Raw genomic sequence first — 71,754 nt, 5'->3', positions numbered from 1 at the left:
AAGAGAAAAACTAGATTTTCTTTTATAGTATCGCAAACACAATCGTGTATATTAGTACACAAAGACATGTATTAACAAATATTTTAATTGAAAGCCTCAATTATACATGGGTGTGTGTTATATGTACATAATCATGTATGCAATTTTTTTTAAAAAAAGGACATTTCAAAGTAGATATGAATGAGCGTCTGTACCACATGACAACCATTACTATATATATGAAAAGTCTATGACATTGGGTTTAAAATGGTTGGTCAAAAGGCATGAATGGACATGAATAAATATGAACAGTAGATCATTAACTAATTTTCAAAAAATGTTGAAACCAAGGATTATATCATGAAAATTATTATTTATATATCGAATTAAAACACCACAAGATATGAATCTTGGATATCTTGATCCCTCTTAAAGAAGATTTTTAAAATCAAGTTTCAATCAATTTTGAACATAAGGTCAAGTCGATTTGACTAGAATTTGCAATAAACATTAAATACAAATATGCATGCAAACACACATCAAGATACACGTATTCAAACAATTTTCATATGATAAGCACATATCAATCAACCAAAAACATATTTATATTTAAAACATATCAAACATATATCAATTTAGACATATTCAAGTATTTGATTACTTCAACATGTTTATCTCAACAAAACTATTCAAAAATACTCATATACACATATTCACACAATCAACCAATTCAATGTTTCAATTAAGTGCACATGGTTATTAGATTTTAGATTAAAAACCTTATTAGGTACCTGAGATAGGTTTATCATCCCAATCTCTCATCTTGAATGAAGAATTTATTTTTCAATCTACCTTGATGCTCAATATTCTTCATTTTTGGAATTGTCACCTTTGATTTTCCTTTCAACTTGAGTGAGGTAATTATATGCATTGTACAATCACTCATTTTATAATACTTTGATTCCAATGCTACAAAACATACATACAAGGAAATTCAAGTTTTTTTTTTTGTACCCATATTGTTTTGGGTCCATTTGGGTTAGTCATCAATGTCTCTTTAAGAATGAAATCTTTCTTATTTTAAATGACTTGTCATTCCTAATTTAACTTTTTTTTTATAATATTTCTAATAAAACCACAAAATTTGCATTTTTCATGCAATGAATGAGAATTTTGTAATGGCCTATATGATTTAATTCAAAGGTTTTATTGATTGTAACCTAGACTTTCTTTATTTAATGCACTTATTTTAGATGCAAACATCTCTTTTAATCTTTTAGTGCCAATTTTGAATTTTTCAGGCACCTCATTTGAACTATGCAATTTCTTCTTAAGCTTATCATTTTCATTTTTAATATCTTTTAGTTCTTTTAGCTCTTATGACTTTTCACTATGGACCATTTCTAATTCCTTTTTCATTTTCTCATGGTCATGTGTGAATGATCCAAATTCATTTTAATGTATGTTTATTGTTTCCTTACTAATTTATTTTTAACACACATGCATTTATATTCATCCATTAAAGAGTCAAATGTTTCTTTATAGTTCATTGAACAATAAAACTATATGTACCCATATTAGATATACAAATATGTACAAACTTATGTGTGTTATAATGTCATTGGATGATTTTAAATTTAAGATAAAGTAACACTTAATTACATAATAATATATATGAGTGTATACATATTTGTATACCCAAAGTGAGTACGTATAGTATTACTCTTCATTAAATGAGTAAAAGTTATAGTTAATAACCCCTTCCTTTGATTCACTCATAGCCATGAAGCATAGATTGACTCTCTCATGCTCGAACTCACTTTCATCATTTGAATTATCGCTTCCACTTCAAGTGGCCACAAACACCTTCTTTTTGAACTTTTTTACCATCATTCTCTTTATAAGTCGAAGACACTTTTGTTGATGTGACTATTTTTCTTGTATTCGTAGCATATTACTTTATTGTCACTATCCTCTTTATACTTTGATTTTGCAATGCTCTTCTCTTTACTTCTTGAAAGGAATTTATTGAATTTCCTTGCAAGAAGACACATGTCTTTCTTATTCATTGAGGACTCTCCTTCTTCACTCTTCACCTTCAAGGCTAAGTTCCTCTTTGGCTTGATTTCCTTTTTCTTGGGCTTTCTTTTCATTTCATAAGTTAATCGGCTTCCAATAAGCTCATTCATACTCATTTTGCTAAGATCTTTTCATTCTTCAATTGTCTTCACTTTCATGTTTCTTGATTCCAATAATGATCGAAGAGTTTTCTTAACGAGTTTGATTGTCTCAAACTTCTTCCCAAGTCCTTTTAGATCATTAACTAAGTTTGAGAAACTCTTATACATGTAAGTTAAATTCTCCTCCTACTTCATTTTGAACAGTTGATATCTTAAAAAATAAACTCGATTTCAGACTTCTTCACTTGATTAGTTCCTTCATGAGTGGTTTAAAAAATAGTTCATATTTCTTATGCTAAATCATATGAAGAAACATGATTAAATTTTGTTGAATCCAAAGCACAAAATTACATATTCATAACTTCTACATTTAAGTTCATTAATTTCTCATCCTCATAATTATAGTCTTCTTTATTTTTAGGCAAATTTGTCTTAGGGTCCCTAAACACAAGGTTACCATTTTCTGTTATTCTCCACAATTTGTAATTTACCGATTGTATATGAATTTTCATTCTAAATTGTAATTTACACCACAAAATAATAGTGGTCTTATAATGTTATGTTTTTCACCAAAAAATAGGGGTTGATGTGCTAGCTATTATAAATATGATCTTAAGTTTTAAAATTATTAGATTTTACAACTTAGAGTTTAAGTTCTGATACCAACTAAATGCACTCTAATGGTTAAAATCCTAGATAAGGTTGAATAAGATTATTTAAATAAATTAAAATTTTACACAAGTAATTAATTAAGAGAACACATAACACAAGCAATATACAAATATAAAGAGAGAGAAAAAATTGTTAATATTTATAGTTGTTTGAAGCTTTCTTTTTCAAGCCTCACAAGTCCACTTCTCTAAGCAATATGCTCGAAGTTCCATTCATAAAGAATCCCTTCTTTATAATTGTTGTTTGGGATTTCATCCAAATACGTTAGTTGGCTTGAGATTATACCCAATACAATAGTTTATTTGGGATTTTGTCTAACAAAGATTTAATACAATTTTTGTGAATGAGTAACGCCTCTACAAAGGCTAATACAAATATTGAGCATAAGGTTTCTCTTAAATGAATGTTGATAATTTTAAACTTCAAAAGAGGCATTTTCCTCTTAAGAATGTGTAAATAGGCATGTGTGTTAGATGAACGGTTGTCCTTGAGAATAAATCTTCTTTTAAGATGAAGTCAACCTTGGTTAGACCCCCAACGATTAATTTTTCTTTTCATGCCACATTCCTAAATAGGCGTCCTTTTCTAATGAACAATCATTCATAGCTTTACCTACTTAAGTCTCCAGATTCTAAAGCCAAGAATGTTGAGTATAAATGGAGCACAAACAAGAACTTGAACGGCTAGAATTTTGTCTATGAACAGGCGTCCATGCTTTTGTCACAAGCATTCATTGACTTTGCCCTTGAATTCTTCATGATGCATGACGACTTGTGAATGAGGAAAGCTCCTTGTGATTTTCTTGTTTGATGATACATAAGCATGTTTCTTTCTAACACACGAGCATTCATTCATATTTGACTCTTGGTCATGTTGACTTATCTTGGTTTCAAACGAGGATAGATGCATGAAGACTTTTCCTTGTGATTGGCTTGTACAAGAAAATGCAGGGGCATTTGTCTTGTAACACATGAGTATTCATGTCTAATTTGAAGCACTCAAAAAATACAAAACCATGAACTGGGAAAAGTGTGGTCCCATTTGTCTTCAAGTGTGAGGATAATTTGTTCTATAAACGAGCGTCCCTTAAGCACGCAAGATCATTTATTGAGTTTATTCCTGCATTTTTCAAGTTTCGTCCATTTGGACATATTTTAAGACATTCCTTGGACCAATGTTTTTAAAACTGGATCGATAATCAAACTGGTTGTCTTACCAGTTCATGGTTTGATCAGTTTCTAAATTATAATATGTTTATTAAATACTATTAAATATTTATCATATTTTTTAAATATAAATAATATGTATTTAAACAAAATAATTGAATGTCACTTACCTAGTTTTTTCTTATTAAAAACACATGTATAAATAATTAACTTATTTCAACCCATCAAAATTAATTCAATTCAATTATTCTCTCAAATTAATGTTTGTTTATTTTCAATAACTCTTCTCCTTCTAATTAATATTTATTTATTTTTAATGATAGCTATTTAACTTTCAACCAATTAGTCACTCATACTCTTTTAATATTATCCACTACAACTTTGATTTTTATTTTTCTTTTTCTTTTTTATAAATATATATATAAAAGATAAAAAACAATTTTTTTAGGCGAATCGGACTGGACCAAGAGTCGGTTCACAGTCAAACTGATTGAATTGGCTAGTTCAATTTGGTTCAATTTTAATAACATTGCCTTGGACATCATTAGGTATTCTAACATAGGGTTTTATCATTATCAAAACACTTAGAAGTTCAATAAATAATAATAAATAAATAAAATGTGAAAATATAGACTAAGGGTTGCACAGTTCGATTTGATGTGGTTTAAAAATTTTTCGAACAAAATTAAAAAACGGTTTGAAAAAATTTCAAACTAAACCAGATCATTTTAGATTTCAAAACAAACTAAACCAAACTAAAAAAATACGGTTTGATTTAATTTGTATTACGGTTTAAACCTCTTAAAAAATATTTCCTTCCAAATATTTTCTAAAAAATAAATAATATTGAAATTTTGAATTATAGTTATTTAGGACAAGAAATAAACAGGTACATATACAATGAAAATGTAAGAAAATGGCAAGATAAATATAAAAAGCAAATGATATAAACCTCTAATTCATTGCATTATATTTAAATCTTTGGGGGTGTAACCATGATTTTTGAAATAATTAAAAAACACTAATTGTACTAATATAAATTAAAGATACAAAAAATTATTTAATAAAATTTTCGAGATAAAGTGTTATATAGCTTGAGGATATTTTTTTAAATTTAAAGAATGAGAATATGTCGTTTCATCAAATCTGGGATTTCAAATTGTTTCTCTCTCTCTTTATATATATATATATTTCAAATTTTTTTAATTTGATTTTACAATTTGAATTGTATTATTCACACTCTTAATATAGGCATCATGAATTCGGGCTATTAATTATTTTTGTCACTTTTTCAACTATTCATACATATCTAATTACTTTTTTATTCAATATATATTTATAGTTACATTTTTGTTTTTTGTTTTTAAATAAAAGTTGTTTGACCAAACACGACCAAATAACATTTTTTTTTAAAGGATTTTTTTTGTGGGAATTTATTAAAAATAGGCAAAATTAAAGGGGTCTAAGCGAAATTGCCCAAAAAATCTAGGTTTAAGAAAAAATGCCTAGGTTTTGTGAAATGACAAAACTACCCCCATATATAAACACAGCAAATTTTCACTGTACAATTCAAAGAAAACCCCATCTCCTACGACAATCCCACGACGAACGTCATTTTGACCGATTTTTTTGCTTTTCGGCAACCGAAAATGGCAAATAAAGTTAGTATATCTCCCGTAATCTTTTTTGGATCAAGTTATTGCTGATATTATTGAGATTTGATTGAGAATTTTGGGTTTGAAATTTTAGGGTTTACGGTTTGAACAAGCTTAAAATGTTTCGATTTTTTGTTGTTTTCGTTGAATTGATTGAGGGGTTTTATGTTATACAATGTATAGATTTGATTTATGTGAAAATCGGAAGTCGAAACGACCAAAATTTGGCCAAAAATGGCTGCCGAATGGATCGACAGTCTTGTCGTGGGAACAGCGTTTCCCACGGCAAGACGATTTATCCCACGGCAACTGCATGGACAATGGGTTTTGGGGGGGGGGGGGGGGGGGTAAACTGGCTGTTTTAAAACATTAGGGTGTCGGGGAAATCCTTAGCCCACGTCGGGTTTTTATGAAATTTCGCACGTTGTCGTGGGAAAAGCAAAATTACGAAACTGCCCCCTTATAAGCACAACAAAATTTCCCACGGCAAGTTGCGTTTTCACTATGCATTTCCACGAAAATTCCAAAAGCTTTCCACCTCCCACGTCAATCCCACGGCGAAGGTCATTTCCGTCGATTTTCTTGCTTTCCGACAACCAAAAATGTCAAAAAAGGTTAGTATATCTTCCCTCATCATGTTTGGATCAAGTTATTGCTGATATAATTGAGAATTGATTGAGAATTTTGGGTTTGAAATTTTAGGGTTTACGGTTTGAACAATGCTTAAAATGTTTCGATTTTTGGTTGTTTTGGTTGAATTGATTGAGGGGTTTTATGTTAATCAATGTCTAGCTTTGATGTATGTGAAAATCGGAGGTCAAAACGACCAAAATTTGGCCGAAATTGGCTGCCAAATGGATCGGCAGTCTTGCCGTGGGAACGACGTTTCCCACGACAGCGTATTTTGCATGCTTAGTTGGGGGGTAAAGTGGGTTTTTTAAAATGTTAGGGAGCCGGATGAGATTCATTACGACACAGCGGTTTTTTTGGAAATTTGTCATATAACAGTGGATCTTTTTAATTAAAGAATTTTCATTAGGGGTTAAATTGAAAATTTTCTTATCTACGGTTTCTGATCGTGTAGTTTTCGAATTTTATATCCGTTTTTTATGTTTTAGGGTTTTCTATATGTATTTTTCAAATTTTAAATTCGAGTTTTCGAATTTTGGTGCTTTTTGACACAACTTACAATGTAACGACGTAATTTCAACTTAATATTTCGATTTTTTCGTTTATAGGATATATCGATTCGTTTTTTTTCAATTTTTCAAATGATTTTTCGGTTGGCGACATTCATAGGTATTTCAACGTATAGAATTCGAATTTCAGTTCCGTTTTTCCGAATTTCACCATTTTAGGATATATCGATTCGTATTTTCAAGATTTTCGAATGATTTTTTGAGTATAGTCACTTTAAGGTATTTCAACGTATAGAATTCGAATTTCAGTTCCGTTTTTTTGAATTTCACCATTTTAGGATATATCGATTTGTATTTTCAAGATCTCTGAACGATTTTCTGATTATCGTCACTTTAAGGTATTTCAACGTATAGAATTCAAATTTCAGTTTTGTTTTTTCGAATTTCACCATTTTAGGATATATCGATTCGTATTTTCACGATTTTCAAATGATTTTTCGAGTATCATCACTTTAAGGTATTTCAACGTATAGAATTCGAATTTCAGTTCTGTTTTTTTGAATTTCATCATTTTAGGATATATCGATTCGTATTTTCAAGATTTTTGAACCATTTTTCGATTATCGTCACTTTAAGGTATTTCATTGTATAGAATTCGAATTTCAGTTCCATTTTTTCGAATTTCACCATTTTAGGATATATCGATTCGTATTTTCAAAATTTTCGAACAATTTTCTGATTATCGTCACTTTAAGGTATTTCAACCTATAAAATTTGAATTTCATTTTCATTTTTTTTATTTTTCGTCATTTCAGGATAACTTAATTCATATTTTGTTATTTTCGATCGAATTTTCGATTGTTAACATTCTACGAAAGTTGAACGTATAGAACTCGAATTTCAGTTCTTATTTCTTAAGTTTTGTCATTTTCGTTTTGATTATTTGGTGTTTCTCATCTTTTTATGTTTTTTTCACTAATACATTTGTTTACATATTTATTTTAAGTTTTGTCATTTTTACGTGCACAACATACTGCATTATCTCGGATTTCTTCTACATTGACCCTGCGTTAGCTGCGACTATTTGAGAGGACATGTTTCAGGTCCTTCCTTCGTTTACCCAAAACCAAATTCTGCGGGATATTAGTTCATGCATTTCTACTACGACAGTTACATCCACCCTTTGCCAGAGACGAGTTTTGGTTTAGGATTAGCGAGGTTGATGTGAGGTTTAGGCCGTTTGAGTTTATGTTGGTGACAGGGCTTTCGTTTAGCCACCGGACTGATGTTTCTTTATATATTCCTCGCTCCTCCGAACATAGGATCAGATCTACGTACTTTCGCAATTGTCCGAAGGTGCAGTATCACGACATTGAGCGTGTTTTCTTGTCGAGGCCATGGGGGGATGACGATGTTGACTCTATCAAGCTCGCCTTGTTGTATATTCTACACATGGTTTTGTTGGGGAATGATCGACGAAAGAAGGTGTCCATGGAGTACTTACAGTTAGTTGATCATTTGGACGGGTTTAATTCCTACCCTTGGGGTGTCGCTGTATGGCAGATGACATACGATTCTATGTCACAGGCGAGTGAGAGAGTCTATTCTGAACGAATGCAGGAAATCCGTAAATACAACCTTTACGGATTTCCTTTCGCATTTCAGGTAAGTTTTATATTATTATTTATATTTATTAATTGACAAAAATATAAATTGATTTATTTACATCGTAAATGATTATATTACAGTATTGGATATATGAGACTCTAGAGACGTTACACGATTGGATTGACCTTGTCGATTTCTATGCGTTCCCACAGATGTTGAGGTGGCGTAGGCGAGACGTCCCTGTTTGGACTCATATCGATCGTATTTTCACTGGTAATCCAGTATGTACTAGTAAATTAATAAGTCGATTAATTTATTATATGTTACAATTATTTTGACTTATATATCTTCATCATTAGGAGGATGTCACATTCCCTCTTCGTCCATCAATCATCGAGGAGGGTTTACCGTGGTACGCTGAGATTCGTGAGTACACCGGTTTACCTGATGCTGATTCCTCCTCATCTTCTTCAGTCTTGAACGCGACTGGAGATGGGGCTCCTCCATCCTCGGGACCTTCAGATGTACCCGTAGAGACTTTTGAGACACATAAGGAGCCTATTCAGCCTCCTGTTATGGAGCAGTATATATGTTCCCCTGTTGTTCAGAGCCCACAGATGACAGACCATCCTGAAGTGGAGGACCACCCTAGCGTGGAGGAGCATCCTAGCGTGGAGGACCGCACTACCTATCATGCCACCGAGCAGTGTCTCCTATTCGTATCACCTAGTATTTCTATATCAGATGCTATATTAGCGCACTGGGGTGCTACGATTTTACATGAGATATCGAGTTTTCGTGATGATATTTCTTCTCAGATGACTCGATTACGTGACAATATCTATTCCCAGATGACTCGATTAGAGGATCATATGACTCATTTGGAGAACATTGTCACGCGTACATATCCAGCCCCCGTCGTTGAGGTTGTAAAACTACTTCTAATTTATTACTTATATAAAATGTGTTCAGTGTTATTATTCTGACAACTATTCAAACCATTCGTACAGGAGAGGGACGACGTTATTGGGATGACCTCTCCCATTGATACCGCAATATCATCCCATCAGTCACATGAGGTACGTATATAATTTCAACTTTATATTTAATGCCTAATGTTGTTATTATATTACAATACCGTTATATATAAAATGTCACTGAATAGATTTAATATTACTATTATCTTAGGGTCGTCGACAGGATGGGGCACCGGTTGACCCTTCGGTGACTTCACCGATCTGATCTGAGGTATGTCACTTATCATTATAACTTAATTTTTAATACTATTTTGTTATCGATTAATTCATGATATATATTTGTATAGGGTCTTCGTCATGAGAAGGGTTTACCGATCGGATCTCCTATTGTTTTAGATCGTTCACTGGAGGTATGAAAATTATTATTCATATGATATTTTATATTAAATATCATTAACCATTTTTTCCTTTTAATGCATATAGGGACTCGATATTGACATATCATCGATCGAGGGTTATCTCCGAACACCTTCCCCGGAAGTTCAGGTTATGGGGATTTAAGAAATATCATTGATCAATTTATCTTTAATATTATATATTTTTTTAAATGATGTTTTGTCTCTTTTTCAGGATGAGCGACTCTAGTTACTTGTTGATATCCCGAGCTCGACCAAAAAGCTTGTGGATATTAGTTCACAGGAGAAGGACTTCCAGGAGGATGTTTCTGAGACCGTTCACATTGAGGTTTGTCAATTATAATTACTAAATAAATATAATTGATAAATATATGTCACTAAGATGTTTTAATATATAATTATGCAGTTTGTTGACGGAGCACACGCTGTTGACTTGACCGCTTCTCAGGATTCTCCAGTTAAACCTCTTCCCGCATACATAGAGAAGGTAACATAAATCAAATAATGTGTATGTTTTTGTTGAATGATATAATGAATTAATAGTTTTTTGTAACATGCAGTTGGTTCGTACAGCATATGGTCGGATCGTCCGGAAGGGTCCACTGGTTCACACCCCGTATACAAATCCACTTAGAGGGAGGGCGAAACGGCAACTCAGGACGATTCCATCCTCTGCGTCAGACTGTGAGGAATCTTTCCTCACATGGTATACCAGAGCTGCGGCTTCGGATACACATGATGTGTACTTCATAGGATCGAAGTCGAAGGACAGCTTCTGGAGGCTTGTTGTAGAGTTGCGCGAGTGGTTGACCGACGATGTGAGTTGTCTATACTATATAATTTGGTAAAAAGCTAGATATGTTTATTAATAACTAATACGTGAACTTGTTTATACTATTTTAGCATGTGGATTCTTTTTTGGCTTTATTACTCAGCAACAGGACGATCACCAGTCGACTATCTCACAGCGTTGGACGACTCCCTACACATTCTTTGGAGGCCATATTGAAATGGCCTGGAAGAGTTGGCAGTCTACACCGATTGGCAAGTTTGAGTTTTCAGGACTCTTCACGAGGATGGTTGATGCAGCGTACACCCCGGGATTGTTGTACAAACCATGGGGGATGGTCGATCAGGTATAGTTAATATATATTTCTATTATATTCAATTGGTTAACGACAACGATAAGTAACTAAAATGTCTCACTGTTTATAGGTTTTCATCCCTATAAACTTTGAGAGTGCACATTAGGTCGTCGGAGTTATAGATTTTCATGAGTGGTCGATTACGGTGTACGATTCAAAGGTTTCATATTCGGGGAATATAGGGACTCTAGAGCAGCGTATGCGATCGTATATGACCTTTATTCTTGTGTTATTAGAGGCGATGACTTTTTGGACAGCTTCTGGGAAGACTCCACGATGTGATCCCCTCACTTTGCATCGAGCGTCAGATGTCCCTCAGCAGGGGTTGGGCTCCGGTGACTGTGGCGTCTTTATGTTACGATTTTTTGAGTGTTTGGCGTTGGCACGGAGCTACGTTTTTCCTCGAGAGTCGTCTACCTCTATGCATCGACAATTAGCGACGCAGTTGTATTTTCACTGTATCGAGTAGCTCACGGATGTATATTTATCGTTATTCCTATGTTTAGATGTATATATTTATTGTATGTGCATATGTGTATAATATACTTTATTTGTGGTTATATATGAATATGTAACGTATTTGATTTTATTTTTTAAATAATCTTGTCATAAAAAAACAAAAAAAACGTATGATTATTCAAACATTTACACACTTGAAACAATTAGAGAAAATAAAGTAATACTGAAATAACTCATACGAAACACTAAATTTATTACATCAAATGACAATACAATTACATGTTTGAAACAATAATAAAAATACATCGGTTATATAAAACTGAAGTACAACAATGAAGAATAATTTAACAAATAAAATTGAGTATAAGCATGTCAAGATCTCGTTCCTTTGCCTTTTGTATGTGAACGCTGCGGGGTAGAGCTCGGATTCAGTGCTGGGGATTTACATTGGTTTCGTGTATGCCCTGGTTCATGGCAACGACTGCAAATCCTCGGTGTAACAATTTCTCCTTGCGATGGACGTCGATTTCTATTGGATGGACGACCTAGACGATGACTATCAAGGACGGGGGGCAATATAACTCTGTCTTCCGGTGAGTGTAACCAATCACATTGATTTCCAAGAGGATTGATCGGTTCTTGATATATTACACGGTAAATGTCGGTGCGGAAGAATGGATGAACCCATGCGTGCACATTCGTGAGTCTCATATGTCGTGCAACAACAATGGCATGCTTGCACGGAATACGTGAAAGCTGAAACTTTCTACACGTGCAAGACATGTCACCAAAGTCCACAATACCCATGAATCCACCAAATCCAACAACCTGATACCGAGTAAGTGTAATCAATCGAACATCCAGACTTGTAGACTTTGATAGACGATTACTGATCTTATCTTCCGCCCAAGGGGTGAGAAAGTTATGGCATTCATCTGTAATTTGAAACAAATATTAAGAACACATTTGGTAATATGATTAACAAAATGGAAAAAAGTACATGAGACAACTTTTAATTAATATCGATTTGATACTTACTTGCATGGGGTCTTCTCTCGTAAAACCATCGTTGTATGGTACCACGAATAAACTCCAAAAGCATGGTTATAGGTAGGCCTTGTGCATGTTTGACAAGGGCATTAAATGACTCAGCAATATTTGTGGTCATGATGTTGTATCGATGTCCTGGAAAGTATGTTCTACTCCAATGCTCAAATCCGACATCCCGTAGATAAGCTCCAGCTTGGGGGTTCATTGAGTCAAGGGATTATATCATCGAACCAAATTCAGATTCTGTGTATGATTTTGCGACTTTCCAATATGCACCAGCAACCTGTAAAATAGTAATAAATATGAAAACTCAGTATAAGCAAAATGTATGAAAAGGATAAACTGTCATAAATTTAAATACTTGTTTACACTATACCTTTGAGTCTCTTTTATACTTTGTCCGCATGTTACACAGAAGATGATGACAACAACATCCATGGTGGACATCTGGAAAGACTTCAGCCATTGTCGAATAGATAACATGATGTCGATCTGAGATTATTGCAAGCTCAGAGAGGTCAGGGATGCATTCTTTAATTCTCATAAGAAACCAACACCACGTGTCGTGATCTTTTTTTTTGCCGACACCGAAACCAATAGGATATATCTGATTATTACCATCAAGAGCCACCGCAATAAATAAATGCCCCAGATATCGACCTTTAAGAAAAGCAGCGTCAATACAAATAACAGGGCGAAGATATTCTCTGAATGCACGAACGGAACATCCTAATGTCATGAAAAAATTCGTAAACCGATGGTCATCATCTGTTTCAATAGCAGTAACAGTGCCCGGATTAGTACGTTGTAGATTGTAGCAATAATCTGGTAAAAGCATAAATGATTCCTCCGGTGAACCCCTCAATGAATTGATAGCCCAATTTCTTGCCCGCCAAGCCTGTGAGTAGGAAATATCAATTTTATATCGATCGACGATGTCCACAATTATTTCTTTAGGCCGATAAATTCGATCAATCATCACAAACTTTGATCTCATTAATTGGCCTAAAGCTCGAGCCCCAGCTTGTCTGTGATGTGGCATAATTTGATCAACTAAACATGTGTGGGTAGGATTCATAGAGTTGATCCCCTACACATCACTGACAGTGGACTTGGTTGCATGTATATACTACTTACAATTTTCAGCCTTGCACTTAATTTCCCACCATTTCTTGTCAGACTTTTTGACACCAAATTGAAATCCTTTAAGTAAGGCGAATTGCGTCACGACGTCTTTCAATTAGACTTTATTATGAAAAATATCACCAATCTTGACACCATTCTTCTCTCAGATTGATCTGGAACCACTTGATGATGTTAATGGCTGTGGAGGAAAATTAGGAAGCCACCTAAATGGATCAGTGGGGACATTGTCAAAAATGACATAGAATAATTTCCACCACCTGAAGTAGGATCTTTAAGCTGTAAACTATCCATACCCTCGGTAACTGATGCCATGTACTCAAGCTCTACATCTTCTGAAAGAATGTCGGGCATATCATTTCTATCAAAGTCACCCCAATAGGGAACTATATCTTTTTCTCCATAAGCCTATGAGTTTGCAATATACAACGGGTCATTACTGAAATCAATCAACTTTTCCAAATCGTATTCTTTTTTGACCCAACTACTTTCTTTTTCATCTTCATCTTTATCTTCATCTTCTTCCTTCTTCCCTTCAATTGTGGTACATATAACAAAAACAGGAATACATTCATGAAAGTACTGGGACATATCAAGAAGACCCTAGACATCTTCATCATTTTGGATCTGGATGAGGCAATCGAGCTCAATTTTTCTTGGCTTCATTGATACTTGAATGTAGTTTTTCATTGGATCAATACTGCAAAACTCCATCAAAAGCTCAATAAATCTCTCGAATGTTGTTCCATAAGGGATTTTAATCAATTGTTTGGCTCCTCCAACATATTTCATTGTGTTGTTGCGACCTTGAATCCATTCTCCCTGGTAACGAACCGATGCATAACCATCCATTTTAATTATCAATCCTGTAATGACAAGTTTTTGAAGATAATTATTCATTTATAATAAAAAAAATCAATAATAACTATGTAAATCAGTCGTACAATTATTAATAATTAAAAAAAACTCCTTATATTTTTCTAATATTTTATTTATCCCCCTATAATTATTTAACAATTTATATAACACTTTCGTATGTTATCTTATATCAAAATGCATCTATCTGTTTGTAACGTTCCATTTAAAACGTTTTTATAATATCTATACTTTGAAATAGATATTCAAATTCTATACTTTGAAATACTCTAAAATGTCAATAATAAAAAATACTAGTAGATATATCCTAAAATGGTGAAATTCAAAAAAACAGAATTGAAATTTGAATCCTAAAAGTTGAAATACCATAGAACGATAACAATAAAAAAATTCTTCAAAAATCTGAAAAATACGAATCGATATATCCTAAAGCGATGAAATTCGAAATAACAAAACTAAAATTCAAAATCTAAAAGTTGAAATACCCTACTATGGCAACAATCGAAAAATTCTTCATAAATCTGGTAAAAGTGCATTAATATATCCTAAAGCGGTGAAACTCGAAAAAACCTATAATTTCAATTATAATGCGCCTACAATGCTTAATATGAAAATGCGCCCTAATTTTAATAACATTTCATTTGACCCCTCAATTATCTCTTTCTTTATTTAACACCCTTGTATGTTGTCTTGTATCAAATCAATACCTATCTATTTTTAACATGTTATATAAATCCTGTATATATTGTAAAATATCTAAAACCCCCATAACAATGTAAAATATCTAAAAACCCCCCGTATTTATCCTAAATTACATTTAACCCCTCATACTTGTCAAAGATTGCATTTAACCCCCATATTATGACATAAAAACTAGACTTAACAAATAAAATTAAGTTTTAGGTTAAGATTGACATAAACACCTTTTTTTGATGAATAGTATTTTTTCGAGTCGAATTTAAAAATATGAACTTCTTTCGTCCAAACGAATCTCTACTAATTGATGTTGAGAAAAAAATGAAAGTGAGAGTGAGTGTTTGAGTGATATGAGAAGTGTGTAAATAAAATGAGTGAGGAGGGTTTATATAGATGAGGGGAAGGGTAATTTTGACATTTTAGAAAAAGTAATGAAATAAATAAATAAATATGAAAATGCCTTTATAATGTAAATTTTTTGAAAACCCCCCATACTTATCTAAAATTACATTTAACCCCTCATACTTGTCAAATATTGTATTTAACCCCCATATTATGACATAAAAACTAGACTTAACAAATAAAATTAAGTTTTAGACTAAAATTGACATAAATATCTTTTTTTGATGAATAGTATTTTTTCAAATCGAATTCAGAAATATGAACTTCTTTAGTTCGAACGAATCCCTACTAATTGATGTTGAAAAAAAATGAAAGTGAGAGTGAGTGTTTGAGTGATATGAGAAGTGTGTGTAAATAAAATGAGTAAAAAGGGTTTATATAGATGAAGGGAAGGGTAATTTTGACATTTTAGAAAAAGTAATGAAATAAATAAATAAATATGAAAATGTTTTTATAATGTAAAATATCCAAAAACCCTCCATAATTATCCTAAATTACATTTAACCCCCATACTTGTTAAATATTGCATTTAACCCCCTTATTATGACATAAAAACTAGACTTAACAAATAAAATTAAGTTTTAGGCTAAGATTGACATAAATACCTTTTTTCGATAAATAGTATTTTTTCGAATTGAATTCAAAAATACGAACTTCTTTCGTCCGAACGAATCCCTACTAATTGATGTTGAAAAAAAAATGAAAGTGAGAGTGAGTGTTTGAGTGATATGAGAAGTGTGTGTAAATAAAATGAGTAAAGAGGGTTTATATAGATGAAGAGAAGGGTAATTTTGACATTTTAGAAAAAGTAATGAAATAAATAAATAAATATGAAAATGCCTTTATAATGTAAAATTTTCAAAAACCCCCCATATTTATCCTAAATTATTTTAACCCCCATAGTGAGTGAGGAGAGTTATATAAATGAAGGGAAGGGTAATTTTGATATTTTAGAAAAAATTTGAAATAAATAAATAAATATCAAAATGATTTTATAATGTAAAAAATCCAAAAACCCCTCATATTTATCTAAAACTACATTTAACCCCCATAGTGAGTGAGAGAGTTATATAAATATGAGGGAAAGGGTAATTTTGGTATTCAAAAAAAGTCGTAGGCATTTTTTTTTTAAACAGTGATTTTGGGTATTTTGGCTTGGAAATAGTGATTTTGGGTATTTTTGCTTAATGAGAGGGTATTTTGGCCATTTTTTAAAATTTTCCTTTATTTGTTGACTAGTCGACTAGGCACTCGACTAAGCATCTATTCAAACACCTGGCGAAGCAACCTTCAATTTTAAAGGATTTTTTTGGTTGGGCAAATAGCCAAGCACCCGATCAAGCATCCGACTAAGCACCTAATCAAGCAACCTTCATTATTAAATTATTTTTTTGGTTGGTCCATTGGCCAAGTATTCGGCCAAACACTCAATCAAGCATCAGACCAAACAACTTTTATTTTTAAAAGATTTTTTTTGATAAAAAGTAATTGATTGATCGACCAATTACCAAACCAAACACTTGATCAAACAACTTTCATTTTAAAAAAAATTAAATATAAATATGATTATAAATGTATATTAAATAAAAATATAAGTAAATATATATAGATAATTAAAATAATTAATATTTTCATAAATTAAATAAAATATATATGAACACCTATGTGATTTACAATTGCCCTAAAACTGAGTTAGAAAGTCATCATGTATTGATTCGATAACCTTCATTTGATGGTACAAAACATTGTTTGTACATTTTGTATAGATTTTCTTTTTAATGAAAATTTTATCATTATTGAAAGTTAAATCCAACATTTTATAATTAAAGATGTCTACTTTGATCACACGATCAAATTAAAATGGATATAAATCTAATATTTAATAATTAATTTAGTTAAATTATTTTAAATATAATTATTAATATTTATTTAAAACTGAACTACCAAGTTTAATCATATTGACTATTTCACTAGTTCAATATTTAATATAAACATGAAAATAATGTTCATATTTACACCTAAACATTTTAAGGGGGTCTGATTAACTTATGACATTATCCAAACTTTATTTTAAACACAACTTATAAGAGTACAATTGCGAACCATAACTATAAGAATCATGTCAAAAGTCTTGAGGTAAGGTCGTAGAATATGGTGTAAAAAAAAAAAAATTATAATAACTCTAAAAATATAAAAAATATAAAATAAAATGTTGACCCCTTAAGGCCCGTGAAGGCACAACCAAGTCTATTAGCTCGTTCTATAAGGTATGTTATACTTTCGAGTTACTCTCACTTATAAGATTCATCAATTGACAAATCTAAGTATAATATGACTTATAGACACAATGAGTTCAGTCAAGTTTGATCTAACATAATTCATTGTTGTATCTATTTAAATATATTCACTGTGGCTTTATTTTTATATTTATTTAATTTTAGTTAAAATAATTTTAAAATTTAAAAAAGGTAATAATAATAATAATAAAATTTAAAAAAATGCCTTAAGGTATGATTGGTGAAAAAAATTCAAAAACCCAATTGATAAATTAAAATTGGATGTCAGGTAGAGGAGGACAAGGAGCCCAGACAATAGAAGACAATACGAGACGAAGAAGAACGTCTCTGTAAGTTTCGGAACTCTAGCTGTCCTTTCAATTTCGTTTTAATTCTTACCTTAATCTGTGTTTTAAGCACTGTTTGGAGATGGGTTTGGTTGGATCTCAGCTTTTTTTTTTTTAAAATAATTTTAAAATTGTTTATTTCTCATTTTATTTTATAAAGTTGTCGCCTTTCCCAAGGTTGGAAAAAGAAAATTTGTAGAGAGATCCAATAACGTTTTGAATTGTGTGTAAATTTTGCACCTTTTGATTAGTTCATTGGGCGGGTTGAAGATAATTTGAACATCTTTGAAGATAAATTAACGAGCTCTTGTTAGAGGAGGAGAGAGCGAGCTCATGAGTTCGAAGAAGATTGAGGGATCACCTGCCCCCGCAATTAGAAGGGACCCGTATGAGGTATTGTGCGTTTCAAGGGATTCTTCTGATCAGGAAATTAAAACGGCATATAGAAAGCTTGCTCTCAAGTAAGGATTCTTTTTTTGGTTTCATTTTTGATGATATATTTCCTTCTTGTATGTTGAACAAGTGTTTTTGAAAAATGGGTGGTGTTAAATTGTTTAGTTGGCCTTTTTATGAATTTGAGAATTTTAGTTGAGTTTCTAGCTTGATTCTGTCTCCATAGATTGTTGGTTGGAGAAGAGAATATGTGTTGTGAATTGCGAAATGGCTGAAGATTTGCATGGACATGGTTTGATGATATGATAGACTGTTGGATTTACTTAAAAGTAATGCAATTGAATGTGGATTTTGTTGGTGTGATGGGAATCAGATTTTGTTGGTTAATGGCTTAATTTGACATGGTCTAAATTGTGTAAGGTTGGTTTAGTTATTCTAATACTTAAAAATCAGTTCTGTTGATTTATTCCCTTATTTCATGATGGACACTTCAAGATTATGGGTTTGAAGCTGAAAATGGTATATAAATTTCAAAGGGAACTATTTAATTTTCATGTGTTAAACAGATGTTTTGTATTTGTTGCTTCATTTCTTGGTAAAAGAATTTTTGAAAAAGAAAAAACAAAAGTATTTTGTGAATTTGTGAGTCATTAAGTTAATAAGTTTGATCATTTACTCTATTCTTTCTATTATATTACAATATTTTTACATCCTTGACCAAGTTTGCTTAATTGCTTTGTCTTCTTAATCTTGGACAGGTATCATCCTGACAAGAATGTTAGCAATCCTGAAGCCGCTGAATTATTTAAAGAGGTTGCATATTCATATAGTATCTTATCTGACCCAGAGAAGAGAAGACAATATGACAATGCAGGGTTTGAGGTACTTTTCTCTTTCTCTCACTTTGACATTATGTTTGCTTTGGTGAAGTTTGCAGCTGTTCACACTGTAGTTTTAGGTGCTCTTATTTGTTGATTACAGATTTCCTGCTGAAAACTAATGTACACTATAATATGAGTTTTCAATTAAAAGATGATAACTTAGAAGGTAATTTTCTAGACCATACAGTTTGAAATTGTCTCTCTAAGGGGGCATTTGGTTGAAATATTAAAAGATTTCTTTGGTAATTTATCTTTTATTATTTATATTATTTTGTTTGGTTTGTCAGATATTAAAATATTCTAGTAATCTTCTATTACCAATAATGATATGACAGGTAATAGAAAAAGTAATATAATTATTACTGTCACCTTAGGTATTAAATTATTAAAGTACTCTTGATTTTTTTTATAATATATCCTTATTAATTTTTTAAAGACAAAAATATCCTTATTTTCAATTAATATTATAACTAACATGAAAAACATTTTAGAATAATTATACCAAAGTTTACTTAAGTAAAATAATCTTTTAGTATTATTTTATCACCTCCATCTAAACACAATAATTATTTCTACCTACTAAATTTTAACAAATTTTGTTAAATATAGTAATAATTTATATCTAGTAATTTTATAGGTAATCTATCTTTTAGGTAATCTTTTATTTTTGGTAATAAAAGATTACTCAAACCAAATACACTGTTAGATGCAACAATAACTTTTTCAGATTGATGATGAACAAAACATACCAGGGCTTAATTTATAAGATAAGGTGAATGATCTAGCATATCTGTTCGACTAGAATAATGGCATAGCCCTATGGTCTTACCTTGATTTTGGCTTTAAAACAGAGCAGGTTTCGCAAGTTTGTGTAAAGTTTTATAGGGTTGGTCTTTGTAAAGTGACAAAGACAGTTGGGAACTCTGTTTCTGATTTTATCATTTTGGATGTTGAGTGCGGTATCAAGGGATGCTTTTCGCATGATATATATTTTATTTAAGCAGCATTGAAGTTGATTTTCCTGGAATTCTTTGTTATTACTGAAAATAGAATGGTGCAAAGTCTGATTATTTGGTAAGATTGGATGATATCATTCAATGGATTCTGAGTTTCTTGTGAGTGCTACAATGCTGGTAGTCGTACTTTGTAATCTATTTTTTTGACATATTGTGTTTGTAGGAAGTCTGTTATGTGAAGAGAATAGAATTTGTTGAAAGAGGTCCACTATAGTCCATGTGCTCATTAAATGTAGTTTTGAAAAGTGGTTCCACTATTGGTGGTATCTTGTTTCCTTGAAAGTATAGATGGAAAGTTAAAAATCTACAGTTTTAGCTTTTTTTTTTTTTTTTTTGGAAGGTAGATTCACTAAAAATACTGACTATGATACACCCATTAAATGAAATTAGTATTGGTTACTGCTGTATTTGAAAGGATAGTTGTGCGACAATGGAACGTCTCTTCAGTATGGGATTTATGAATGTTGTCTGGTGTTTATATTTTTAGTTCCAGATATGATTCTGATTATGATTGAATGGATAGGATATGTAGTAGGTATGAAATCATGGAGTTGGCTCCTACCGCTGTTATGCCTTTTGATGTGTTTGGGGAGAAAGGGATGGTGGTACTTTTGAGTGACTGGACTTGATGACCACTGGCCAGAAATTCTTTCTTGAGCCTGTTTATGAATCATTAATATGATCTCTTTCTTTCTTATTGTTATTTGTAAGAAAGGTCTTTTTTGAGATCTCTCAACAGTTCAATGAATATGTAATCTTTCTGTTCACAACAATTCATTTCACAACTTTATTTTTGTTCATCTCCTTTCTTCTTTTCCAAGCTTCCAAAAATTTAGTCCAAATGGTTTGATAATTCTAAAATTTTTTCCAGTGTGTTATGCAAATTCTTATTATTAACTTCATCCATGCTTCATACATGGTGTTTGATGATAATCTACACAGGCAATTGACTCTGAAGGTATGGATATGGAAATAGACTTGTCAAATCTGGGAACAGTGAACACAATGTTTGCAGCATTATTCAGGTAACGTTTTCATTGTAATATATGGAGCTTTTGGTATTATAAAGCTATTTTTAAATCTCTTGTTCTATATTTTCTATAGCAAGCTTGGTGTACCAATCAAGACTACAATTTCAGCCAATGTTCTTGAAGAAGCTCTGAATGGAACTGTTACAGTCAGGCCTCTTCCAATTGGAACATCAGTTAGTGGAAAGGTGCTTCCATTGCTTCTATCTAATTTAGCCCTGCTCAGTACAGCATATTCTTTCTTCTTAGGTTTCATTATCTGCAGGTGGAAAAGCAATGTGCTCACTTTTTTGGTGTGACAATAAGTGAACAACAAGCTGAGTCAGGAATTGTTGTGAGAGTGACTTCACCTTCACAAAGCAAATTTAAGGTACATTGGTATGCGGAACCTTGTTCAAAAGATGTCCTGCGCTTTTTGCAATTCTATTTGGCTTTTATTTGCCTTCTTACTTTCTTCTGCATCTAATTTCCAAGGGTTGTTAACTAATAATAGAACTCTCTGTTATCTTATTGTACTTTCTCAGCTACTTTATTTTGAGCAAGATTCGAATGGTGGGTATGGTTTGGCCTTACAGGTAAAATGCACTCGTCTTTGGTGTTTTTCCATATAGATTTCTGTACCTTTCTTGCTCATGCAGTAAAGTTTTTTAATTTTTCATGGTTCAACAAATTATCAATCTGAATACAAGTTTTATGCTTTTTATTTATGTCCCAACTCTTGTTGCTATGTGTTTGTATCAGTTTGGCATTGTGCCTATAACGTAGTAGCTTAATATAGAGATTGGTCGTATAAAAGAGCAAATGATCTAGAAATTTCTAAAGAGCTAAACGGTGTTGGCCTGCTTTCATTTTGCTGTTATTTTACTTTATTTTCTGCTGAAGCTCTTTCTCTTTGTGTATGTTTAACTATGTCTCAGCCTTTAACATATGATCTAGCAAGGAAGTTTTCTGAATTCTAGCTGTTCATTATCTTGCTTTGTAAACCATATAATAGTGCATCTAATAGTTGGTTTAAGTCTTGATCTTCTTGTGGAGCTTCTTTAATTTTGTTTTGGATTTGAATGGAAATATGAATTAGATGTTGCATAAATATGTTGGGCAATGTTGTTACAGTGCATTTTATTTCTCTATATTAAATAATTTCTTTGTTGCTCCTAAAGATTTAAAAGACTAGTTAACCATCACCTTTTTTGTGGAGGAATGTGGTCTGGTATAAAAATGGCAGAGAATGGAAAATCAAATTCGTGTAGTTTTAATTTCATACGCTATGATATATGCAGTCTTCATTTGTGAATAGGAATGATATCATGGTAAGTTGAGAAAAGAACCTGCAAAGTCAGAGGTCATTTTTCTGATACATCTCCTTATTCATGCTTAAAGATATTGAATTTCCATTGGAAAAGTGTCTTACCATGATCCTGTCAAAAAAAATTTAGCTTTGCCACGGTTGCACCACATTTTATAAAATTATATTTCATATTGATAGGCCACCCATTATCAAGGTGTATCAAAGAAAGAAGGGCTGGATAAGCATAACAGATAATGTGGTCAAATTGGAAGATTGACAGGATAATAAAGTAGATAAGATATTTGAATCAGGCTGTAGCTAAAAATGGGGAGGATAACTCAAGTTGAAGGGGCTGCTGCTCTTTTAAAGAAGAGGGAGAAATATTCAGTAATCATCAAGGAAAAATGCAGGGAATTAAGGGGTTTTTTGGGGGCTTTGGCCTAGGGGGAAACTGGCATTATTGTGCCAGAATCCATTGTGTTCTGTTTGATATTTATATTAGAATAATTTCAGTAGAGCTTGAGTTGTATTAGCTGAGTTTCAATAAAAAAAAGCAATTTCTATTGAGCTGAATTTGTGTTACATTGAGAAGTAATGCAGTTGCCGAGGTATCCATCACATATCTATTCCTGTTCTATTGAGACTTGTGTTCCATATTTTTCGAGATTACCTAACTCAACTAGCATTCAATTGTCTCACATGTGAGAGTAAATGGTATACAACACTGGCAAATGTTAGCTATGCTTTGGAATAGTTGTGCTTTGAAATTGAGCATACGCATACATGTAGCTTGAATGTTAAAAAATACTCCCTAAATCTTAAAATATTTGAGGCCAGTGCTTCACTTTCTTGGTACTAACTTCTATATATTGTTTTACTATGTTGAATACCTTTGCTTTTTCATCATGATTTTTTAAAATATAAGACATATAGTGTTAACCTTGTTAGTTTGAAATGAGAACCTTAGAGATAAACATGGGCATAGAAACCATCCTTCTTTTGTAAATATAATTTATTCTAAGTTGCATCTGATTTGCTTAGCCAAAAAAAAAAAAGGTTGCATCTGATTTGCTTAGCCAAAAAAATGCAGCTTTTGAAGATATTGTGACAATCCTATCTTCCATTCGTTGTTTGAGTTGTTTAAAGAAGCTGTTATCATTTCAACTTTTTCTTTGAGCCACTGAGGTGTCCTGTATTAATGCCTCTGAAATTGACCAATATACAATGAATACAGTAAACACTGTAGATATCTTATATTTATAGGAGGAAAGTGAGAAGACAGGCAAGGTGACATCAGCAGGGATGTACTTCTTACACTTTCAAGTATACAGAATGGATACAACTGTAAATGGGGTATGTAAGTTTTATCACCTCATTGTTCTTCTGTTCCTTTTCTCTTGGTGCATATTCATTGACCTGATGTTAACACGGCTGTGCTGCAGTTAGCAATGGCAAAGGATCCTGAAGCTGCTTTCTTTAAACGTTTGGAAGGTCTTCAACCTTGTGAGGTTTCAGAACTAAAAGCTGGCACTCACATATTTGCCGTATATGGTCTGAACTGTTAATTTTGTACCTTCAGCTCGGTTAGTTTCTTGTGTAAACTGTTTGCAATTAATTTTACTGATGTCTGATGAGTTTTTTCAGGGGATAATTTTTTTAAAACTGCTACCTATACCATTGAGGCAATTTGTGCGAAGGCGTGCGAGGATACCTCACAAAAGCTTAAAGATATTGAGGCTCAGATTCTGAGAAAGAGAACTGAACTACGTGAATTTGAGACAGAATACAGAAAGGTATTTTTACTGTTTTCCGGCTTGGCTTGTTGTTGATAGTCGGTTGTTCACCCTCTTATAATGCTCTTGTGATGTTTTGTAGGCTTTGGCATGCTTTCAAGATGTGACTAAACGATATAGCCTGGAGAAGCAATCTGTATGTTTTGGAACCTTTAATGTCTCTCATCAAGAATCGTTTATTCTGCATCTAGCACCTTGAGCATGAATAAGCATATATGCCTTGAAGCATAAATAACCCACCTGCACAAGAAGAGGATAATTCAGTCAACTCGTAAACTGGAATTACCTTATTTTGTTTAATGTTTATTTGACCATACCATTTTGCTTCTGCAACACAGGTCGATGAGCTACTGAAACAGCGAGACAATATCCACTCCACATTCACAGTAACTAGGACGGTCATTAACAGTAATCTGACTTCTAACAATTTAAGTAATGGAAGTAGTAGCAAAGTCCCTGGAGAAGATATGAAAGCCGAGAGCCTAGCAGAAGATGGTAGCTCAGACGGGAAGGATAAATCAGCTAGAAAGAAATGGTTCAACTTGAACCTAAAAGGGTCTGAGAAAAGGCTATAGTTTGATTCAAACCATAATTTTTTTTTTCTTTTTGACTATTTTTGTATTAAAATTGAGACGTTTAATCTTGCTTGCTGCAGATAGTATGGCCACCAAGCTTGGCAGCCTGCAAAAAAAGCTTTCCTTGTATTATTTGTTCCATTTTTTGCCTTATTTGGTCAACTGGGTTTCTTCTTTTTGTTATGGCATTTTACATTAGGTTACACAATATCCCCAGTTTGAAGTTATTTGTATGTACATCTTCATCCTTGTTTTTATCAACTGTGTTTCACCCATTTTTGTTTTCTTACAGCACATGAACAAATTTGTATTTGTATTTTACTATTTTTTGTAATAAAAACTTAAATCTCTCTCTCTCATTTCATTTTATTTCTTCCAACTCATAGATTCGATGTGTATATATTAAAATCCCAAAGTACAATGAATGAGATCTGGATCAGAATTTCTATTGAGGAAGTACAAGGTATGGACTTTAGATATGAATTTTTAATGGGGGCCTTTATATAACTCTAGGTTTTTTAATTTCAATAATTAATTTTTTTAATATAATTTTTTCAAGATTTATATTATTTAGTATCAAAATTACTCTTATATTTCTTAGTTACAATCGTTTGGCATGGTTCCTTGTCCGGCTGGATTCGAGCTGAGCCGAGCTCGAATACAGGCAAACTCGGTATCAGCTTGATAACTGTTCATTCGAGCCGAGCCACGGCTCGAGCTCGTCGAACGTAATGAAAAATGCAACTCGTGTTCAAGCTCGTTGGCTCGCGAGCTATTCACGAGCCTTTAACGAGCCTGGCTCGTAATACATACCGAGTCGAGCTATCGAGTGAGTTGTCGAGCCGAGCTATCGAACCGAACTATCGAGCGAGCTGTCGAGCCGAGCCTAACGAGCTTGTTCACAGGATCACAATTTCAATTTCAAAATGTTATTTTCATTTAAACATTGTTTAATAAATTTTCATTGTTTGTGAATAAATCTATTTATATATTTTGAGAGAGAAGAAAAAACAGTGAAGTGTGATTCTTGAAAAATAACCCAAACGAAGAAGCAATAGATTGATACACCTCTCAAAATATACGAGATCATAAACACTTTTATAAAGAATATGAATTCTTACTGTTTTTCGGTAGACCTTGATAATAAGATTCATCATATGTTTAGGCTAAAAGCATTGCCAGCACCTAATTCCAGTACTCCAAAATTAAGACTGATCATCCATCTTGTTTTAAACCAACAAATCATTTCGATAACATTTTTGAACCTCGTTATCATAATATGCCCATGAGATGAGAGATGAGTTGAATAAGACAGAATTGCTCAGCTTAAATAAATTCCAGGAGTTGCAGAATCCACAAAAACATAGAAAAAAATAATTATTTGACATGGGACTACATTATTAAGACTTGTTAAAGGGTTTCCAAATTCGTTGTTTGTGTACTATTAACAAGTAGAAGGTGACAAACAAAAGCTGAGAAGTACACTTGACACTGCTCAAGATTTCAATCTAATAATATTATCTTTTTAATAACATTGTTAGTCTAATAATGTAACCATCAATCCTGTGAAGAGCTACAACAGTAAGTACAATTTGAGAACTTGTTTACAATAATGGTAAAGAAGAAGAGTGCTAAACATCAATCCACTTAGATATGCCGTGCAGCTTCTCAGAGATGATGATGAACCAGCAGCTTTATATTTAAGAATTATGGATCAGATTCAACAACATTTGGATGGCATTAAGCACGATTTTATGTCAACATTTACATGTTCTAACTTTTCCAGTTTCGACTTGGCTGAAAATGGCTACACAAGGTTACAATAACAGCCAGGTTCTTGTCATCAGTCAAGAACGTGGATTTCCAACCACGGCCGATAGGTGATGAAGGATCATCCTCCTCCCCTAGCACCCTTGTATAAATCAATCCATGCTGCTCTAATTTTTCGACAAATTCAGGGTGCCTGTGTTTCATCCTTTCATAGACAATGTGGCTCAGGACTATCGGAGTTTCACCTCCACTTCACAGAAGAAGAACAGCTTGGATGGAAACTCAGGAACCTGTTAAATAAATCCAGTGAGTCCAAAACAAAAACCGGAACACTTTTATGCAGAGCTACAAAACTATGAAATTATATAAAGTGTTTTAGAGGATCAAACTATTAACCCCACATGTATAACTCAATAAATGGTACCAAATCAAACCTGAAAAGCTTTAAACAACCTAGCTAGGGTGAATTTAAAAAGGATTTTGTGAAAAGCATTTATGAATAAAAATGATTCCATAGAAGCACTTTACAACCTTTTTATCAAAATTTACTCACATGGCCAAGGTACTTAATCCTAATAAAGCTAAATTAGGATATAGTTGAGCATCCAGCTGGATCGGACATTGACCTTCAGTATAATAATCATAAGCAAGTGATATCAATCATCATAACTAGACATCTTTCAAGATGAAAATCAAGTTTTAGTCTTAATAAGTTTTGTTGTCAAGGGCCACAACTTTTACATGATTAACACTAATACTAACTGTAAGTTCCATACAACTATCGATTTGTCCCACTAGTTCCTAGTTAATCATCAAGTTCAGAGAATGCATCATGCACTCAACCAAGAAAAAAAAGTACCAGAAAAAAAATCAAGTAGGTTAGCAGTGACTCAGACAAAAAAGAAACACAATTGGCTTCCTTAAGAAACAGAAGGAAAAGAAAGGCTAATGATAAACATCAAAAATAGGCATTATGAACATAAAGAATATTTTCAATTTGAATACCACCAATAACTGCAGTTGTTAATTCAAATCTGCAAATTAGATATATATACTTACAACAGGCTGGGAGATGGAAGGATTCACTTGACCAAGTTTTGCTAATTCTATAAGTGCAACTTCAGCAGCTGACTGCTCCGCTGCGTTACGATTAAACAAACCAGGCAAAGATTCATATCTGACATCATTCACTACCACAGCAGATCTGAATGAAGGCTCATGAGATGGGCCTTCCTTAGTAGTCTCATAAACAGGCGTTTGAAGTCCCATTTTCTGAGCGTATTCCTATAATCGACTCTTGAATACATAACAATTTGAAACACCTGCCATACAACACTAAATACGTTGACACCAATCACCGATAATAATAATAGTCTCAGTGGGCTGCATTTATATTGCATAAAGCAATACTTTATTCAGAACCAATTCGTTCAAGTGGTATACGAATGAGATAAAATCTGTTCAGCTGAAAAATAATTTCCACAAATATGATCAAAATACAATAATATCATCAAAATATACGGGTTCATAAGCTCTTCTACAATATTAATTTCCAGAAAAGCTTAACATAAACATATATAAAATCTCTAATTGCAACGCCAAAAAACACAAAAAGAGCTTCCTAAATATGCAAAACATAGCGAATTTTATATAAAAACACTCAACGACTATGAATAAACTAACTCTCTTCAAATTTATGGTTGCCCAACGAAACCCCCAATTCAAAAACCCTAATTCCAAAGTTAGGGTTCAATCAATTTAAGCCAAAAATTAAAAAATTGAAAGTGAAAAAATGGAAAAACACAAACCTGAAATATATTTCTGTCATCCACATCGCCGTCGTCGTCAAACTTCTTGCCGTAGAACCCCGATCGCTAGAATCTTCTGTTGGCACGTCAGAAGACTTGAACTGAAACGCCTGAGAAACCCATGTCGACGGAGAAAATAGGCCGGAACTTCAGATTGCGGAGGGCTATACTCTGGAACTGGAACTGGAGAGCAGCTACACGCACACGCAGTGGAAAACATAAACAAGTCACAAGCGAATGAAATAACGAAAGAAGCTTCATATTTAACCAAAAACGACCGTTTTTGGTTAAATAAGAATCGGCTCGCGAGCCGAGACGAGCTGCTCGGCTCGTGAGCCTTGACGAACTAATTGGCTCGCGCACTGGCTCGCGAGTCAAGGCGAGCTGACCGGCTCGTGAGTCTTGATGAGCACTGGCTCGCAAGCCAAAGTGAGCTGCTCGCCCTATAGTTCGTGTTCGGGCTCGAGCTCGATTTCTCTAAAACTTGGAGCTTGAGATCGGGCTCAGGCTCGTTGAAACCTAGTTCGTTTCGGGCTCGATCGAACCGAGCTCGATTTCGAGCTCGAGCTAGTTCGGCTCGAATCCAGCCCTAGTTCCTTGGTAAGGAACCTTACATTAACATTGTAGTGTTTGTCTTTTTATGGTAAGTAAATGATTCTATAAGCACACAGAAAGATAGGGTTGGACTCGAGCTGAGCCAGCTTGAGCTCGAGCTCGGCTCGGTTCGAGCCTGAAATGAGTCGGGCTCTGCTCGGCTCGATCGAGCTCGAGTCGAGCCCAAGCTGGCTCGGGTTGGCTCGGCATATTTTTTTTTAAATTTTTTATACAAAACGACGTCGTTTTGATTCATATATATACAAAACGGTACCGTTTTAATATGAAAAAAGAGTCGAACCGAACTCGAGTCGAACCGAGCTCGAGTTGGCTATAAAAAAACCCGAGCTGGCTGCGAGCTGAGCTCGGCTTGGCTCAAATCCAGCCCTACAGAAAGAACAAGCCCTCAAAAGAGGACAAAAGTTGTGAAATTCGCATACTTCCTTAGACTCAGAGCTCGGCTCAAATCCAGCCCTACAGAAAGAACAAGCCCTCAAAAGAGGACAAAAGCTGTGAAATTCGCATACTTCCTTGCACTCACTACACACATATTCAGTGTTCACTCATATTCTTTGTGCACCCATATGCACTTTTTGCACTCTTCACTCACTCGTATTTTTTGTGCACCCGCACGCATTTTTTGTATCTGTATACACTTTTCGCACTAACAAACACACTTTACACCCGCATGAATTATTCGTACCCCTCACACTCACATACACTCTTCATATTTATATTCATATTTTCGTTCTGATTTATACATATTAATAATTATATCAAAAATTGATTTGTTTCCAAATAAGTTTTTGAATGTTTGGTTTATAAGTTATCAAACATATTATCAATATGATAATACAACTCTAAAAGAAAAGGTTGTCAACAAAAAACTATATTGAATATGAGGTAATTAACAGGTAGAGGTATTATTATAATAAAAATTAAATTTGCTTAAAAAAATAAATTCATTCAAAGTTTGTCTAAAAAGGTTTAGATGAAAACTTTTGTGCCTATTTTAATTAATACTCTATGAAATTAAAGTTATATCTAAAATTAAAATTTTATTTTATCCCTAAAATTGAATGTTAAACTTTGATTAACAAAATTAATATTTTATTCATTAAAATAATTATTTTGAAATAAAATGAAAATCATCCGTAAAGACTTTATTTTTAAATTGAATATATGTTATAATGCGACCATTGAGACAGTATAAAAACCTTTTTTTTTAAGGATAGTTGTTTTACTATAATAAATCAAGATTATGAGCTTTGGTTAGCCCATTCCTTTTCTTTCACATTCTTAATCATGTAATTAAAATTTAAATAATTGATTTTGTTCAAGGATGTTATTATGTACAAATTTTTTAAACTAATTTCTATAGTCTTGAGTTTAAATTCTGAGCTAAAAATTTTTTAACTTAACTTTTATCTTAAAATCATCCTGTTAATTCAAATGAGATCCTCCCAAGGATGATCGCTAAGGCTATGAATGTGTTACTTTTATGGGAAAATTTGACGTAGTGATGCAGAGAAGGCGGGTCATATTTGGCGTTGTGATGAAGACTTTGTTTTGTTAAAGAGCTTAATTACTAATTAATTTAATTAATGACTTACCCAAAAAAAATTAATTAACATCTCGCTCTCTTGTATATAATATTTATAGTCAATCACGCAAACATCCTCAACAGATGTTCATCGTCAACAAGTAATGGTGGTTAATAGTATTTACTATTTAACCACAATAAATTTTCTAACATTCTCATGTGTTTTAACAGGAGGATAGTAAGCACTAAGAACAAAACAAAAGCGCACGAGCATGTTTGCATGGATTCATGTTTTGACTGCAAATGCAATTGTTGTAAGCTGCCTGCCTGCCTGCATGCCTCCATTGATTTTGGTTGTGCTGCTCTGCTCATCAATACTATGTTAACCCTAAAGTTTGGAGAGCAAGAGAGAGAGAGAGAGAGAGATGAGACTCCCGAAATGGGAAAGGCAAAGAAATAATTTGTAAATAATGAAATACTGTAAGAGAGACGTGGGAAATCAGTCAGCTGGAACATCAGACACATGCATGGTTATTTATATAGATATAGGTCATCAACGAAAAGCTTTAGGGCGATTCATCGAGGATGGTTCCATTTTCAACTAGGTTATAATGATATTGATAATCGATTCTTGTAATTTAATATATAATCAGATTATTGCATCCAACACTCAAATCTCTGTCACTTTCTCTCTAGTCAACTTCATTGATAAAACAACAAACAACAACTACACCTCCAAAGTTTAAAACATTATTTCACACCCCCAAAATTCATGAGTAGTGGTTGACGACAAGGAAAATCCTAGAGGGAGACTGCCAGAAGCTACTGTAATCAGAAGGATCTTGGAGTCAGCCATAGGAAGCATCGTCGATTGGTCGAAGAAGTGACAGTTCTAGTGAGGAGAAGAAAACGCAGCAAACTATGAGGTTGCACTCAAGGGAGACGCCAGAAACTTAAAGAAAAGAAGCCAAAAATGCAAACAAATGAAAGAGATGTGATTATCGGTGAGTGGAGCATCAAGGACGTGTCAGAGCAAGGGGAAATCACGACGGAAACCAGAGGACAAAAATGCACGACAAAGGAGAGAACAATGCACACGATTCATCAGAAAAGAGCTTGATCGCCAGGGAGAGAACGGGGTTGACATCGGCTCAGTCTTGGGCAGAGGAAGGGGCTGGAGACGGAGAAAGATGATTGTCGGATGATGAACAACACCCTAGGGAGAAGAGAAGGTGACGTGTAAAGTTGCACAAATTGTGGGTGGCAAAGGAGACAGAAAAATATTTAGGGGTGAGCCGAGATTTTCCAAGTGTAAAGGGAAACCCTAAAATAAACGGGGGGGAAATTGCTGTTTTGTAAAACTAAAAAAGAATCAGGAAAAAAAAGGTTAATTTTCAAAACTATAATAAAAAATGAAATAAATTATTATTTCTTTAAATAAAATTTTAAAATAATGATTTTATCTAAAATAGTAACATAAAAAATTAACAAATAAATAAATTTTTAAATTTTTTAAAATTGATAAGTGAAAATTAAAATAAAAAAGAACAACCTTTAAGTAAAAATAAATCTTTGGGCCTTAAATAAATTAAAATCGAAATGGATAGATAATTAACAATATTCTTTTGAGTTCTTAGATATTGTTAGGTCATATTTATAAATTTTAACTTATTTTATAACATATTTTAAATTATTTTTTATTTTTTATTATAAATATTTAATAAAATAAAATAATATTTAATTATACAATAATATATTATTATTTATTTATAACATTACGTATGAAATTTTATTGGCTTTATTTAGTATATAAAACCCCTTTCATGCAACACTTTCTTTCGCGTGAAATTTCCTCTCTCCTTCGTTTCTCTCTAACCAAACCACTTCTTAACACAAACCACTTTTGCCGCTCCATATGGCTGACCTTGACTATCAAACCAAGCTTCCTCCTCCACCATCACCGCCCACTACCACTGCCCGTTTAAAACTCTTCGGCTTTGACGTTTCTGAAGACAAGGATGACATATCATCACACCCCACCACTAGTCCTACTCCAAAAACTCTAGCCGAGTTCCCTGATTCTTCAAGCTTTCCTCCTTCCAATGACCGTAAGTACGAGTGTCAGTACTGTTTCCGGGAATTCGCCAACTCGCAGGCGCTTGGCGGCCACCAGAACGCGCATAAGAAGGAAAGGCAGCAGCTCAAACGGGCTCAGTTATTAGCCAAAAGAAACGCAGCTATTTCATTCGCGAGGAACCCTGTGATCTCGGCGTTTGCTCCTCCGGTGCATCTCCTGGCCCCGGCTAGGCCTTTGGTGTTCCCCACGGCGGCTTCCGAGGCGGCACATTCGTGGGTATACATTCCACGCGCGGTGGCTCCAGCCTTCCCGGTGTCCCATGGGTGTCTGATAGCGAATAGTGCCCCTGGGGGATGTGAAGGGGGATCAGCGCATGGTGCGCGTGTGGGGGATTTCGGTGTGAATTTGATGGGTGCCCATTTACAGAGTAGGGCCCATGGACTGGCACTGGGTGGGCCCCCGTTATCAAAGGGAGATGGAGCACCCAGTTTTGACGATGGATTAGGCTTGGATTTGCATCTGAGTCTTGCTCCGGCTGGGTCATGATTTGGGATCACGGGTGGATTCAATCCAATCCCAATCAATATCTAAATGTTGATTTTAAGTTCAAGTTGAAGTTTCAAATCGAACTTGTTTGAATTAGTAAGTAGCATCTTTGAATAATTGTTAATAAAGTAAATAATATTGTTAGAAGAATAAATAGTTTTATTAACAAAATAAATAATATCATTAAATAAAAAAATAATATCAATTTCATATCAAATTATTTTACTAGAATTTTCTTTCGAAACTGATTAATTCAAACTAAATCTTAGATTCGATTTAAGTTAGCTATAATTGGATCAACCCCTATTTGGGTTTGGGTCCGACCGGGTGGATCAATGCTAAAACCTATTTAATTATTGTAATCTTGCACATTATCCTAATGTTATTTGGTTTATTTTTTTCTTGATTATCCCTCACGCTACTTACCCCAATTAATCTGGAATTTTCAGATTCTTCTCTTCTTAATTAAAAATATTTATATTATTTATAATTGTAGGAAATATTTATTTCGTATTATTTTTTTAAAAATATCTCTTAATGATTTTATTATAAGATATGTTTCATTTATATAATGAACAAGCAGTACTCAAATTTTGAGGAATGTTGTTTAATGATGCTAATATTCAATATGATATAAGTAAAAAATTTTATAGAGCAATGCTATGTGTATCCATTTTTGATACACAATTCATGTACACAATGATGTATCATCATGTAATTAGATTATTTTAAAATATGTCATTATATGATAAAAAAATATTCAATCACATGATAACATATCATCTGTGTATATAAATTGTGTACCAAAAATGAGTACACATAGTTTTATTGAATTTTATATATCTAAAAGTGAAAATTGGTATAGTATGTATTGATAATTTTACCAATAAAGATATATACAAGAAATTTCAACACTTTGAATTGCATGATATTGAAAGTTTTTATTATTTTATTATTTAAAAAATTGTGTATTCAATAATAAAATATATAATATACGATATAAAAAATTAAAATTTTAATTCAACTATCATGTTTTTAATCGTTTTATGCAAGAAAAAATTGGAAAAAGAAGTCACACATCTCCCTTTTTCTTTGATTATTCTTTTTTGGTGAATCATGAAGTGATAGTTACTCACAAATTATCCTTTATGTAGGTTGTATATCTTTATAATGCATAGGGAAAAATCTTTAACCCAATTAGTTTATGGTGCTAAAAGTATTTAAATTACCACTCTTAAACTGTTTTTTTTTTTTTTTAAAAATACAAAAGGGATCCAAATATTTAGAAGGTGACATTAACATTGAGGAGAGAGATCAACTTACCAATTTTGTGAAAGTTATAGTTGAATGATCATGTTTGTGGTTAAGAGCCAATTTGATTTGAGCCGATTCCTCTCAAAGCCATAGCTCCGTTTGAATGAGGCAATTTTGAAATAGAATTCTAATTCAGTAACTTGACTTATTTATTCATTTGATTATATTATTTATTCCATTAATAACAAATTTCACTCATTTAATGATATTTTTTACTTTGTTGATAACTTTTATAAGATATTGTACACCAACTCTAATGAGTTCTAGTTTTAATTTGAATTAAGTATTATAGATGCTATTTAAACTGGAGTCAACATATTCAACTTAAATTAAGTTCACCCATGTTGTGGTTCTTTTTTTAAATCAAAAAATTTGTGGCATGTTTTACATAATATTGAGGATTAAATGTCCTCAATAAAACTTTGATGATGAAAGATCAGTTGTTTTTTTATTTTTATTTTCAGAAGATTAAAAGAGCTGATTGGCGATTACATTAGTTTGAATTCAACATTCAAAAAAAGATCTCATAAGAGGAGAAAGTATACCTCCTCCATTTGCGTGTATATATGTATATATATATATGAAAAAGTTGAATAATGATAATAATATAATAAAACTATGTGCATTTAATTTTAAGTAATAAATCAAATACCTCGAATGATATATTATAATATGATTAAATAATTTTAAATTAAAAATAAAATAACACTCAATTACATAATAACACATTATTTAGAAATCTAAACATTGCTAGTTTTGCCAAAGTTGGGAGATGATTGCATGACTGTTGTATGCAGTCCCCAAAACTCTAAGTAATTGCCCGGCCGGGGGGTGGGGAAGGAATTGGGGGGTTGTTGTTGGGGGGGGGGGGGGGGGGGGGGGGGGGGGTGGGGTGGGGTGGGTGTGGTTTGTGGGGGTGTGGTGTGGTTTGTGTGGGGGGGTGGTGGGTTAAGATGAGGAGGAGGAGGAAGGGGAGGGGAGTGGGGTGGGGTGGGGTTTTTGATGGTGGTGGTTGTTCTTATCACCTTTGTCACATTTTCTTGACTTGGGGTTAGAGGTGATGGAATGTGGAACGAATCACATGCATGCAGGCCTAAATTTATCTTCATTGGAGGAGAAGATGAATGCATGATATCAAATGGGCTGGTTGCCATCAAAACCTGAACCAGAGAGAGAAATCGTTGAGAAAATTCTTCAATATTTTACTTGCGGATGTGGGTGTTTTTACAATTCAGAAAAATATTTTAGAAGCTTACGTAAACTTGTATAAATTAAACAAGATAAGTGAGTCATGGATGGCAAAGCTCTCTAAGGTTAAAGTATGAGACTTGTGCACTAACACCGAATCCACCTAACAGGTTTGAAGAAATTTAAGATTCGAATCTTAAAATATTTTGTGATGTTTTGAATTTTCATCAAGGATGATGAAATCATGCAAAGATATTTTATGTTGTTAGCTAAGTAGGTTGGTTTGGCCCCTACATTGAAAAAATAGTGGAATCAGAATTCAATCTCTTGCTCTTGCCTCAACAAAACCGGCATCATCTTCATCAAAATCTAACCTACCAATATACAAAAGAAAACAACTGTAGATAACATGACTTAAAGCCTCCAACGGAACATCCATTTTCCTTAGGATTAAGTTAAGCATCTCTAAACTCTACTACTTTAACAACAATCAAACTATATACATTTAGTTTTAAATATCTAATTACATATTTAAATAATATATTATTTTAATTTAAAATTAGACAACGAAACTATACTCATAAAAGTTGAAATCCATTAAAAAGTATGTAATAATTTACCTGTCTAATCAATTAACCCCAAAAATAGATGATATTAAACGTGTAACTTATACCCAACTGTTAAGGCAAGCATCAAGCTTCAATGAGTAGGAATGCATGATGGTAGTTGTGAAACCTAAGGTATAAGCATGAGTGAAACGATTGTTGATGCAAATCTTGATAGTAGTAACAAATATTTACATAAAAATATATAATTTAAATATCTACTTAAAACTATCAATTACCTCTAAAGTTTGAGGGAAAAGACAGATCTAGTACTCTAAGGAGCCATGTCTTTTCTCTGACAAGTTTGATAAGGGATTGAAACACTTTCCAAATCCATGTATAATTTAATGAAAAATTGTCATCTTCTTTCAAGGGCAAACAAGTCTTAGGCATACCTTTTTCCAAGCAAAGGTCAAATCCCAACAACTAACTTTGAAAATCATGTATATCTTTTGCTTATTGGGTGCAGCAGCCATGCATGAATATGCAAGAAAGCAACAAATTAGTCTTGGTCATAGATATATACCAAAGACAAGACGAGCCTAACTTTAAGAGAGCACAACACTCTTGTGTTTGCTTAAAAGAGGCAGATAGAAAAAAGAGTGGCTGAGTGCGTGACTTTTGACTGTATGAATAGGGGTAACAGTGGATTTAATCCGAGCTAAGTCTAGGGTGTAAGAATTATTGCTCACATGATATTTATTTTTATCAAATATAATCATATCAAAATTATATTGGTTCATGAGAAGATATAATAAATATGGGCATAATTAACATTCATTATGGGCATATTTAATTATTTATTCATAGAAGTAATTATGTTATATAAATGTTATAATAGACATATATATATATATATATATATATATATATATATAATTTTTTTTAATTAACTAATATAGGGTTATAATTATCTCATCAATCCTTGTTCAAATTGATAAATAATATCATCAAAGGATAATTAATGAGATAAACAATATCATCATGTGGGATAAATATTATCATAGGATAAAAGAAAAGAGTAGTTCTGAAACTAAGCTGTCGATCTTCAGCTTCAGCTTAAAAAGGAATGGTTCGAACTGAATCATGAACTCACTCCAAGCCACCCCTAAATGGTGGACTTTCTTTCTCCTCTTTTAACTATCATGGAATAGAAATGGGTGTAAAAATGGGTGCCTAAAGGTGAAACAAAAAGATGATATTTCAATAGGGAGTTCGACTGATTGCGAAGTACAGTTAGATAGACATCAACAAGTACATTTACGACTTTATAAGCACATGAAAACAGATTTGGTTCTAGTCTGCCCTTCATTGTAACCACGTGAATGAATAGTCCAGTAGCATTGTACCTCATCAGACCCACATATTACTAGTACCATTTGGCTGCGTTTAAAACATTACTGTTGAGCAGGGCTGAACGCATTCCGAGATGACTCAGTTGATCATCAAATCAGCTCAATTTGATCAGGTGGCCTGAACGTCATTGGTTTACTTTACAGATATTAGGGGTGGCAATAGAGAGAGGCAGAGAGGGGATCTCAATCCCTGTTTCCGTCCTTATAGGGGATATCAATCCCTGTTTTCAACCTATCTCTGTTACGGGGATAAAAATGATTTTTTGTCTCTTTCTCGCAAAGAAAAATTCCCTCTCCGTCCCCTCTTCGTCCCCGCGAGAAAAAATCTCCTTCCCATATTCATAAAAAAAATATATTATTTTTATCTTGTAAATACAATATAAATATATTAAATAATAAAATTAAACAAAATTAAAATTAATCTACTATTTCAAATATCATAAATATAATATATTAACTTTCTTAATATGCACAACAAAAACCTAAATAAATTTGAAAAATATAAATAATTTAAAACTATAAAAATATATCAGTATTTTAAATAAATATATTAATATAAAGGGACGGAGAGGGAACACATGTATCCCTATCCCCGGTCTATCCCTGATTACGGAGATTTTTTTCATCCCTGTCTCTGTCCCCTTTCCCATTTCTATTGGAGAATCCCCTTTTCGTTAGGATCAAGAAGGGTCGAGATCAAATTGTCATCCCTAACAGATATCGTATTCAAATGAGTTTCAAGAAAAAGAAGGGAGATAGCCCCAAGCTGACCTTTGGATTTTATTTCAATTACATTTGGAAGGCTCACAATCTGTCATGAATCTGTAATTTCAAAGAGGGTCATAGAAAATCTGTATTTTCACGTGGGTTTCGAGAGAAAGAAGGGAGATAGCCCCAAACTGACTTTTGGATTTAACTTCCAATTACATTTGGAAGGCTCACAATCTATCATGAATCTGCATTCTCAAAGGGGGTCATGGAAAATCTTTGTATTATACAAATCAAAACCCTGTGTAGTAGAATTCATTGGACGGTTACACAAATAAAGTTTTCTGCTCACTTTCTGTTCAGTGATGCCAGAACCAGTATACGCCCAGTATGCTTACTCGTCGCTTCATGGTGTCACAAAATCGGAAAAAATCATCAGATGTTGCAGCATCACTTGACATGTGAATCAAAATTTATATGTATTTTCTTAATTGGCTGGTGATTTAAAGTGTACCAGTCACCATTCAGGATTAACTACGGCAGGGTATAAAAGCTATACAAGGTTCATCATCAAGCCTTTTGTTCTTCTCCAGTTGCAAATGTAGTGGTGGCCTTTGGCTCTTTAACAGCTGGAGGTGCTTCTTTTTCCAGTTTGACTGGGACACAAGGTCCCCAAATTGTTTCTTTACCAATATCCATGAGTGCAATGCCCTTTGCAGTCAAATTAGCCCTGATCTGATCACTCTTAGAGAACTCTATTTTCCCGAGCAGCCGCTCTTTCCTCAATCAGGCCCTCTTCAATGCCTACTCTTTAAACTGTTCTAAAACCTGTTAAGCAGAACCATCTTTTTTGTCAAAAAATCCTAACCAAAAGAAGATTTCTGTATCGTCAAGAAAACTACATAAAATCATCACACAGGACTGTTCACCTCAGAGTAAGTTCCAGGTGGCAACAATCCCAGAATGCCACTCTACTTTAACAAGGGACTGCAACATGGATAACTGCTGTTTTCTAGGTTGCTGCTTCTGGAAATTATCAACCAAAAAAGGGGTCAAAAGAACACTTTCATCTCATTCCAGAAACCAAGTAGATTTGATTGATTGATTGAGAAATTGAAATAGTCAGGCAATATCAAAATAGGTATCAGATGAGTAACTTAAACAAGTTCAAAGAACTATTTATGAATTTCAAGGCATCTTGGAAGGCACCAGTAAATATAGTTGATGTATTCAAGTCATCCGACATTCTACACTAGAATTCACTATAAAGCTTATTGATGTAGTCTTCAGCAGATTAAATGACGGGGGCTACTTTGCCATCTTTCATTTCTATGTCATCCTTGAGGCTTCCTTCTCGAGCTGATGATAAAGCAACTTCACAATCTAGCAATGCCTAATACAGGATATTTGGGCATAATAAATTATTAGCACAAGCGTGCACACACAAACTCTAGTTAAACAAAGAAATAAAATAAATAACTTGCTTGCAAAATATAAGACAATGAAAATATCTTCAACTCTCAGGATCTCTAAAGGATGCATCCACTTTGACATGCAAGCAAAAAAGGACAAATCATTCAATAAAAGTTTTTGAATAGTCAGATAAGCTTCTAACCAGATATATATTAAAAAACAGCATCTGATGAACTTTCCAGCTGCAAGACTGTGTCATTGAGAGGAGATCGATAATATGCACTTATTAAAAAGTGTCGAAGGCCAGTGGATCACATTGCTCAGTAATCTGCAAGAAACTGATGGGTTATTTTCAAACAGATATAGTAGCATTAAACTGTGGCCACCTAAAAAGAGATAACTATGCAGACATTATTCAAACTGATTTCACCTGGCGACTTGTGAAAAAATTTCCCAATGATTTTAACATTTTCTCATTGTTATTAGTTACATGCCCATTATGCATCCAATGGCCCACACTACTCTCTTAGCATGCAGCACAACTCTGGGCAATCTCATTTTCATGATGTGGAAAAATCATATTAATTCCATCACCATGAATATCAAACTTGAAGGTCAGACAATGAGCACTCCTTGCACTGCATTCTATGTGCCACCCTGGTCTTCCAGGAGACCAAGAGCTGTCCCAACTTGGTTCACCAGGCTTTGCTACCTGCAAAGATATAAATAAAAAGAATATGAGTGCTGGCGATGAGATTACAAAAGTGGTGTAGCATGAGAAGGTTTCCCCCCTTCCAAAGTGCAAAGTCTGCAGGATTACACTTTCTAGAGTCAACAGCTACACACTCACCAGCTCTATTGTGTTCCAGCTTTTGTCACGATAACTGACCATAATTTGGAGATTTATTTACAGCAAATAACACATCTCCGTCAAACACATATGCGCAGTCATTATTAATGATCAGCAAAACACAGGTAATTTACATGTCAAGAAATCAACCAATCCTAAAAGATGGACTTGTATGAATCATTATAAAAAATAACAATATCATCCAGAAGAAGCAAAAAACACCATTAAAAGGAAGATAAAGACCGCCATGTAAGCAACAGCATGTGCTCAACTTAACATAGTTACGGAAATTACAGTGCATCTGAATTAACCAACATCATTGTATATACTTCTACAATGAGACTGATGTAGGAGATATTGGATTTCAGTGCCATCCAAGTGCAACACCGAACATGGTTGCATCATGGGGACATGTCTAGACATCCAATCCAACAAAAACATCCAAAACAAAGAGAAAATTTCTTCCAAGAGTCAACATAATAAACAAAAACAAAAACCCACTGGGTTTGCTCCATATCACAATCAAATTACACAACCACGCAACAAATTGATAACACAAACCTAGGTCAAGATCATTTAATTGTTATTTGTCCAAAACCATCACAAATCCATGTTCTTCAAAATGTATCCATGTGAGCTTTTAGTATGAAAGCTACAAAATTAAGCTTTCAAGGTTAAAGGAGAAAACACCCAAGAGGGCTCACATGAAGAATACGAGCTTGGTTGCACCAGATCCAGGAACTCCACGGAAGCATATTTGAAGGAATATTACATGTCCAGATTTATAAAGTCTACACATGCTCATGAAAAATCGAAATAACATGCAAAAATCATGGATACCCATCGCCATGCTTTACTAAACCCAAACAGATACAGAGAAACAATTTAAATAATATAAGAAGAAATTATAATGAACATCATCGTCTCCTAATTTTATATAACCATTACATTGGTCCAAGAAGAATGGATGGTGCATCTGAATTACATTGTGCAGCTATAAATGGGGAATTTCCCTCCAAGATCACTTGCCCGACAAATCATCTGAAAAATCCACATACTATTATAGCCAAAAGAACATGTTGTAGCCAGCTCCCATAAAAAATTTGAAAGTAGCCAAAATGTAAAAGTACCCACTAGGGTGGCATCAAAAAATTATAACAAAAAACGATCAAAATTGATTGTTCAAATGGGTGACTGATACACTAACCAAACATTCGCATCTTCCAGCTAAGAATGTCATTATTGCTTTTTAGGAAATTCAGGAAAATTAAATAAACAATGTGAATTACCGTGGTTCTTTCTGAAATTTTACTATATAGCACAACTGATTTTTTCATGTGTAATATAATTTCCTCATTCTTACAAAAACACCAGCAAAAATTTCACACAGCTATTATGCACATATAAATTACATTGAATCACAAAACAATTGAAACCCTAATGGAATGATTCCACGTAGTGTATTTTAAAAGAAACTTACTACAATTTGAAATCACAATTTAAAACCGTAATAAGCAACCAACTCAGCCATTCCATGATAGAAATTCTTAGCCTAAGTGTTGTAGGTATCTACAGAGTTTCAACACAAATCAATCAAGAATACATCTCTCACCAGAATGCGATATCCTTCAGACATATGTGGGAGAAGTGAAGAAAAGAAAGGCAACATGGGCTTTAGACACATCCAACTCCCATAGGAAAATCAATTAGCCAATAAACTAAATAAGAATGACCCAAAAAGCAATAAAGAAATAAATATAACTACTAATTTACCGGCCATGAAAAGGTGCAATTGCAATTATACTTTAATGATATTAAAATAAAAATTCAAAATTCAGCTAAAAAATGAAAATTTAAAATGGCTCGATTGACAAGTTATGTGATGAATCAAAGACCTGTAGAGTATGTCGAAGGAGAAGGCAGCACGAGCGTGGGCGAGGCGGCTGAGGTCATACGCGGTGACGCCGCAGACATAATGGCAACTTTCCCGGGGGGTTTTGGGCGTGAAGGCCTCCTTCTGTTGCGTCATGGAATTGTAAACTTTCAGGTCCATCGTTCAAAAGAGGCCTCTATCTCCCTAAGCCTCGTGGTGGCAAGGGTATGTTCGGTATTTTTTATTTTGTGATTCAGAGGACGGAGGGGAGAGCGAATGAGCTTGGAATTGAAATTTGAAAGGAGTGGTTTCTCCTTTTTCCTTTTTTTTTTAAATTAGGGTTACTGTTTTATTTTTAATATTTTTGAGGGCCTTCTAGTACTTCCACCCGAGAAATTGTCTCAAGTAATATATTTACGCAACACTAGAGGAGGATTCGATCAAACTGATTTAAACTCAAATTTATATTTGATTTAAATAAATCGAACTCAAATTAAAACTCCACTCAAGTTCAAAGGTTTATTAAGTTTATTGCATTAAAAATTGCCTTGTTGATTTTTTTTTGTTGTTGATCCTCTTCATCCTCCTCCTTTAATTGTTTATTTTCTTCTATATCAAATCTTCTTCTTCTTCTTCTTCAAGCTCTAACCATTGTTTTGCTTTTTAACTATTATTCATCTTCTTCTCTAACAAGTCATCATATTCTTCTCCAACATTGCTATATACCAACAAATTAAGCTGAAGTTATTTTCATGATATCAATTCAAAAATTTAGAAGTGAATTTTTTTATGATCATTTCTTTTAATAATATTAATGAACTCATAAATTGTGATCGTGAATTATCTGCATGTTGCATCTCATTTTTTAGCTTTCACTATGGCAACTTTAGCACCTTTCTCCACCAAATCGATTGTTGAAACAAAGAAACCATAGACATTAGCACAAAGCATTGGCTAGGATAGCAGTGAATAACCTTAGATTCATGATGTTGGTGATGAAGGATGGTGGTGAATAACTTAGATACATGGTGTTCGTGATGAGACATGCATTAACTGCAAGTATTTGTGAAATGGGAAATTATATTAAATATCTATTTTACCCTTTCTATTAAGTAAAAATGTCTATTTTTGTATTCTTAAGCAAAAATACTCATTTTTTCTATTTCTAAATAAAAATGCCCTAAACTTTTTTTAAAATATCAAAATTACCCTTCACCACATCTATATAAACCCTCTCACTCACTCTTATTATATATACTTTTTATATCACTTAAATACTCATTTTCACTCTCATTTTTGCATAATATTAATTACTATAAATTCGTTTGAAAGAAAAAAATTTGTATTTCTGAATTCAAATTAAAAAAATCAGTTTGTGAAAAAAATGTATTTATACGAATTTTAACTCAAAACTTAATTTTATTTATTAAATTTAGTTTATATGTCATGTAAAAGGGTATTTGAATATCAGATAATAATTTAGGGGTTAAATGAAATGTTAAAAAAATATGGAGGACATTTTGATATTATACAATATATAAAAGATTTAAATAACATATTAAGAATAAATATGTATATTTTGATATAAGACAATATACACGGGTGTTAAATAAAGTGTTAGATAATTATGGAAGGTCAAATAAAATATTATAAAAATATGAGAGGTATTTTGATATTAAACATTGTAAGAGCATTATAAATGAAATGTTATGAATAGATATATGCATTTTCATATGAGACAATATACAAAGGTGTTAAATGACATGTTAGATAATTATAGGGGGTAAAAAAAATATTAAAAAAATATAGGGGTATTTTCATATTACATAACATATGAAGGATTTAAATAATAGGTTAAGAATAGATAAATGTATTTTGATACAAGATAACATACAAGGAAATTAAATAAAAGGTTAAATAATTATAAAGGGTTAAATGAAATGTTAGGAAAAAATAGGAGTACTTTGATATTATATAATAGATTAAGGATTTAAATAATATGTTAAAAATAGATAGATGTATTTTGATATAAGACAACATACGAAAGTATTAAATGAAAGATTAGATAAGTATGAGGGGTTAAAGAAATTAGCTTTGATTGTGTTTACACTATCACCCCGGGAAAATCCCATTCATTGTTTAAACTAACACCCGCGGCGCACATTAGTAGGAATCCCAATACAAAATTCCGAAATTACCAAAACACCCATCCGAACGTTGAAACCGCTTCGTTTCACCTATAAAACCTTGGCTTCCCGGCGATTCCACGAAGCAAAATTTTTTCTTTTCTTAAAAAAAAAAAAACGCAATTTCAAAAGACTCGAAGATTGAATGGTTTTTTGTGTGAGAGAGAGGCCGCCGAGCTGGGAGGAGGAGTTGACGATGGCAATGAGCAGTCACGAGAGATCATCATTATCAAAGCCACTTCATAACTTCACGTTGCCATACCTGAAGTGGGGTCACCAGCGTCATTTAAGATGCATGAAGCTCGAGGATTCGTCGACTGCCGCCAAGACGTCGTTAAACGAGCAGAGGCCGCGCAGGCGATCTCCAACGTCTTTTAAGGTGAGGAAGGAGTCGGAAGAGGAAGGGATCGATGCGGTGAATGAGAAGATTATAAAGGATCTCAAAGCGGCGGCGGATAAGATGAAAAATAAGATTTTGAGGGAGGTTGTGGATTTGGAGGATGAGGTGGGCGAGGAAGAGGATGGGGAGGAGGCTCCTGCTGCGGCTGCTGTTGTGGTGGCGGCGGCGCCGTGGAATCTTCGTACTCGGCGTGCTGCGTGTAAAGAGCCGCAGGTTGGTGGAGCGGCAGCGGGTAAGGGATTTAGGAGCGAGGAGAAAAAAACTAATTCATCGCCGATTATAAGTGACGGTGTTGGCGCCAAGTCGCCAAGGTTGAAGGAGGTCAGGAAAGAGAGAGTGAAATTCGCTGTGAATTTGACGAGGAAGGAGATCGAAGAAGATTTTATGGAGTTGGTCGGCCATCGGCCGCCGAGAAGGCCCAAGAAGCGGCCCAGATACGTGCAGAAGCAATTGGATGTAAGTGTGTTTGTTTTAAGCCTTTTTAATAAAAACATGAACTTTTTGTTGTTTTAATTGTAAAAAAATTAGCTTTGATTGTGTTTACAGACTTTGTTTCCGGGATTATGGCTGACGGAAGTGACTGTTGATACGTATAAGGTGCCGGAGTTAGCTGAGAATGGAAAGGTAATTGCTTGATTGTTTGCTCAGAAGACGTGGGAAAATAAGGGAAAAGTGCTTCTTGAAATGAGATTTTTGTTTAATTTGTTAATGTTGAAATCTTGTTCTCTTTGCAGAGGTAGTAATGGGAGAAGGGGGACGATATGGGAGTTTCGAGGCTTCTGATTTGTGACTACTGATGACTTGTGACCTTAATCTGGTGGTGTACAACAAAACAATACCACACGATCTTTGTGAGGGAATTTCATACTAATGATGAATTTCCTGGTAACCTTTTGGTGCAATTTCAGTTGCGTAGAAACGCTAATTTTGTTTATTAATTTGTCATTCATTGTTTCTTTCTTATTAGTGGAATAATAATTCTGTATAAAGAAACGGGATGGTTGGATGTTGTTGGATGCAAGAGAATGGCATTATTAGAGCTTCATTTTCTTAATATACTTGATGTCAAGAATCAAATCTTCGATTTTAACTTTGTGTGAATATTTGTGTTTTGAGCTAGTGAGCTACATAATCTTTTAAGGTAACTTGTTTTTTATATGAACTAGTAAAATTGAGGAACCAGTGTATGATTAGGTTCATACTGTATCAGCTTTGTTGTCTTTTCCTCCTTGTTGATAAACTGTTGTTCATGTTTTGTTTATCTTACTTGGCTAAAATAATGTCTCAAGGCTCTCGGAGTGATGACTTCTATGCTCGTGTTCTTTTCTAGTTTTGATAACATTAGTCTTAACTATTGATCCACGCTGACTCACAAATCACTTACCTGCACAGTTTTAGATCCGTACTCTACATTGCAGCTACTTCTTTTGTTCTTTGATCAGTAGTGCTGAAATCACTAGAATGGTAAGTTATCATTAATCTTATATGTAATAGTAGATTGAGCATTGCTAGTGGGTTCCATCTTTCACTTGAATTGTGCAAGATGCTGGCCTTTTGTAAAGATTTATTTGTTTCTAGGTTCAACCATAAATGAACTTCATGCTGAGATTGAGGATGAATTTAGTGGGAGAAGGCAGTTTGTCATAGACTGCCTCTCTGTCTGCCTTCTGCACTTTTAGTGAAATGCAATGAAGTTTTGCGCAAGACATGTCAGTTGGGATGGACAGACACTATTTCATTTGTCTGGTCTGGCACGGCCTGTGATCAACCCATCCGGCTCTGGCTGTGGCTGGGCCACTGCTATATACCTTTTCAGTTTTCGTATTTTCAGCTGAATTCAGCTTGTTGGTTCAGTGAGTCTCTTTGGTCATTCCAAGCTCTGGGTTGTTCCAAGTTCAGGTTGCCTCATCCTTGACTTATCTTTTGATTTCATTACTCAGATAAAATGTGCTAAGAATCATGTGTACTTGAAATATAGAGTTGGTTGGTCTTGAATTTGAAGTCGGAGCTGCAAGAGTGATATGCACATTTATAATGATTACCAACTTAAATAACAATGATGATGTGTTATAATCATATTATGACACATAATTATTAATTTTTAAATTGGTACTAATTATAAACGATCATAACATTACTCAAGTCACAATCATGATGATACATAATCATTTGTTTTCAAATCGGTACTACTTATAAACATGCATAACATTGCTCGAGCTGTAATCATGACAAATAACCTTGTTTGATTTTTCTTTCTTTGTTTCTGGGGAAAATTGTGTATGTGGTTTGCCTTGCTGAAAGGTACAATTTGACTGTAGCTTTGTCTATGCATTGGTGATACCCTGAAACTTGGATTTGGTTGGATATTTCTTTCTGGGAAATGATCGACACCCTTTTTTGAATGGTACGGTGTTGAAGCACTCCAATGTTGACATATATAGGAGCATGGGAACCAGCCACCAAAGCTGCTGTTTTTGACGTATCAAGCTGGTGTCTTTGAATTGGTCTACCCACTTCTGTATTCTAAAATGGATCCAGTAAAGTTCCAATGCACTGCAATCAATCTTTTAAAAACCGGGTCAGATAGGCCGGTTTGGCCGACAACTTGGAGCCACCAAACTTGATTTAGGCTTTGACGTTTGAATCGGATTAAATTGGGGTCGAATCTGTTTAAACCCATTAATTAGTTATGCCCTATCAGAGCAAATTTTATGTAAGAGAAATTTGAATTTCATATTTAATAATTTTTTTGAATAATTATTTAAATAATTAACCGCTTCTGATAGCAATGCAAAATTGGAGTATTGGACTGGTCGATGTTGGGCCAATGTGGGAAATGGGTCGGGTCAAAATCTGAAGATTTGAACCGAAGAGAGTAAATTTGAAGACAAAAATCCGACCTGCCGGATTCGAACCAGCGACCTAAGGATAACAGCTACACCACTACAGTCCTCCGCTCTACCAACTGAGCTAAGGTCGGGCGTTGAGAGTTTCCTCTGAATAGACAATATAACAGAATTAGCGCGTGTCCTTCTGAGATTAAGAAAGTGTTTCCTAGGGCATTTCTATGTAATTTTGTCTTTGCCTTCTTAATGAGCGGTAAATGTATCAACAGTTAATATTAATGAATATAAATAAAATAATATATTATTATATGAATAGATAAATTAATTAATTATTTTTAATTTAAAATATTTTAATTAGATGATGATATATCGATTATTAGTATTCATGAATACTCAAATGTTTATATATGAAGTATTATTATATTTTGTTAAGGTGTGTTTGATTTTATTTTATTAGTTTTTTAAGCAATTCGAAGTAAGATAGCAATCAACTTGAGCCAAGTATTATTTGACTTGATGCAAATGTTCAAGCTCAAAATAGGAATGATTGAGTTAAACTTAACTTGAAGAATTATAATTAAACATTATAATTTAAACATTCATCGATTACCCTATATTCAAAGTCAAAAATAAGATTTTAGAAGTTTAAGTACACAATTTTAAAATTTTAGGAACTTATTAATATTATACTCAAATTAAGTCATAAGTTTACGAGTAAAAAAACAACAAACTTGAGCTCGATTAGAAAGTCCAATTTGAGCAATTCCACTCATTTGCAACCTAAGTTCGAGTATGATATTCTTTTGAGTCAAACCAATAGAAATCAAAGCAACATTGATTAATTACATTAATTATCAACAATAAAATTATGTATACTTACATGTGACAATGGGTCATATCGGATCAAACTGAGTCAACTTTCGTGTGACCTACTGTACTTAAGGGTTGTCGCAAACCTTGTGAGCCAATCCGATCCACAAAAAAACTAAAGTTTATGCCACAACCCTCACTTGCGTAATCTTATTTAATTATTATTTTAATTAAATAATAAAATAATTTTTTAATTTTTGATAATTATGTAAAATTAAATAAAAATCGTTTTTTAATCACTAAAACTAAGGACATTACCACGAAAATTTTATTAACAATCTCTCACTTGCGTAAGAATACCATGATTACATGATGGAAAAAATTTGAAGATAATATAAATTAATTCATTTATATAATGTACAAATATAAGTTTTATATATATATATATATATATATATATATATATATATATATATATATATATATATATATATTCATCTTCGATGTCCAAATTTTTGAATTTTTCAAATATATCTGTTGCAATCCGATTTTGTAATTTAAAGTCAACTTTCACTCAATCTTTCATATATATAATTGCCTTGACTATGTTAGTATGTAAGTTCAATTGTTTGTTATTCAATATATATTCACTTACACTAAAAACTTATTTTGATGTTACGGTAGACACTAGAGACATTAGTAGATCATGTATTATGGCGGAAGAAACTTTCTTGATGTGTTTTTCACTATGCTAAAACATCCTTTTATAATTTCAAGATAATAATTAATATTAATATAATTAGAAAACTCATCATAATTTGAACTATGACATATATGTCGCTTATCTTTATGCAAGATTGATCATATACATGACTTCTATCTGCCTAAACCACTTGAACTTACTTTTGATTTGAGAGTATGTATGTGTCATCCTTCTATATTTGTATTCATAAATAGTATATATTTCAAATAAAAAATTTTGAACATCTTTTATTTTGTTAGTGCATGGTTCTAACAGATTTTCATTTATAATATCTAAACAATTGCGTATTCATAATAATTTGGCCCTTGGATCTAAAATGGTGGCTACAGAAAAAAGTAAAGGTACCTATTCCAATATTTTTAAAATTTTTCCTCCATTTATTTAGACATATCCTTGAAAATACCATAATACCTATATTTTTTTAAAATATCACGTATTTCTAACATATTATATAAAATTAAACATGTAATGGAATAATACACGCCTAATATTAATCAATAACTGTCTTTAGAGACTCTAACATGTTTATTAAAAAATTGGCAATCTCCCAATCATATTTAGTTTTAAAAAAAATGCGTTATTGAATTTTTTTGGTTGGATACTGAGAAACCATGTTATAGTTACTTTATACCTTTCACATGCTTTCAATATAAAATATGTTGAATTCTACCTAATTCTAACATCAACTTTTGATTTTGTTCATTTTAACCTCATTTATTACACAAATTATGATATGCTTGTGTACGTAATAAGGATGACGAAATGTAAACGATGACATGTCTAAGTAGTGTTATTTGATCTTTCGTTAAACTCAAACTATCTTGAACTATTAAATTCATAATATAATGTGCACTCCTAGTATGAAAATAATTTTCTACCAAATAGTACAACTAAATGATTTAACATTAATTCAATTATTGTATTATTATTTTTTGCATTATCTAAGTTAATTGAAAAAATAGAATTATTAATTTTATATTTATAAAAAATATTAGTTAATATTTGATAAATTGTAAAACCAGTATAAAGATATTCTAGTGATCTAAATGCAATAACATTTATGCACAACTACCAATAAGAATCAATGTAATGGGTAATTACGCATAAGTATCATATATCGTGATTAGTTATACTCCATAAATAAGAAGTAATTGAAATAACTTCATTAAAATTACTTCTGTCCATAAAATTACTTAGTTCTCTTATCATTTTTCATTTCATGAATTCATAATTTCTAACGATGTCAAATCTAAGGATAGATTTAGGAATTCTTCTAAAGGTTAGTTGACTGCTATTTTGCATCATCTATTCTAATATTTCATCTTTAGCATATAAAAAATATTGGTCAAAAGCTACAACATATCTGACTATATAATCACTCATCTGCAAATGATCATAGATGAAATTCGTTATTTTTCCAACATGCCCTGAATCGTTGGGACTGCTTACATTGGAGCCATCAACTGATCATGATTTGGTGAAGGTAATTTGTTGTTGTCTTCTCATGTTGTATAGAATTTTTTTATAATATTCAGTAAGGGCAAAAGACTTATTCCCACCAAAGTTTTAGTCTATTCCCAAACACCTACCCATGGAGTTTCAAAAACCCAAATACTTATTTATTATCCAACTTCACTTAAAATTTTCAATTAGTTGTAAGGGTAAAATCGTTATTTTATCATTAATATTAAAATAAATAAAACTACATCTCATTTTCTCCCCTTAAGTTTAAAAACTAATAATTTCTTCTCACCCAAAAGTTTGAAAACTTGTATTTTCCCGTTGTTAGGGTTTTGTTTTTTCATTTGGGCTTTCTGATGACCAATTGGTTCTGGCCATCAACTGGTCTTCTATGCATCTCCCTTCCCAGTGGTTTCCTGATGCGAAAACCACCCAAAATCTAGTCGAAACGGTTAGACAATATTGTATAGATCTATGCGATGTCACGTGAATTTATACGATGTTGTCTGACCATTTCGATTGAATTTTTGATGGTTTTCATGTTGATAAATCACCAAGGAGGGAGATGCACAAAAGATTGGTTGATAGTCGAAACCGATTGGTGGCCAAAAAGCCCAAATAAAAAAATCAAATCCTAACAAGGGAAATGCAAGCTTTTAAACTTTTAAGTGGAGAGAAATTGTTAGTTTTTTAAACTTAAGGGGGGGGGGGGGGGAATGAGATGTAATTTTTATTTATTTTAATATTAATGATAAAATAACAATTTTAACCTTACAACTAATAGAAAAATTGAACTGAAGTTGAATGATAGGTAGGTATTTAAGTTTTTGAAACCTCATAAGTGAGTGTTTGAGAATAGACTAAAACTTGGGTGTGAATAAGTCTTTTGGCCTATTCAGTAATATGACGGTGAAGATAATCGATGTTGCCCCAACTAACACATTTTAAATAGGAACCGCAGTGTGTGCACACTACCTATCAAATTGATCTATCTTTGATCATTTTTTCTATTAGATTGAAGTAATCCAACACTATCGATTTTTGTTTTTTTTTTTTTCCTGTTGGGTCTGTCACACTTTCATGCATTGGTGCTCTAATGCATCATCAATAATATCATTACTCTTTAATAAAATTCAAACAAATTAAACTCATTCGAGTTTAGATCCATTCGTAATTTTTTATTGAATAAAAAATAATGATGGATAAAATTATAACACAAACAGAAAATTCAATTGTTATAAGTAGATAAATATTAATTAAGAATTGAAAGAGTTTAACACTGGAATTGTTGAGAGAATATGAGATTGAGATTGTATGATTTTTGGGAGAGGGAAGAGAGTTTATATAGGAAAAATTTAGAGAAAAAACAAAAAAAAAAACTTAAATTTTGGCCCGTCCCCATTGGCTTGACTAATTGCTTCTGTAAGTGTAGACGTTTTGCTTTCCGTAAAACCATTTAAAAATTCAAATTTTTTTTTCAATAACCTACAAGTCTAACACAATCCACTACAATGATAGGATGTACACCTACAGGCTAAGCTTAAACAAGATGACTCAAGCTAGGTCACGAGTCAACCCAAACTCTCTATCATATTTATATAAATCAATTTTATATATTTAAATAACATATTATCATATAATTCACCGATACTTCAACCATTAAATTTCTTTTTCAAAACACAACTTTTAGCACTATTTAGTCTTAGTCAACATATAACAACAACCACCAAAATCAATGGACCCAATTCCCCTAATCAAACTTTCTATAAATTATTCTCTTCGGTATGCTTATAAAGCCACGATTTACCACTTCAAATCTACCCAAAATTGCAATATCTACAAGGTAAAAGAACTACATATATGTAAAAGCAAGCATTGGATCTCCGTTAAAGATGGATGCCCTTGTTTACCTGTCTCCTGTCACCTTAACATCTTGATATGCTTAAATTATGACCATTCATTGGTCGCTATCTCTATTCTGGTTTTAACTTATATTATATAGCCAAATAATGGCATTGATGTATACAAATATTTTGATATGCTATCATGTGATTTAATGATAAAATTGTTTACTTTATCAAATTTAATTTAAATCATTTGATCACATGATATGTCAAAATTTTTGTAAGGATAATTCAGCTTAAGATCAATTTGTTTATCTATTTAATGATATTGTTTATTCAGTTGATAATACTATTCATCCCATTGCAGCTTGAATGAGTTCTCACCTTATATGTTTGTACTTGTTAATCTTCAATTATTTATATATATATAGTTGTTCTTGATTACACCAAATACGAGAAAACTGTTGCTCCCGTGTTCTTACTTGACAATCCAGCATTAGGTAAGTATGTATAAACTTTCTTTTATTAATTTACATAAAATTATCACATGTGACAACCAAATCCATCTGTACTTGAAAAGAAAACTGGAGTCATAATGAAAGCTTTGGAAAATAATGGAAAAAAGAATCGATCTATCTCTTCTTCCTTTTAATCTTGCCATTACAGAAGAGTGAACCAAGGCCAAAGAGATTTACAGTGGCATATGAAATGTGAGGAGGAGGGATGTTTAAGACCGGACTGATTCTGACACCATTATTGTTGCCATTATTATTATTATAAGATCCACAGTTCTTCTTCAAAGGAGGCTTCTGGGTTGAGGAAGAACGAGTAGTGTTGTTGAAATAAGAATAGTAAGAACCAGCAGATCTTGAAACTTTTGATTTTCTGGAACCAGATGGTTGCCTTTGTAAATTCTGCCTCTGGGATTCCTTTGAAAGGGCTGAACCAGTGGAATTACTTCGTGAAAGGAAGTGTAAAGAGTTGATTAAACTCTTGCTTCGAGTGCTATCGAAGTTGAGACTGCTACTTCGTTTGAATTGCCAGAAAGATTTATACACAGGCTTGTCGTCGTATTCTTCTTCATCACCATTGGCATCATCGAGACTCGTTGATAAGTACTCTTTTAATCTCTTCTTTGCTGCCAATATTTGGTTTGGATGAGGAGAAGGTGAAGACGATGGTGGAGGTTGTGCTGGTTGATGGCCGACTTGTTTCTTCTTCTTGATTTCAACAGGAAGAATCTTTCCATTGGAGAAAAGCTCATCAGCTGAAGAAAGCTCCTGGAAATAAATACTATTGCCAATGCAGAACTCGAAATCGGAACTCGAATCAAGAAGAGATGAATCCAATCTTCTTTCAAACTGTGGCACTCCAGGATCCTTCTGGTTTAGATCATGTGAAAATGAGATTCGAGGACCAGAATTCTCCGAGCAGACATCTATAGCCATAGCAAAAAAGCCAGAAGCCTGGAAAAAAAATTAAAAAAAAAAAAAAAACAAAGAGGGTGGCCAAGGGAAGAGTCAGAAATGGCTGCAGGTTTAGGTTTAAGATTAGCTTTATTTTGGAGTAAGGAGAGAGCAAGAGGCAACAAAAATGGGAAGAATGAAGTATGGTGTGAAGATTGAGGATGAGAAAGATTCCATTTTAGGAAGATAACAGAAAAAGGAAATTCGAAGTAGTTGAAATTAAGCACCGAAAGGCTATAAAAGGGATTTTCTTCTCCAACTCTAGGTGGGTTTCCAAGGAAAGTTTCTTCTTTCACTTCAAGATTGGTGCCAAAATTGTTTAATTCGGATTAAGCTCAAATACATTTTAGTTTGAGATTAACTCGAATATAAAAAAGTCAGTAATTTATGAGTTGATATTTAAATTTGACTCGAAAATAATTTATTTTGAATTTGATTCAAATTGGCTTAACTTTTAAATATTTAGATTGATTTAAACTCAACTTATTTTATAAAAATAAACTTAATATTTAACTCAAACTTAACTAATTGGAATCTAATCTCTAACAATTTGATTAAATCCAATCCTACAAAAAGTGATAATGAAAGTGATAGTGAGAGTACCAGAAGCCTTAATTTTTTTAATTGTATTGAATCTCTTGTGTTCGGATACAATATCGCAACATTTTTCATTGATTTATGTTGAAACTGTGTCGTTTAATCCTCATCCCAGTCAACTTTAGTTTGCAATGTTGGAGGTCCACATCAGCAGCATTATTAAAATGTATTCTTAAAAGATCTATTGAGTATTGAGTTCATTTTTATCTCATTAGTTTGATGAAATTCAGAGTTTAAGATATAAAACTGTCATTTAATTGTATAATATTATATTTATAAATAATATTTTTGATATCAAATTAGATATTAATATGATAAAGGGGTATACTAGTTTAATTGACAATCAAATCAGTTAAATCTTTAAAAATAATTTTATATAATTAATTATTATATGTATAATTAATATTATTTTAGTATTATTTTATATATTTTATAATGATATGAGATAAAAATGGAGAATAATAGAGCAAATAGTGAAACTGGTTAGATTCACTCTTTTTATTGATTTTGGATAGAACGATACATATAGACAGACTCATGCGATGATATCAAAAGGAAAATAAAAATGGAGGATAATGCAGACGACAGGTGGAGGAATAATTGCATGGGAGAATAATTGCTTGTCACATGTTTCTGTGTCTCTGATTCATTTGGCATCTCATCATCTCTTTATGATAGATTGGGTCCGACTTGCTTTGGAACAAATTCATGATTTAGTTTTAATAAATCACCTTCAAATTGAAATTTCGGTTTGGTTTAAGATTGACTTGGCAAAACTGTTCGATCTCAGGGAGGCATTGCACATAAGAGCAAATGAACCTCATGCTTATACTTGTTGTGAATGCGTAGAGTGTTTCACAATTTCTGATAATCAGATCAGAGTAATTGGTTTAATCAGTTAAATTGAAGAGTAACTCCAAATTTAATTTAGTTTATCTCAAAAATTGATTTAGATTTTAACTTGGTTAAACTTGATCGAAATTGATAAATTAGATGAACCGGTTAAAACTGATAAAATTAGATTTGACCAAAATTTGATTAACTTTAAAAAATTTGTTTATTTTTTAGTAATTTAATTATTTTATATTAAATTATATTAATTTTAAAGGTTTGTAAAAAAAATCGAAAATAAAATGAAAAAGAAAAAAAAAATCTAATCCATTGAAATGACTTTATTGAGGAAACATAAAAAAATTTTAGTTTTAACCTTTTGTAATACAATAAATCAACTTTTAAAGTTTAAAAATATCATATGAGAGTAACTTTAGAATATTTGTAAAATAATATTTCATATAAATTAAAATATCTTATATGAATAATAACTTATAGAATTATGTTTTTTTTTTTTTTAATCATAAAATAAATAAATTTTTTTAATCTAATTATTCCTTTGAGATTAGATAAATAATTGTCTTTCATTGAAAAGGTTATATTCTAATTATTATAGGCTTGGTATCTTGATTGATTTTTTTTTTTCAAAATTTTAAGCAACTAAAATACTTTATTCTGATTTTTTCTATTCAAATACAAAACTTGTCAGTTATTCTAATATTATTTTTAAAAAATTTATTATAATTTGATAATAGATTAAATCGATTGATCAAATCAATCAACCCATAAACTAATGAAATGATCGGTTTGATTACTGATTTGGTTTTAAAATCATTAATTGTTATTAGATAAAAGTGGTAAAATAACTGTAAGCTACCAGCAATGGTGAAATGTGTTTTGGGTAAAAAAAAAACCGGTAACAAATTGTGTGTTTAAAATGACCCGTAGCACAACAAGATACCTCCCGCCTTTTGAAGAATCCAAAGGGGATCATTGCAGTCTCCCAGAGGCAGAGTCAGTGGTGTTTCCCTCGGTGCCAGGACCATCTCTATTGCTATTCATAAGTGGACATGCTTGGCCAAGAGGTCTTCATACTACAACTATTGTTAGGTTTCGCTGCAATCTTGGTTACTACAGTTTGATGATGTTCTTATGTTGTAAAACTAGCAAGTAGACCTGCGAATTCTTTTGTTTAGACAGTCTCAGTTAGCCCATATTTTGTCCTCTTCTTGAACCTTATTTTAGTAACAATTTTGATAGGTCTTCAAGAAGAATTGATTCTTATTTATAGGTTGGCTTAGTTTGTTTGCTGTCCTTTCTTTTGGTGGGATGAGCGTAATTTATTCCCGAGTGTTTTTGTAGGCTCCTTATTTCTTTGTTAATATATATTTTTACTTTAAAAAAAAAAAAAGGCGCAGTAGGGTAGCTAAATCTGTAGTTGTAGGAATACAAAAAATGAATCTACAGAAGCCTGGAACTTGATTTTCATCTGAGGATGGTGAAATTGTGAAGACGGAAGAGAGAAAGAGAGAGAAATGAAACCAGTTAGACAAAGGACGTGGGAAATTTCGATTGAGAAGAGCAGTGACTTGTGTAAACAGATTGAGACAAGTCCTAATTCGATACTAAACTCAAATCTCTTTCATTAAACATGTGAAATAGGAAGATTATATGAAGGAATGATTCATAAACATTATACTTTCAATTATTTTAAAAGTGGGTTTTAAGAATTTAAGATGAACTTAAATTTATTTTGATATTAAAATAATTTATATTATATATTTAAAGAAAAATTATATAATTTTTTAAAAATTATTTTTAAATAATTAATCAGTCTAATCATTTGCTAAATGGTTTAATTATATGATCTAATTTTAACCCTTTTTTATTTTAAAAAAAGGTTTGACCACCAGTTGAATTGGATTACTTCTTTCAGTGAGGAAATAAATGTTTAGTCAAATGCTGAAAACATTTGAGACAAAATGCTTTAAGAAATCGAAGGGAATTGTAGAGTAATGACAATATGGCAGTAAATTCATTCGATGACTTGGGGTTCATACATGAGTTCCATTCTCTTTTTTTTTTTTCTGTTTTAAGTTCCTTTTAAAAGATAAGATTATTATCTTAGCCTCAACCTCCTCCTGTTCTTTAAAAAAAAAATAGAAAAAGAGAAATATAAACTATGTACACCCTAATTAGACCTCTGAAGTTGGCTTGAGTGGATGAGATGTGAAATCCTCGAGTGAAAGGACTAGGTTTATGATCGAGTGGTGTTATACCAAGTCAAACCTAAATTTATCTGATACAATAGTTATAGTTTAATCATTATACCCAAGATTTATATATTCAACTAATCGAGTATAGTTTCCTAGATATTAAAAAAAGGGGTTATACCTTAACTATTATATAATTAAGAAGCAAGTGGCGAGTAATTGAAAGTCATTTATCAGCTCAAAGTGTTGCCCCCTGGACCCCTAACTGCTTATGGGAAATCTGCACCTGCTAACTAGGCAAGAATCATAACCCCAAGTCCGTTGCCATAATGTCTTTATTATCAAAGTGATAGCCAAATACAATATTTTTTAATGTTGACATATTTTGTAAGCAAAATTTGGTGGTATTAAACCCTCAAAGATAGTTTGAGTGACAAAAGAAGAGATTTTATATATAAGAAAACATTAGTTCAAGTTTTTTTAAACGATATTTTAAGATTAAACTCTTAATTTATCTGAGTTGTAAAGTCAGTCACTGAACCTCAGATTTAACCTACTTAGTGTGATTGGTTTCGCCTTAAAGGGACGATTCGACTTGGATCATCATTACACCATGAGTTGGTTTGAGTAGATGAGTTGTAAAATCTTCAAATTAAAGGACGAGGCTTGCAACCCTAGTGATGTCATACCAAGTCAAATCTTAATTTAGTTGATACAATGATTGTAAATTCAATCATTTGCCCGAGATTTGTATATTCAACTAACTAGGTATGACCCGATTATTACAAAAAGATTATACCCTAACTACTATCTAAGCAAGGAGCAAGTAGCAAATAATTAAACGTCACTTATCAGCTCAAGGTGTTGCCCCTTACACCTCCAACTGCTCATGGGAAGCCTTCGCTTGCTACTCGGGTGAGAAGCATAGCCCTAAGCATGTTGCCATAATGTCTTTACAATCAAAGTGGTAGCTGAATACAATTTTTTTTAATGTTGGCATATTTTTTTACACAAAATTTGATGGTATTAAGTCTTCAAAGATAGCTTAAATGACAAAAGAAGAGACTTTATGTATAATAAAATATGAGTTCAAGTTTTCTTTAATGACATTTCAAGTTCAAACTCTTAACTTACTTAAGTTGTGGGTTTAGTCACTAAGTTTAGGATTTAACCTGCTTTGTGTGGTTGGTTTCGCCTCAAAAGGACCGTCTGACTTAGATGGGATTTCTCATTATATCGACCTTAAAGGTTGGTTTGAGTAGATGGGCTGTGAAATCCTCAAGTGGAAGGACTAGGTTTGTGTCCTAGTGATGTCATACCAAGTCAAATATTAATTTACTCGGTACAATAGTTGTAGATTCAATGATTGTACTTGAGATTGACCTATCCAACTAACTAGGTTGGGTTTCTTGATTATCAAAAAAAAAAAATTATACCCTAACTACTATATAAGCAAGGAGCAAGTAGCAGATAATTAAATGTCGCTTATCAGCTCAAGATGTTGCCCCCTCATGGGAAGCCTTTGCCTGCTAACCAGGGAAGCATAACCTCAAGTGTGTCGCTATGTCTTTAAAATCAAAGTGGTTGTCAAATACAATATTCTTTAATGCTAGCATATTTTTTAAGCAAATTTTGATGGCATTTAGCCCTTAAAAATAGCTTGAGTAGTAGAAAGAAATTTTATATATGAGATATCATATTCAAGTCTTTTATGTCGATATTTTAAAATCAAACCTTTTACTTATCTGAATTGTAAAGTCGGTCATCAAACTTGGGGTTTGACTTACTTGGTGAGATTGAGTTTGTCTTAAAAGGACGTTTTAATTTAGATGAGATTTTTTGTTATCAAAATTTGATGCCATTGCATTGCACCATTAACCAAAAAAATCTGCATTTTCCAGGATAGAGGTTTACTTGTAAATGCATTCGTTGATTGATTACAGCAAATACATAAACAAAAATCATTCCTTGAGAAGAAAAGAAAACTGATTTTGTGAGGACTCATAAATCGCTGCAATTTTTATCAGTTTGAGTCACATGTTACACCAAAAAGGCCTTAAGTCAAAATAGTTTTCGATGGAATCGATGCTTACTGCTGCAATTTAATTTTGAACTTTCTAATGTATACTTCTTTCAAATAAACACTGAAGCATTCACGTTTATTCTTTTGCTTCAACCACAAATCAATTTCATTGCGACCCGACCCGACCCGACAAATCAATATCAGGCCCTATGGGAATTTCAGTCCTTTTAGAGTTAGATAAAAGTTAAGGGTGTTAAATCCCCACTTTGAAAAATCTCCCAGCTTTTAGTTTCCAAATCGATTCTACAGATTCACCAAAGCACGCACCTAGATTCTTCCTTCTTCTCCTTCTCCTTTTCAGTGGGCTGGTTTTTTTTCTTTCTTTTTATAAACTCTCTAGCTGTAATAAATTTCGATACAAAACACCCAGCTCTAGAATTAACCCTTCTCAACTCTTAGCAGCAACGAAAATCGACAATGGTGGTGGTGAAAGAGGAGAAAGCGGAGGAATTGCTTCAGCTCTTCTTGAAGATCGGCTTGGATGAACGAACGGCCAAGAACACCATCGCCAACAACAAGGTCACCTCCAATTTGACTGCCGTCATTAACGAGGTACTCTACTCTATTTATTTATGTCTCTTTGTCCTTTTATTTCCCCTTCTTATTTCGTTTTCTTTTCGGGCTTGGTTTCAATTTTCTGGTTATTTCGATGTAGCTTTGTAGCTTTGTTTTGGTATCGTAATAATTGTGATGAACTTGTGATTTTTATTTCAGGCTGCTGTTACTGACGGGTGTGACCGAAGAATCGGGAATTTACTTTATACGGTAAGTTGTTTGAACATTGATTTACTTTCGCCTGGTTTCTTCTTGTGAAGAATCTATTGGACAGTGGAAATGCTGGAATGATATTGTTAATATATTTTTTCTTTGTTTTTTTTACGGTGAAGTTAGAAGAGTTGAAAAAATTTAAATTTAACACAGTAAAGTTTCGTTTGTTTTTCATTTGAGAATTTGGATTACTGGAGTTACTGGAATGATATATTTAATATTTTTTGTATTTTTTTAATTAAAGTTTGAGGAACACAAACAAAAATCAAAATTACCCGGTGAAGTTCTCTTTGTATTCTATTTGAGAATTTGGTACTTGTTTTTATGACAGGTTGCTACGAAGTACCCAGCAAATGCCCTTGTTCATCGCCCAACTCTGCTACAGTATGTCGTCTCCTCCAAGGTCTGACACGATCTCATCAAGTTTTCATGTATTTGATGTGTGTTTGTCTAGATTTACAATTTTCTTATAGAGTTGCCTTTTGTAGATTAAAACCCCAGCCCAGTTAGAAGCAGCATTCTTGTTTTTTGCAAGTGTTGGTGCCGAGAACTTTAAAGTTGATGAATTTGAAGAAGCATGTGGCGTTGGTATGACAAAAACAACTCCTCCATTTGATATATGGTGTTAAATGCACTAGGAATTTGCCGTAATTTAAGTTACTGGACACAATTATGTTGTTGCAGTCTACTAACTAATGCAGCATCATTTACTATATAAGACTGACAGCTTAATTAATTTTGTTGTTTCTTTATTTGAAACATTCCCTTCTATGGTATTGTTTACTCCTCTGTCCATGTATATTGAACAGGGGTTGAAGTTTCTGTAGAAGATATTGAACAGACGGTTAATGAAGTCTTTGAAGAGAATCAAAATTCAATTTTGGAGCTATGTTATCGAACAAATGGTTAGTACTTGATTTTGACTTAGTTTTTATAACTCTGAATGGTACAGAAATATAATATGTTTTTTCAAAATTTTAATTAAAATTAGCTTCTCTTTGTTGCAATTTATTTTGTATCAGTGTGAAGTCTTATAATGTTATATCGGTTTCATCCAACTCATATCTAATAGCTATTAGTGAGAGTGTGAGATACAGTGGGAATGTTTCTGTTTCAGACCTTTGATTGGAAAACTTAAGGGTTGAAATTTCGTGTTATGTTAATTTCTTGACTATCAAGGTTGCAGAATCTGGTAGTGGTCCCTAGTTTAGAACTTGTTAGAAAGGTAGAGGATTTCTGGCTAAAAAATGTAATGCGATAAATCCTTTCTCTCTCTCTCTCTCTCTCTCTTTCATTCATATGAATGAGGGAAGAGAGAAACTTGTAAGGGACTAGTTTTCTCTCTTTCTCATACGTGTTTGAGCATAATTTTCCAATTAATGCTATAAATTCAATCCACACCTTCATACGTAGGAAGGCTATTAGTTAGTTTTTTTGTCTGTTTATGTGAGTTTCTGAATGTAAATTGGAGTTCAGTTTTCTTCAATTCATAATCTTTCATCAATTGCCCATTTTGCTCTGTCTTTTGCAATTGACATTCAATTATTTTGTCTGTAGTGGGTGATTTGTTTGCACATGTTAGGAAGAGGCTACCATGGGCTGATCCAAAGATTGTCAAGGTGAATGATTACTTATCCCCTGTGAATATCAATGATTTGAATTAGCATTGGATTTTATATGAATGTAAATCTTTTTTGACACTATTCCAAATTTCTGTTGTCTTCCTTGACAGCAACTAATAGATGCTAAACTGTATGAATTACTTGGCGAAAGGACAGCAGTAGATAATGAGAAACCTGCAAAGAAGAAGGAGAAAAAGGAGAAGCCTGCAAAAGTGGAGGTAAGTCCACATACATGCTTTATTTGTTTTATAGGTACACCCTTTTTATTGGATAGAAGTTATAATTTCTCTCCACCTGTGGTGTTATTGCACGCTGTAGGACAAACCAGCCATGGCTGAGGCTTCAGCACAGCCTTCTGAGGAAGAGCTCAATCCATATTTGATATTCCCTCAACCAGTAGATAATATTCAGGTGAATTTGGTTATCTGTTCTTTGCCTTAGTATTTCCAATGCTAGATTTTCTTGTTCCTTTTTATCACCGGAAAAAAAAAATGTTGCTATCTTGTTTGTAGTTGTTTGCTGATTATATTATATTACTTTTTCCATTGTATTAAAGATTTTATGGTATATATGTGATTTCATTGTTTTCACTATTAATAAGTCAATCAGGCTATGAGTTAGTTCATTGCCAGCCAATGCTCTGCAGCTGCATGTTGCTTTAGGTTAAGTCATATATTTACTCTTTTTTGTATATTATCAGGTACATACTGAAATACCTTTCAGTAATGGCACTGTGTTGAGGTGTTGCAATTCAAAGGAGATGCTTGACAAGCACTTGAAATCTACAGGGGGAAAGGTCTTTACTCGCTTTCCACCTGAACCAAATGGGTATCTACACATTGGCCATGCAAAGGTAATTGCTAGTTTTACTTTCAAGGTTTGATGTAACTTGGAAAGGGATAAAAAGGGAGAATTAAGTTTTGGAGTTTGCTGCTTGCTTGAACTATGATTGTTCATTAATATGTAACTCTTTCCAGGCAATGTTTGTTGACTTTGGTTTGGCAAAGGAGAGAGGTGGATGTTGCTACCTTAGGTGAGTGTTTGCTTGTTTTTGCTTCTTTGGTTGTATTTGAAGTTGTTTATGATTTTATATGTATAATTAAGCTGTCTGGTATTTTGAGAACATGTAATCTAATTTCCTTGATTTTCCAAATGTAGTTGTCTGAATATGTACATGGTTGTGTCACACATTGAATCACGCAACGTACTTCTTACATCTAGGTCTGTTATAGTTATAGTTGTGCAAACTGGTTTAACTTGAGCACTGGCTGTAGGGTTGTTGCATTGCCCTTCCCTAGAATTGACAGGGTTAGCAAACCATTGGTTAATCATGTAAGTTTGTAAATGGCTGATTTAAACCTTGATTTAGTTATAACACTTAGCAAATCAAAATATATATGACTTTTCAGTTACACACGTTTCTGAGTTTTGATTACTGAACTTTATTGCTTTCAGATTTGATGATACAAACCCAGAAGCTGAAAAGAAAGAATATATTGATCATATTGAAGAAATAGTCACGTGGATGGGTTGGGAGCCTTTCAAGGTACTGACAGTGTCTATGTAAACTCTATATAATGCAGAGATGTTTTTTTTCTTTTTGTGACATCTACATCTGCTGAATTGATGCAGATCACATACACCAGTGACTATTTCCAAAATTTGTATGATTTAGCAGTGGAGTTGATACGTAGGGGTCATGCTTATGTTGATCACCAGGTTAGAGTTCACTATAACTCATTTCTGCATATTAATGGCTTTAGAAGTGTTCTTAATTTTGGCATACAACTTGTAATTTGCAATTTGGTTGGCAATGGGTCACTTCTTCTAGACTCCTGAAGAAATTAAAGAGTACAGGGAAAAGAAGATGAATAGCCCTTGGAGGGATAGACCTATCGCAGAATCATTGAAACTGTTTGAAGATATGAGAAGAGGTTTGATTGAAGAAGGCAAAGCAACTCTTCGGATGAAACAGGACATGCAAAGTGACAATTTTAATATGTATGACCTCATTGCCTATCGAATCAAGGCAAGTAGTATTATTTAAAAGCTTTAGTTACAAAACTTGTTAAGTTCTTTATATCTGACTGGGCTGAGATTGTCCTCTTGCAGTTCACTCCCCATCCACATGCAGGAGATAAGTGGTGTATTTATCCAAGTTATGATTATGCTCATTGCGTTGTGGATTCTATAGAAAACATCACACATTCAGTGAGTTATATTCTTCTAGCATATTCAATTTTGTGGGCCATCTTTCATGACACATATTAGGTTGTCCGAATGCTGTTACTGAAAGTATCTTGTAATATTACTTATTATTTTTATGTTCAGTAGCACATTGTTTCAGATGCTTCTTTCATAAACTTTTTATGTGTGGATTATCAGTTTCAAGTAAGATTGGTATGATTGGTAATGTTTAGTCATTGTTATCCTTGGTATTTGAGCTGAATGATTAGGTGCTAGTCTAGGGTTATGTTTAATGCAAAAACAGAGATGGAAGATGCCAGAGCACAATTTCTATTCAATGGTCTTTTGGACATGACAATAAAAAATATTTTGAATTAATTTTTATGGTTGTGCTGCACATAATCACAGGTACTGTATTCTTGTGATGGGTTTCTTTTGAGTATTTTGTATCCTAGTGGATGCATTGAGTAATATTTAGTTCCTTTTTTTCACTCGTAGGGCTCTGATTCTCCTATGGTTGATACTTCTTGTTACAAACTATTGGATGTGATTGTGTTTAGTGTTGCTTGAGAGAAATATTGTTATTGTATCCCCTCCTTGGTCACTCATGGGTTCTGGTTTATTATTAGTAAGATAAAAAGCTCACAAGAAATCTAGACATCTTAAAATTGCTGAGTTTTGAGAAATTCATGCTTTGCCAAAAATAAGAATAGAAAATGAGTGCTCTGCTTGCCCTCTTGGATAAAATAAGATTGCGATATGTAGGAAGTAAGAAAATGTGAGCTTTCCTTGCCTCATTTGGATAAACACTCTTTTTTTTTTAAAGTACCTTGCACTTTCTCTTACGTGTTTGTGAGATCTCCATCACTTGAATGTTCTCTCTTTCAGAGAATTCTGATCATTTCATACAATTTTTATGTTCACTTGATTATGTAAAGTGGCTTGTTGATGACGTTTGTTTAACTTGAAATTTGTTTAATGTAGTTGTGTACACTTGAATTTGAGACGCGTCGTGCTTCATATTACTGGTTGTTGCATTCATTGGGTCTTTACCAACCTTATGTGTGGGAGTATTCTCGACTAAATGTTTCAAACACTGTAATGTCTAAGCGCAAGGTGAGCGAACAAATCTGGCAATTCATAGTGGAAGGCCTTAAAATGTATTTCATTGCTGTTTCACTATGAATCCAACCACTTTTTTTGGTGGTGTTGTGATAATGCAGTTAAATTTCTTGGTGACAAAGAAGTATGTTGATGGTTGGGATGACCCCCGTCTTATGACACTAGCCGGTTTACGGCGCAGGGGTGTGACTTCAACCTCAATCAATGCTTTTGTTCGAGGAATTGGAATTACTAGAAGGTTTGGCTTCATTTACTTTGTTCATTGTTCATGCATATGAGATTGTTATTAATTCTGCCTAGTTTCCGTACTATTTGCCATTCATGTGATACAGTGATTGTAGTCTGATTCGTTTGGACCGTTTGGAATATCATATAAGAGAAGAACTAAACAAAACAGCACCTCGCACGTTGGTTGTGCTAAATCCTTTGAAGGTCTGGATCCTATCTCATCTGTAATTTTCTTTGGGAATCTTTTTTGTTCCTGTCTGCAACTCATCTTTAATTTGTTTTCAGGTAGTTATTACCAACCTGGAATCTGGCTCAACTATGTACCTTGATGCCAAGAGATGGCCTGACGCTCAAGCAGATGATGCATCTGCTTTCTACAAGGTGAGGAATAGAGATTTCAGCTATGATTTAAGAGAATAAAAATGATTTCAAATTTTGAACAAGTTGCTTGAATTGCTTTTACATTTTTAGGCTTTGGCTTTGAACTTATATTTTATTGTTCATGTTTGCCTCGTGGCACCTGTTTGTTGGCCTAAACTTGTATACCATAACTTTTGGTTGGTTCATTTGCTTGCCAAATAAGATACTCATGAAGTTCAATGACAAGGATGGATCCAAGCTTTTTAGGGACATTATGTTTGGATTGCTATATATATGTGGTTTCCATCAGTTTGCTTCAAGTGTTTCTTATCTTAATATTTAGCTGCTATCTTCTTTTTCTGCTCATTGTAGGTTCCATTTTCAAATGTTGTGTATATTGAGCGTTCTGATTTTCGAATGAAAGATTCCAAAGATTATTATGGCCTTGCTCCTGGCAAATCTGTACTACTAAGGTATGTGTATTTTATAATACTTCCTGGTTTAAAATCAACTTGAGTAGAAATTGGTTCCATATCCAATTTACTTTTACAGATATGCTTTTCCTATAAAATGCACTGAGGCAATTTTAGCTGATGATAATGAGACTGTTCTTGAGATCCGGGCTGAATATGATCCTTCCAAAAAGTCGAAGCCAAAGGTTTTCATTCCGTTTTATTTTTCGGTCATACTGAAATTTCTGTTTAATGTGGTTCTGTGAATAATCTTGGTTTTGAAATTATATTTATGCTGTCAGCATTGTTATTATTCTCTTTTGGCTCAAATTTCTCCTTATTGTACAGGGAGTTCTTCACTGGGTTGCTGAGCCTTCCACTGGTGTTGATCCGCTTAAAGTTGAAGTCAGATTGTTTGACAAATTGTTCATATCTGAGGTTGGCTATTATTTACTTTCTGCAATTATCTTCTTTTGTTCCTTTTCTCCCTGAAAATCTATAAAGCCTCATGAGATCTATTTTTTCCTTCAGAATCCTTCTGAACTTGATGATTGGCTCTCTGATTTGAACCCCAAATCCAAAGAGGTTATTCATGGTGCATTTGCCGAACCAGCACTTCGTAATTCTGTTGTTGGGGACAAATTTCAGTTTGAAAGGCTAGGTAAACTCAAAACCCCTGCTTGTTTTTAATGTTTCAGATTTCTGAATTATCTGCAACATTGAAATAGTTAGATGTAGATGCAGGCCTAGCGTAAATGCAGTAATTGGTGCAATTGTTTGTGAATTTGGAGATACCTTTGTACTGTGAAAATGGCTTTACTTTCTTGTTACAGCGTTTTCTAACAATTTTACTGTTTCAATCTTAATTCCAGGGTATTTCACAGTTGATAAGGATTCCAATCCAGAAAGACTTGTCTTCAACCGGACAGTCACACTCAAAGATAGCTACAGTAAAGGTGGCAAGCAGGACCCTAGCAGATGGAAAGTTCATGCAGAGACTGTAATGGGGCAACCTGTATGACCAACTTTTTACTTCTTCAATGTTCATAAAAGTTTTATAAAATCCACCAGTTACTACAATTTAATACATAGCATTTACTTTTACGGATGATTAGATAGATCAAATCAGTTGACAGTTTTCAGGAACTTCTGATGTATTTCTTTCTTGACCCATCAACAAGATCACTTGGAACTTGTTAATGGTGTATCATAGTTATACTCTCTTTTAGAGATTTTTATGAAGAAGATTGATTGAAACTTCAATAACTCTAAAACCATTGTCTGCTTTGGACAGACTTCACCAGAGTTTTGACTGAGTTTTGTAACCCAAAATAGGTTTCAATAGTTTAAGAGTTCATTGACTATTTAACTAATTTTGTTTTATATCCTTAGGCGATGTGGGATACCTATACATACATAACATATCTCTCTTGCCTTGTTAGACATGAAATTTGTATAAGGTGTTATACCATTTTTCATAATGATCCCAGGGTTTCAAATGAAAGATTTGAGTGTAGTACAAAAACTCTTGAAGCATTGACCATTGAATTAAGGTGATTATGAGACTGTATAATTAGTTAGTATTGTGTGTTGGCGTATTTTGATAACTTTAGACAAGGATCTATGCTTTTTAGTGCTTTAAACAGGAATGTTTGGAAAATTGAGTAAGGAAGGTCATGCTTGATCATAGGGCTAGGGTTGGACTCAAATTAAGTTGGCTTGGTTTTGAAAGTCAGTTTGATTCGAATTCTTTTAGGCCAAGTTTGAGTTGGGTGAATTAGCTCATTTTTTAAACCAAGTTGGACTTAAGATGGAAAGAGTTTGACTTGCGAATTGGTTCAAGCTTAGTTTACAATTTGATTTAAGTCATGTCAAACGATTGTGAAAACGATATTGTTTTGTTTATTATTGGATGAAATGACGTTGTATTATTAATGAGATACGAATTTGAGTCATGAACTCAGGTCAAGTTTCAAACTGCAAACTTAAGGATATAGTTGAATTCGAGTTATTCTTAACTTTGACTTGATAAATTCAAATTGGAATAGAGTTGTTTCATTTTTCATTTGAGTTGTAATTGAGTCAGGAATTGTTTAGGCTCGGTAAGGTTCGTATCCAAGTCTACTTGATTTGATTTCCCTATGAAAGTTGTGTTTTTTGATATTTACTAGAACATGTTTATCTTTAGACTTTACAAAGTGCAGATTTAAGGTGCCCTTTCAACATCATATTTTGCTGGTACCCCTTTGAAAGGATAATTCCTCTATTATTTCCCCATTTTTCAATCTGAATTTTGGGTTGTGAAGATTGCAATGGTGGCCCTGGAATTTATCCTTGAAAGTGGGAAAATTGTCATTTTTAGTGTGAGGAACCCACATGGCTGAGTCTGCCAAAGTTGTTAAACCTTAACACTAGTCTAACAATCCAATTTTAATACGGTCATATCAAAAGGTGTTTATGTTTGTATTTAAATCTATTTGTTAGAGTGTGGAGTTAAACCTTGGTCTTTTGACTCCAAATTTGAGATTCCACATTTTAACAGATTATTGTGGGTAAAAAGAGACTGAATTATTATCTAACAATGTTCACTTTTCAAACATGATAATATACCAGCGATATTATTGTGCATAGAGATTGCATACAAATATGGAATTTTCAACTATAAAAACATTTAGCAAGGATGGCACAAAATAACAAAAGAGGTGTCAATTTCAATAACAGGGGCAAATAGAAAAGAAAAAAAAGCAGTGACAGCCGAAAGAAAGTAGTGCAATTGAGAGGGTAGAAAGAAAATCATTGTCACTAAAAGTCCAGAACTCTTCCCCACGTTAGATTAAAATAAAGCTCCACCTTTTAAGAGTTTAGTCTCTTCACGTTTACGTATGACAGTGAAATGTTTTGATTTGATTGCCCGAATGTCCCAATTCTTTCAAAGATTCCTGCCGCACATGAAACCAAACATTTTTTTTTTTCCTTCAAAGATAACTGATTGATTTGACTATAATACTGTACATATAACGCTTCTAAACCAATCTTGTTTTGATAAAATAAGGAGAGATCATAAGTATATATAAAATATTCTACACCTTCATGATAAGGGAAATTAGCCTTAAATTTTCAAAACGTGTTTTAGATAGTGGGTCTCAATAAATAAAATTGAGACAAATTAGATTTAAAATATATAATATTTTGTGAATAATACCTTAATTGTGAGTAAAAAAATATTAAATATATATAAATATTTTACATCATTTAAAAATAATAAAAAAAAGTTTAGCTAAATAATCTAAACTTTTAAGTTATTAAAATATGTTTTAGATTATAAAATTAAAAAAAAATATGATAAATTTTATGTCGATTAATCTTATATCTCAAAATATAAAAAAATATTGGATTTAAAAAAAAAAACCCAAAATTAGTTAGAAGAGTAGCTTATTAATTATGTTGACCAATTTATAAATCTTGTCCTTGTATGATTGAATGATTACAACTTTTTTGCTGTTCAAGTTTTCAAGGTCCTTTGCTATAATTTTTCTTCTACTTGCATGCATTTGCAAGCTGTTTCTCTTGCACAAATCACCACCACCCACAATATTCATTTCTTTACTTTTTGTGCTTTATGAACCAAGACTTGGACCAAAACCTCAGCCAGTCTTAATCCTAATCCTATCCAACTTATGCCAAAAACTCTCTTCATCAATCAAGCAAACTCTGTCTTAACTGAAAGTTTCTTTGACCAGCCTTCTATATTCTACTAGTAAGACAAACAAGTCAATATCTTGAACAACCTTTGAAATTTGATTTTGTTTTCTGAATTAATATCTTGAACAATTTTGGTCCACTAGTTTGATTCATTATCAAGATATTATTTGCTTTAAACACAAAGTTTGATATAATTTTATTTTTAGTTTTTACAATCTAAAATATGTACTAACAATTTAAAAATTTACTGGTTTTTTAGTTATTTCTTAAACGTTGTAAAATACACATGTATATTCAACGTCTCTTCCATATTTTATCGATAAATACATCAATATTTTACTAGATTGAATAGTTCACATGACAAAATCTGTTATCGATGTCTCAAACTCACAAGCTTGATTGGTTGCATGTGAGGGGGAATTCCGAAAGGGTTATGAATGGAAGACAAGAGGCTGCTGGTATTTCATAGTTAAGGTTAATGCAGACTAATTAGTCTAATTTAACATCAAATCGAATTCATCTTCCTCTTAGTCATGGCCATGTAAATGTCCCGTATTATCTTCGCCAGGGAACAAAATTTATTTTTTTCTAGCTTGTCTTATACTATGGTCAGTATTTGTTTGAGTGATCAATTCTGAAATGATCACATGCAGCACAAGAAAACTTTGTTAATGTGCAAGACTTGCTTGAAGGGCTGAATTCAAACAAAGTCAGTTCAACTTGAATTCTCCCTATCTTGTTTGTGACGCTATTAATTCCATCGAGTACACTATTTTCCATTGGTGATATCATTCATCTCATTGATGATCTCCAATAATATTTTTAGTCATTTCAAATGAGTTCGAATTGATCATTTAAAATTTAAACTGAACTTTAGTCCACCTATATTGGGGCTCAACTTAGCTGGAATTCGACCCTACTTGCTTGGTTTCCTGCAGGCCATCATGAGGCTGCGTAATTTTTGCCTAATGGGGTCTCTCCTCAAACAGCATCCACTTCATAAAGTGCA

The 71,754-nt window shown here is 32.9% G+C and overlaps 6 protein-coding genes, 1 long non-coding RNA gene and 1 other non-coding gene across 15 annotated transcripts; 4 read left to right on the top strand and 4 right to left on the bottom strand.

The window, feature by feature from the left end:
• The first annotated feature begins 18,067 nt into the window (after window positions 1–18,067).
• LOC123217326 (chaperone protein dnaJ 15-like) lies at window positions 18,068–25,435 on the top strand. Of its 2 annotated transcripts, XM_044638292.1 has the most exons (13): window positions 18,068–18,189; window positions 18,438–18,647; window positions 19,338–19,461; window positions 21,419–21,501; window positions 21,581–21,692; window positions 21,770–21,874; window positions 22,029–22,079; window positions 24,056–24,145; window positions 24,235–24,343; window positions 24,437–24,585; window positions 24,668–24,721; window positions 24,924–25,141; window positions 25,241–25,435. In XM_044638292.1, exons 2-13 carry the CDS (start codon window positions 18,520–18,522, stop codon window positions 25,242–25,244), a joined length of 1,227 nt encoding a protein of 408 aa, XP_044494227.1. In that variant the 5' UTR covers window positions 18,068–18,189; window positions 18,438–18,519; the 3' UTR covers window positions 25,245–25,435. The 2 variants fall into 2 exon arrangements, with proteins under 2 accessions (XP_044494227.1, XP_044494225.1); XM_044638290.1 differs by having other exon boundaries at window positions 24,924–25,435.
• A 1,551-nt stretch (window positions 25,436–26,986) lies between these two features.
• LOC123216191 (double-stranded RNA-binding protein 1-like) lies at window positions 26,987–29,076 on the bottom strand. 2 transcript variants are annotated; one of them, XM_044636579.1, is made up of 3 exons: window positions 28,739–29,075; window positions 27,990–28,252; window positions 26,987–27,220 (listed from the first exon to the last, which is right to left on the bottom strand). In XM_044636579.1, exons 2-3 carry the CDS (start codon window positions 28,197–28,199, stop codon window positions 27,161–27,163), a joined length of 270 nt encoding a protein of 89 aa, XP_044492514.1. In that variant the 5' UTR covers window positions 28,200–28,252; window positions 28,739–29,075; the 3' UTR covers window positions 26,987–27,160. The 2 variants fall into 2 exon arrangements, with proteins under 2 accessions (XP_044492514.1, XP_044492513.1); XM_044636578.1 differs by having other exon boundaries at window positions 27,990–29,076.
• Window positions 29,077–32,696: 3,620 nt separating this feature from the next.
• LOC123217569 (zinc finger protein GIS3-like) lies at window positions 32,697–33,594 on the top strand. The gene has a single exon (XM_044638658.1). The coding sequence runs from the start codon at window positions 32,791–32,793 to the stop codon at window positions 33,496–33,498; it is 708 nt and encodes a 235-aa protein (XP_044494593.1). The 5' UTR covers window positions 32,697–32,790; the 3' UTR covers window positions 33,499–33,594.
• Window positions 33,595–38,934: 5,340 nt separating this feature from the next.
• On the bottom strand, window positions 38,935–43,112 carry LOC123217117. 5 transcript variants are annotated; one of them, XR_006502420.1, is made up of 5 exons: window positions 42,827–43,112; window positions 40,284–40,793; window positions 39,878–40,061; window positions 39,598–39,694; window positions 38,935–39,496 (listed from the first exon to the last, which is right to left on the bottom strand). It is a non-coding gene; the product is annotated as an uncharacterized LOC123217117 (long non-coding RNA). The 5 variants fall into 5 exon arrangements; XR_006502421.1 differs by having other exon boundaries at window positions 39,598–40,061; window positions 40,284–40,409; window positions 40,512–40,793; XR_006502419.1 differs by having other exon boundaries at window positions 39,598–40,061.
• Window positions 43,113–45,069: 1,957 nt separating this feature from the next.
• On the top strand, window positions 45,070–46,491 carry LOC123217116. The gene is made up of 3 exons (XM_044637899.1): window positions 45,070–45,846; window positions 45,937–46,014; window positions 46,125–46,491. The coding sequence occupies exons 1-3, from the start codon at window positions 45,136–45,138 to the stop codon at window positions 46,128–46,130; spliced, it is 795 nt and encodes a 264-aa protein (XP_044493834.1). The 5' UTR covers window positions 45,070–45,135; the 3' UTR covers window positions 46,131–46,491.
• A 1,793-nt stretch (window positions 46,492–48,284) lies between these two features.
• TRNAY-GUA lies at window positions 48,285–48,370 on the bottom strand. Its single transcript is given in 2 exon segments — window positions 48,285–48,320; window positions 48,334–48,370. It is a non-coding gene; the product is annotated as a tRNA-Tyr (tRNA).
• Window positions 48,371–53,621: 5,251 nt separating this feature from the next.
• LOC123216227 lies at window positions 53,622–54,871 on the bottom strand. The gene has a single exon (XM_044636625.1). The coding sequence runs from the start codon at window positions 54,560–54,562 to the stop codon at window positions 53,747–53,749; it is 816 nt and encodes a 271-aa protein (XP_044492560.1). The 5' UTR covers window positions 54,563–54,871; the 3' UTR covers window positions 53,622–53,746.
• Window positions 54,872–60,459: 5,588 nt separating this feature from the next.
• LOC123217214 (glutamine--tRNA ligase, cytoplasmic-like) lies at window positions 60,460–68,306 on the top strand. Of its 2 annotated transcripts, XM_044638048.1 has the most exons (24): window positions 60,460–60,612; window positions 60,707–60,856; window positions 61,019–61,069; window positions 61,404–61,475; window positions 61,561–61,660; window positions 61,882–61,977; window positions 62,630–62,691; window positions 62,805–62,912; window positions 63,013–63,105; window positions 63,395–63,547; window positions 63,672–63,727; window positions 64,150–64,240; window positions 64,327–64,413; window positions 64,526–64,723; window positions 64,807–64,905; window positions 65,866–65,997; window positions 66,105–66,241; window positions 66,336–66,435; window positions 66,517–66,612; window positions 66,964–67,064; window positions 67,144–67,249; window positions 67,392–67,481; window positions 67,575–67,704; window positions 67,916–68,306. In XM_044638048.1, the coding sequence occupies exons 2-24, from the start codon at window positions 60,722–60,724 to the stop codon at window positions 68,062–68,064; spliced, it is 2,442 nt and encodes an 813-aa protein (XP_044493983.1). In that variant the 5' UTR covers window positions 60,460–60,612; window positions 60,707–60,721; the 3' UTR covers window positions 68,065–68,306. The 2 variants fall into 2 exon arrangements, with proteins under 2 accessions (XP_044493983.1, XP_044493982.1); XM_044638047.1 differs by having other exon boundaries at window positions 60,465–60,856.
• The last annotated feature ends 3,448 nt before the right edge of the window (window positions 68,307–71,754 follow it).

Source organism: Mangifera indica, chromosome 5 (assembly GCF_011075055.1).
Source record: "Mangifera indica cultivar Alphonso chromosome 5, CATAS_Mindica_2.1, whole genome shotgun sequence".
Classification (NCBI taxonomy): domain Eukaryota; kingdom Viridiplantae; phylum Streptophyta; class Magnoliopsida; order Sapindales; family Anacardiaceae; genus Mangifera; species Mangifera indica.
The sequence above is the reverse complement of the archived record's forward strand: the minus strand, read 5'-3'. Positions and strand labels throughout refer to the sequence as shown.

Coding starts and splice junctions, on each gene's coding strand:
- LOC123217214 (XM_044638048.1), top strand. CDS start 60,722: ATGGTGGTGGTGAAAGAGGAGAAAGCGGAGGAATTGCTTCAGCTCTTC. Junction 61,070..61,403: donor TCGGGAATTTACTTTATACG/GTAAGTTGTTTG, acceptor TTTTTATGACAG/GTTGCTACGAAGTACCCAGC. Junction 61,476..61,560: donor AGTATGTCGTCTCCTCCAAG/GTCTGACACGAT, acceptor TGCCTTTTGTAG/ATTAAAACCCCAGCCCAGTT.
- LOC123217116 (XM_044637899.1), top strand. CDS start 45,136: ATGGTTTTTTGTGTGAGAGAGAGGCCGCCGAGCTGGGAGGAGGAGTTG. Junction 45,847..45,936: donor ACGTGCAGAAGCAATTGGAT/GTAAGTGTGTTT, acceptor TTGTGTTTACAG/ACTTTGTTTCCGGGATTATG.
- LOC123217569 (XM_044638658.1), top strand. CDS start 32,791: ATGGCTGACCTTGACTATCAAACCAAGCTTCCTCCTCCACCATCACCG.
- LOC123216191 (XM_044636578.1), bottom strand. CDS start 28,199: ATGGGACTTCAAACGCCTGTTTATGAGACTACTAAGGAAGGCCCATCT. Junction 27,221..27,989: donor CTTCCATCTCCCAGCCTGTT/GTAAGTATATAT, acceptor TTTATTTAACAG/GTTCCTGAGTTTCCATCCAA.
- LOC123216227 (XM_044636625.1), bottom strand. CDS start 54,562: ATGGCTATAGATGTCTGCTCGGAGAATTCTGGTCCTCGAATCTCATTT.
- LOC123217326 (XM_044638290.1), top strand. CDS start 18,520: ATGAGTTCGAAGAAGATTGAGGGATCACCTGCCCCCGCAATTAGAAGG. Junction 22,080..24,055: donor GGTATGGTTTGGCCTTACAG/GTAAAATGCACT, acceptor TTATATTTATAG/GAGGAAAGTGAGAAGACAGG. Junction 24,586..24,667: donor TTGAGACAGAATACAGAAAG/GTATTTTTACTG, acceptor GATGTTTTGTAG/GCTTTGGCATGCTTTCAAGA.